We start from the raw sequence: 72,089 nt of genomic DNA, 5'->3' as shown, positions 1-72,089 counted from the left end.
CCAGGCAGCGGTGTGTGTGTCTGTGTGTGTGTGTGTGTGTGTGTGTGTGTGTGTGAGAGAGAGAGGGGTCTTAGTTAGACATACGGTGGTGGTCCAGTGTGAGCCAGCAGGCTTTCATCTACAGTGAATAAAGACCAATGTGCTGGCACACAAGCAAACATACACACAAACACATGATTAGAGTAGAAATAGAATCAACACATAATATTATGGTGACACAATAATGGCATCACGCTGGCATCCCTGTTGTGTGTTGCTGTCTGACAGCGCGCACACTCATAAAGATAGACTTTTCTATTAAATTGGTTGTTATTGTATAGTCTACCCCCTATAGATCTGATCCAAACAATGACCCACACACACACACACACACAACTATACTCTCTATTGCTGTTACAATTATCTCTGCTCTCAAAGTCTGTAATTGTGTTCATGTGTGTTTGTGTGTGTGTGTGTGTGTGTGTGTGTCTAATGGTTAACCTGATGTCATTATCTATTTTTTGGTCTACATTTTCAGTGGCTATAAAAAAACATCAAAGCAGGAATCGAAAACTGCCTGAAACCCTTTTTGATTATGAAATAGTGCAAAAGATCTGATGGGGGGGAATAAAAAATTGCTTAGGTATGTCAAACTACTTCAACTTGATAAACCTCTAGCATTTATCATTGTTTTTTCATCCCCAAAGGGTCCACTGATTTTCAAAATTGGCTTTTTTTTTCAGTAAATCTTACAACGGATAGGATTTACTGAAAAATAAAACGTGTGGCACAAACATGTGAGAAAAGCACCTCTAAACCGTCCCTAATGCAGAAGAAACCCTCCTGATCAAAACCCTATGGTCAAACAGCAGGTAATTTGTCTGTAAAAGGTTACGCGGCACAGACACACACACACACACACAAAAGTACGGCCCGCTCCGAGGACTCGCAGTGGGGCCGACCATCGTCTGCATCTGTAATTGTGTTGTTGTTTTCGCGGGTGTGTGCATGTCCGTCCGTGTGTCATTTGGTGAGTGAACATAAGTGGGTCTGGGGCAGTCTGTTGATGGAAGGAGTGTAAAAATAGAGAGATAACAGCCACTCTGGAGCAAAAGAGTTGAAGGAGGAGGGTGGGGGGGGGTCAGAGCAGAGTGGCCTTGAGCACCCATTCTTCCCCGCAGCCGTCGATTTGTCCATCTCTCTCTCTCTCTCTCTCTCTCTCTCTCTCTCTCCGTGGCCGGCTCGCCGATTCGTTCAGCCAGACCTCAACAAAATGGAGTTTGTTAAGTGTGATGGCAGCGGACGGTGGCCGGGCGGTGACACGTTTAGGAGAGCGACCGGCTTAAATCCCACGCTGTCTGCCGATTTGAAGGAAAACGTTTGATTTGTTTTCTTGTTGTTCTGAAGAAATCTGTTGGTCATTCGTGGATCATTCTCCACCAATCAGAAAGGATAAACCAACGGGAAAAACATCGGGCCTCTATCAGCAAAAAGGGGTTGCTTTTTCTCTCGTACATCATAATGTTTGATAAAATACATTCACTTTAGGGGGGGGGGGGGGGGGGGGGCAAATTATAGCACTCCACCTCGCCTCTTCACCCCTTCTCATCTGTGGCTCCATCCCGTCCCTCGGGGTGATTTCAGCAACCTGCATCTTATCCCTAAACTCTGAAAGCGCCCGGAGCGTCCTGATCCCGCCTGCTGGAACTGAGGGCCGTCACGCTCCCAAGATGGGGGATTTTCTGATGCAACTGGTCAGGACAGCAGCCTGCGATCGTGTCATGGCAACTCAGCACGTCTCCGTTTGAATTGCCGCTACATATAATAGTATTCAGCTCTGATCGGGTGCCCCCCCCCCCCCCCCCCCCCCCCCCCCCCCCGCCCCGTCCCAGCCACCGCTGAATGGGCGCCTTGTCTCTTGACCCCTCCGAACCAGAAAAGGGAGCCTACAAGTCAGAGAGAAAAAGAGAGGTGGAAACAGGAGGAGAGGGAAGGGTGTGTTTGGCGGCGGGGGGGGGGGGGGGGGGGGGGGGGGGGGGCGGCGGGCTGTAAGGCAGGAGTCAGCGGCTTCTGCAAAAGTGCCTCCAGTGTGCGCGGGTCTGGCTACCCCCCTCTGCAGGGCCCCGATCGATACCAACTCAGAGCAATAAAGCTTTCCCCCTGTCATCTCCGCAGAATACAAAGCAGAGCAGGGAAGGGAGGGGGGGGCTGGGGAGGGAGGGGTGGCTGTTCCGCTAGCCACACCAATTTCCTAACCCCCTCCTTTTCACCTCCCCCCCCTCTTCTTTTTCCCTATTTCCAAATCTAACCAGAATAAAGCGCTCACCCTCCACCGTTCTTGCACCTCCAACCTCTTCTTCTACTTCCCTTCTTCTCTTCCCTCCCCATCTGGGTGACATCGGGCCTCAGCGCGGGGCGGACCGTCGGGTCGGCTTTATTTTAAAATGAATTGTGTTTGAATAATACAGTTAATAATTCATTGCTGTTATTTAAGGAGCGATTGATGGATGGACTGAGAGGAAGAGAGAGGGACCAGATGTGGGGAAAGGTGGGGCGATGGACGGCGAGGGGAGACGAAGGCAGCGCTGGTGTCATGATGGAGAGGGAAGGTTGGGGGAGAGAAGGTGCCAGTAAAAGCAAATAGGGATGGGGGGGGGACGGCCATAGACGGAGGGGGGGAAGGGAGCAGAGGTATTACACTGAGCGAGAGATGGATGTGTCGATGGAGAGGAGCTGGCTGCAAGAGAGGTGGGGGACAATAAGGTGGAGCTGGTTGGGGGTGGGTGGGCGGTATTTAACAGGACAGGAAAGGACAGAATAGGAAGGGGATAAAGACGTTAAATAAGCGCTCTGTTTAATTGGGGGCCAATTTAAGTCGCGTCCAATCGATGAACCTGTAAGACTCTCTCACTGCGCAGGATCAGATCCTGGATCAGAATCAGCTGTCACTTCACACACACTACTGGGTTTTCACCCCAAATCCAAACCGTGTGAATATAAATATCTCTGCAGTCACGTGAGACTTCATAACTGCAAATTGAAGGATGGATGTGGGGGGGGGGGGGTCTTCTGTGGCCTTATGGCATGAGATCCTTTTGGCCCCCGTTGGATGAATGTGCGGGTCAGTAAGAATTAGTACTGTGGGTTCTAATTTTTCGTAAATTTGGTATTTTATTTCTGTCCCGTATGCAAGTTAACTAAAATGATTAGCTGGTGTTTTCACACAAAAATCCCCACAATGAACACATAGTATCACTAGGGAGTAGTTTAAAGCCTCCTCTTCAGGGGCAGCCTCTGCATTGTTGATTTCATTGTCAGTATTTTTTATACATGGGTCTTTATTTTTCTCTTGTTCTGCCTTCATGTGACAGTTGCACATACAACTGTAATTTGTGGTTTTAACTGATTTTTTTCCTTTCTTCTCTCTTCTGATCGGATCCCATCTTTTAGATGTCGCTGTCACACACACACACACACACACACCCCATCAGGGTGAGGCTTTGTGTCTTTGTTCAGTCCGATTGCCCGTTGGACGTCCTGTTGTTCACTTTAGTTCCGTTAGTTTACACTTGACTCACTCCTCTCCCTCCATATTCTCACATTGATCACGTCTAAATTAGCCCCCCCCCCCCCCCCCCCCCCCCAACTCATCACTCCTGTGACTCCTAACCGCCTTTGCAATTCTTTTTTTGGGAGTGTGGAGGGGATATTTTCCTCATTTCACCTTTTCCACCTCACCTCGTTATTTTTTTTCCACTTCCAGCCCTTATCCCCACATTCCTACTTTTCTGTTGTTGCCTGTTTGTATTTTCCATCTTTTCTGCTCATTTGATTTTTTTTCTCCCTCCCCCTTGTCCCTGCTGTCCCATCACGCATCTTGCAATTTGCTGTCTCTTTCCTCCCCACATCCTCTAAAATTCACTCTAAATTTCAGCATCCTCCTCATCTTCATCTTCTTCCATCCTCCCACTTTGTCCCTCGGTTCTTGGGGGGGAAGTAACACATTTCCTCCACTTCCCTTGTCCTCCCTTCCCTCTATTTCTCTGTTCCATCCCTCCATCCCGGCGTGCCGCTCCTCGGGGAGGGCCGTAATAATGGTGGAGGGAAGGAGAGAGGGAGGGAGGTGCGATTATTGTCTTGTCGGGAGTCAGAAGAATCGATCGGCACAGAAATATGTGGTGCGAGAAAGAGGTACTGTATCGGATATAATAAACACTCTGGAGACATATTTGTGCCTGTGAAAACACACACACACACACACACACACATACATGTGCAGGTAATGACTCTCGGCCTCTGACCCACACACACAAAGACACAGTTGTGCATAAAGTCAAACAAACGAGGGCGTTACTCATCCGCTCCTCAGTATATGGAAGCATGAAACAAGTCGCTTATGAGCACTATCGACCCGGTACAGCTTTAGCAGCGTGCTGAAATTATGTTCTCTTTGTGTGTGTGTGTGTGTGTGTGTGTGTGTGTGTGTGTGCGTGTAAGTGTGTGTTCTGCTCGCTCAGATCCTACAGATATTATCGGCAGGAAGTGTCTGGTTCTTCTGGAGAAAACACTGAAAAGAGTTTTTCACGTTGTATCGACTTGTACAGCAACAATGAAACTCCTTCTTAACAACCCACTGACAATTATTTACGCTCTGCCAGCTGAATGAATCAATTATTTTCTAAGCACACTATTAGGATGTAAATAAAGGAAGGTAGGATTCCTTTAACGGGGGTTGATCGTTTTAACGTGGTTTGCGTCACACAGCTGCAGGCAGAGAAACATGTTTATTCTTAATGATTAACACTCACAGGTACACACGCAAACATGCGAGGAGCGGACAAGCACACACACAGCGATGTGTGCACGCAAGCACACACACACACACACGCATACACTGATCTTTCGTTGCTGTTGCCTGGCAACGAGTCTGTGTGTCCTGTGCTAGCCGAGCACTGTTCAGCGATGCCTTGACCGCTGCGGCTGACCACTGCCGGGGGAGGAGGAGTGTGGGGGGAGCGGGATGAGGGGATGAAAACACCTTTTTTTGGGTGAAACAGCCAAAAAGAGCTGTTTATTAGAAGAAGAATTCTTTAGTCGCGGACTCACTTTGTCCGTTACATTAAGTACACACTGATAATAAAGAACAGCTTTTATTTCTATTTTATTGGCCCTACAAGGACTCATTATTCCCATGAGACCAGGCTCTCACTGTGGTGGAGCCACAACGATGTCACAGGTGAGCTAGTTAGCAGCCCGCTCTGCCTTAGGTTTGCCAGAAGCCAACTCGCTCCACCCTAATGAGAATCACCCCACCCGAAGTGCTGTCCTCTTCCGGAGCAGCTCCGACACCGTGGTGCAAAATGAATGAAAGGTGATGCTTTAAAAAAAGGATGTATCGAAGGTGAGGATGCAAGAGATATGGGGGGGGGGGGGGGGAGGCTGGGGGGGGGAGGAGTAAAGGGAAGCAAAACAGGTGGCGATGGAAAGGGAGTGGGAGTGGGAGTGGGGGTGAAAAAGAAGTTCAAGTCAGATGGCTGTATTACAGCTGAGGAAGAGGAGGAAGGGAGGCAGAGTAAGAGTTGATGAAGGTTGGGGCGGACGGAGCTGGGTAAGGGGGAAAGCGTGCAGCTCCCTCTCTGCTGCAGAATTGGTATATTTCATTAATGTTTGACATTTAATGTCCAAGTTTTAAACCAAGCTAAACTGAACACATCGCTGTTTTCTTTTACATTTTATAAAAGACATGATTGATGGCACAAGTAATGATTAGCGTCATCACTAAATGTAAGGCTTACTACCATGTTATGCAGAGTCATCTTTAGTTGGCAGTTCATCGGCTCATTTAAAGTCGCTCGTTACAGCAGTTGCAGATTTGTCTGTGTGTGTTTTGTAGTGAATGTGACAGGGGACAGGTGGGAAAGGCAGGCAGCTTGTGTGTGTGCGTGTGTCCCTGTGAGGCGCGAGGTGGCCGAGACCATGTGTCTGACCTTTGACCTCCACACGCCAAACAGCACGCCACCACCCCCTCCTCCTGACACACGCACACAGAGAGAGACCCACACGCCGTCTGTCAGCAGCCCCATGACAGGTGTGACCGAGGCGGGGTGGAAAAGGGGGGAGGCGGGTGAATTTGGGACCCCTCAAGCCATCCTAACCCCCCACCACAGCCCTCTCTCCCTCCCACACACTAATTCCCCCCTTTTCTAATTCCCTGACAGTGACCGTGCACTGAAGAAAGATACATCACCCCCCCTCCCCACCGCCCCCCTCCCCTCTCTCTCCTTCTTCCTCCCTCTTGTTCTCTATGCTACTAGCACTGATAGGGTGAGCAGAGTAGTAGTGGTGGTGAGGGGGCGGTGGCCATTGTCCCTCGCGGTGAATGACGCTGTATTCAGAAGATTGAGAGATATGAAGAGCTGCATGAGGAAAAGAGTTCCTTTGGTCAGTTTCCATACAGTAAATAAACAAGGTGTCTGTGGTGGTGGTGGGGGGGGGGGCTTTGAGTCACCGGTATTTGAGGCCTCAGAGGCAGACAAAAGGAGAGAATCATTTTTTAATGGGACCCTCCCTACCAATAAGCCGAGAAGATTAAGAAGCCTTGTATGTGTGACAGTTAACCCCGCTTGGAATAAAACGGATCCAGCATTTAGGGAAATTGTGTTTTCAAACATTGGGGGTAGTTAATGTAATAGCTGCATGTGTATAGCTGCCTATAGGAACAATGCTAACAGGTGCACAGCACACACACAGTTGAGGCTCAGCATTTTGAGGAGGGTGCTGCCACCATCTGGTTAAATTATGTAACTGCAACCCTCTCTTACTCTTCCTCTTTGTCTCTGGTTCACCTTTATCCTCATCGGTCATCCATCTTCCACCTCCCCTCATCACACCTTGAACATTTCTGTGACCCTGATGATAAGATTACAACACACTCAAACACCAGGCTTGAATATCATTTCCAATAAGCCCTTCTTCTTCTTTTGTTTTCAAGTATTCTTCCCTTGTCTCACATTTCCTGAATCATACACAGTGTGTGTGGGGTCTGTGTGTCTGTGTGTATGAGTTCCATAGGGTGAGAAGGAGGCAGTGAAGCAGCAGGACAGAAGCTGTAGGTGTAATTACAGCGCGGAGGGGAAGAGGGGAGGGGGGGGGGGTGGTAGCTGTGCTTTCATCGGGTGTACTTTGATTATTTCCACGGCCTCCTGTCATATGCCTGAATTGCACACAGCAATAGCGCGGATACTAAATGACACTCAAACTCTTCTCTTTTTCTCTGCAAAAGTGCTAAAAAAATCATCAACAGGCCAACGTTTTAAGAGCAGCGTTTCCTTCCAAAATGGCGGCTGTAGTGCTGAGTAATGTTCGGTGCTCCAGTAAGCAGTTCCTCTGGCGTCGCTCTGTCCTCTGACCAATTACTGCCGGGGCTCCCAGAAGGCGGCGTGCACAGGCAGCAGGGCCGATAGCGGTGCTGCTTAAGGCCACACGTCCCGGCTCGATGCAGTTTTCATTCTACGAGCTAAATTAGAGGACAGTGCCATCACTTTTGTTGGTTATGTGAGATTTCTTTCGTTGAATATAAAACTGTACTCTGTCTTCCAAGCCTGAACCTTCTGAGCACTAATATCAATATTTGGCTTTTAGCTGCGCAGTGATGTGTTTTTTGATTTTACAGCGTTGGGCCCTCACAGGGTTCAGTCATACCAGCAGAGCATGTCCCGCTCCACGCGCTTTTACAACATGTTGACTGCTTGCAAAGTGTGTGTGTGTGTGTGTGTGTGTGCCGTTTCATGCGGCACTGGGATTGTATGCATATGCATATTTTTTTAAACAATAATAACTGACTTCAAAAGTATTCTGTATCTTGCCAGTAATATATTAATTGCACAATACAAATAGCGCAAAGAAATAAATCCTCAATGGCTAAATAGTCAGTGTGCAGGATTCATAGTCACAGTGGCAGACTGTGACTATGAATAAAATATTGAAAAAAAAAACGCCTCCCAAAACCTCTGTGCGTGCACTTTGACCCTTTCTCATGTGTTTCTGACTGTGTGTGTGTGTTGCAGATATCAGGATGTCCAAAGCAGCAGAGGAGGAGAAGCCTGGGGCTGAGTATCCAGGCGACAGTTCAGGTACACAAACACACACACATATACGCTGGGTTTTGCTGCTGATTGGAGGGGTCTGGGTGATAAGGGTTGCATCTGATGCGCGCTGTAGTGACAACTGACAGCAACAGCGGGATGAAGAATTTTAAACATTTGACAGCACAGATGCGATTGGTTCACGGAAATGGTGCCTGCGCCTGGTTGGCTAGTACTAAACAAACAGCTCACAGCGTCACCACAGGGAGAGAGGAGGCACCGTGTGAAACGCACAGACCCGTTCAGCTTGTCTTCTGACTGAATTTTAACCCTAAGCTTCATATATATTCCATTGAGTGAATGTTAACAATTGTCCAATCAGAGCAGGTTTCTAGTGTGTTCTTCTTTCATCGACTTAAGGCCATTTGTAGGACTCACAAACACACGCACACACACTAACTAACAATCCCTCTGTGTTTCAGACTCTAACAGGAACAGCCCCGATGACCAGGTTGGTTTCAATCCTGTATTTTTACAACTGATTTAACAATTATACATATACATACAAGTTAGTTAAAGGACTCATCATGAACAAAGCAACGCCAGTTTTCAAAACATGTCAAATCACGGGCAGTGAAACATAAACTGAAACTCTTATTCCGAAACAAATATAACAAGTTACCGTAATGAGAATAAAACACAAATCTCACAAATCAAATAGAAACGGCATAAAACTAGATCAAATATTTATTGTGACTAGGATTGATCACCGAACAGATTATACAAGACACAATCGAGCTCACACAATCTTTGGGAACTATGTCCTCCCGTCTCACCCCCTCCTCTGGCTTTCATGTGGATCTCCACATCCGAATAACTGAAATCTAACCGAGCCCTCTCCATACTTCACTGTGTTTCCCTGTTATTCTCACCTGATGATGCTGACCATGTAAATATATATGCATGATTGTATTTGTAATAATTGTGTGTGTGTCTGTTGCTGCAGGTCCAGCCGATGAAAACAAGCCCTTTCGACGTCTCCCCCACACGGACTATCAGCAAGGTGAGCCCAAGCTTGTGTCTGTATGAGTATGTGTGTGTGTGTGTTCAGGTCAATCCCAGCTCATAAACTGTCAAATATTGGATGTCAACCGCTTAAATATCATTAGATTCAAAGATCATAGATTTGTGTATGTGTGTGTGTGTGTGTGTGTGTCTGTAGATGTCACTAAGAGCCAAGTAATTATTTTATGTTAAACCCAGTCACCAGTCACAAAAAATTATAAAATTAGTTAATGAAGTCAACAAATGTAGTTGTTATACCTCATAACAATAAGCACGCTTCATGTAGTACAGACATATATGTTGATAAGTCTCCTTGAGAAAAGTGAAATGTTGTCCATGAGGACGTGTGGGGACGAGCTGGCTGTGCGTGATGGACAGGTAAAGAAGCAGCACAGTGCGGTGGTGATGGACGGGTGACGACAGCCACAGGTCAGAGGTCAGCAGCGTCCCTGACACCTCGAAAAAACCAGGAGGATTGAGTCAACCCACTTGAAGATATGGACCAGCAGGGAGCAGCAACACACAATAATTCTATATAACTCTATTTTCTTCTTTCTTCCACCTGCACAATCTGGTTGGTCTTCCAACGCCTCCACATTCAGAGGAACCGGTTCCCCGGTTCTATGAGGAGTTGTGAGAGTGCCGGCCAAACTGGTTGATTGATATGCAGCCACTTAAAGTGTGGTTTCTGCATCGGGGGAGGGATGGGGTGCCAGAAAGCAACCTCGCTGAAGGAAAATGTGTCTCTGTGATCTTTTTAGGGCAAAAGCGAGGAGAGCTGTGAGATGATCCACACCACCACCTCCCCTGCTCCACCTACACCTCCCTCCCAGCAACAGCTACAGCAGCAGCAGCAGCAGCAGCAGCAACAACAGCAGCAGCAGCAACAGCTACAACAGCTGCAACAGCTACAACAGCAGCAACAGCAGCAACAGCAGCAACACCACCACACGCAGCTGATGCTGGCGGGCAGTCAGCTAGCAGGGGTGAGACAACACTCACACACAGACATTATTATTTTTTAAATAATGCAGGTGGAATGGTTTGACCAAAAGGTTCTTGTCCAACATGGCGACTCTTTCTAACAGATTTCCAAGCTGGACATCTTTTTCGAAATTTCTTCTTTTCAGTCTCTTTCTTTCTTCTGCTCTTCCGGTTCAAGGTGCCCCATTGTTTATTTGACTGACAGTTTAGACGACTTTCGATTTCCGCTTACCCCTTCTGCTCTTCTTTGCTTTGTATTATTTTCAATGGTGTGTAGGTAAGAAAAGAAGCCACACTAGTCCACATCTGTGTACATTAAAGTGGAGTTAAATGCTCTATGAATGAAATAAGCAGCATTCATATGAGCAACACTATATTCAGTTGTTAATGTTAAGCTCGGAGGAATGTTGTGTAGGAAAACATTCAGTAAAACTACATTACTGCCCTGAAGGATAGGAAGTCACTTCTGCAACACGCAGGTGGGGGCGGGGCATACCTGAGCTAAATGCTCTGCAGGTTAAGCGAGAGGCTCAGATCGGCCTACACATCTATTCCTCTTTGTTCTCTCTCCTGACTTTCCTTCCCGTCCTGATGCATTTCATCCCTCTGTCCTTCACATCCGCTGACTGCGTCTCTACCTCTTCACCTCTTGCTCCCCCCAGCTTGCCGCCCTCCTCCCTGCCCAGCAGCAGCTGCTCCTCCAACAGGCTCAGGCTCAGCTGCTGGCGGCCGCTGTTCAGCAGTCCAACGCCGCCCACGCCGCCCATGCAGCCCACGCCGCCCACGCCGCCGCCCAGCAACAGGCCAACCAACAGCAGCAGCAGCAGCAGCAGAACCAGTCACAATCGCAGCAGCAGCAACAGCAGCAAATCAAACAGGAACAAACTATCCAAGTCCCGCCTCCACAACAGCTGGCCCTGTCTCAGCCAATCCAGCTCACAGCCCAGGTATGAACCTCCAAAGTTCTGAGGAACAGGGTGTAGCTTTTCTACTGAAATCGCCCTGATGGTCGATCGATCTTGGTTTGATCTTGGAGTCGCAACATATTTATTCAAAGACTTTTTGTTTCCCTCTGCGCTGTGGATTGAAACGTGTCCGTGTCTGTTGTTGCAGGATATTCAGCAGCTGTTGCAGCTCCAGCAGCTGGTTTTGATGCCCGGTCATCCTCTCCAGTCACCTGCACAGTTCCTCCTGTCTCAGCCAGCTCAGCAGCAGCAGGGTGAGGACAATTTAATATGTGCCACTCTAAACGATCAAAACCACTGTCACTCGATATTTAAGATATTATTCAAAAGCCATCCATAGATCCTCTTTTCTGTCAGCATGTTTTGTTCCTCACCTGGTTGCTTTACTCGTTAACTCATTGAATCATTTGATGGATTGTTTATTTTGTTGGTTGATTGCTCTTCCTGTCAGGTTTGCTCTCGTCACAAAATCTGATCCAGCTACCTCAGCAAAGCCCAGGGGGACTACTGACAACCCCCCCTCGCATGGGACTCCAAGCACAGGTAGGAAACGTCTGTGACAGTAAAGTAAAGAGAGAGAGAGGGAGAGAGAGAGAGAGAGAGAGAGAGAGAGAGAGAGATGAGAGCTATCAGAGTAAACCAAATGGTAACATTTCACCTGGTGTCCCCAGGCTTTATCTGCCGTAATGTGATCCATGAATGCATCCCTGCACACCGCAGCCTGGTTATGGATATTTCATTAGGCTGTGATGAAGTCATGTCAAACGGGGCGGCCAGCGTCCCCTGCTTGTCTGAGTCTTTTATGCACAGAGACAGTGAATGTAAACAAGGCGTGCAGCAGCAGCTATCACACGTGGTGTCTGGTCAATTAGTCGATACCCCAAAGCACCCTGGGTCAAACTCCTGCCTCCTGCTTCAGCTCTGGAACCAGAACAATAATTTAAACTAAACGTCTTCCTGTCACTGCAGAGGGAGAAGAGCAGCGATGTTGGTGGAAGCGGCAGTGGCGCTTCCATGGTTTCCACCAGCAGCAGCGGTGTCGTGACGTCTGTAGGATCCACCTCAGCATCCAGCAGCACCATGGGCTCCTCACTGACGTCCGGGTTGACCCCCGGAGGTCACGGGGGTCACATGGGCGAGGAGCCCAGCGACCTGGAGGAGCTGGAGCAGTTCGCCCGCACCTTCAAACAACGACGCATCAAGCTGGGATTCACCCAGGTAAAGTCCGGCGCAGAAGAGGGGAAGGTGGAGCCAATCACAGCTTGTGAGTCTCAGCTCGGTGTCTGACTTCTCTTTGTCCATCTCGAACAGGGGGACGTTGGCGTGGCGATGGGCAAGCTGTACGGCAACGACTTCAGCCAGACCACCATCTCCCGATTCGAAGCTCTCAACCTGAGCTTTAAAAACATGTGCAAGCTGAAGCCGCTGCTGGAGAAGTGGCTGAGTGACGCAGGTAAACAGCGAAGAACGTATCGCAGCCCGTTTTTAACCCATCTACAGGATGGAGAGAGAAGCGTTTATTCCCCGCAGTGATGGTGCATGACTTTAAAGTTTTAGAAATGACCTGGAATAACGGTCACTGGCCCTTACGTAGTATGAGGTCAAATGTTATTATTAGTTATTAAAGAGCCTGCAGAGGGAGTTAATAAAGTTGGAAACTTGATTAAAACAAATCTCTAGGCTATTCTCTGAGATTGAAGTTATAAATTGTGCGCTTCTCTGCTGCGGCCTCTCCCACAGAAAACATGGCGGTAGACAGCATGCTGCCCAGCCCTTCTTCTCTCTCCTCCCCCATGCTGGGCATCGAGGGTCTGTCCGGCCGACGCAGGAAGAAACGCACCAGCATTGAGACCAACGTGCGAGTGGCCTTAGAGCGCAACTTCCACATGGTAAGAGTACACAGGAACCTGTATTTGCACGTACGGACACATCTAACCAAAGAGACAAAGAAAATATCTCCCGGGACTTTACATTTTTAACACATATCTGGACATAAGATTAAAAACTCAAATTAATGTAAAACGTCTGCTTAAAGGAGGTTTTTCTCTCAAGGAGTTACATCGCGTCCCTTTGCACGGATCAATCAACCTCAACACACCACAGGGGCCACCATCAAATAGATGATATACTTATTATATATTCATTTTATTAGTATCACGTTGTTACAGACAAATCAATCGAGGTACCCACGTGGGCGTTTGAGGTAAAAAAGGCACCCTCCCCCCGTCTGACGCTTTCCCTCCTCAGAACCAGAAGCCTACCTCGGAGGAGATCCTGCTCATGGCCGAGCAGCTCAACATGGAGAAGGAGGTGATCCGCGTTTGGTTCTGCAACCGCAGGCAGAAGGAGAAACGCATCAACCCCTCCAGCAGCACCACGCCTCCCCTGACCAGCCAGACGTCGCCCATCGGGACACACAAAGCCTGCTACAGCCCGCACATGGTACGCTCCCCCTCTCGCCCCATCTATCGCTCATCAACCCATGATCTGAAGCCTTTCCTGATCTCTTTTTCTCCCACTCCAGATATCGAGTCACGGTCTGTCCCAGGTCACCACCTGCCTCAGCACAACGGGTGAGCTGTTTAACCCGTCAATTCGTTATAAAAGGGAAGGTTTTTGGAACCCTGAGGCCAGCCACGGAGTGTATTGGCCTGATGAAATCCTGAAGAATCATCACTTTAAAGAAAACGATTTCCACCAGCGTTAAATAGAAAACATTATGTTTAGGTGATGACATGGAGACACTGGTCCCACCTCGAGTTGTTTACCTCCATGAGTCAGATTTATAGACCTCGGGCCACAGTGAGCGCTATTCCTGGCCTCACAGATATGACAGATGGCCTGACAGGTAACAAACACAGCAGGAAAACGTATCAAAGCTCCTTCTCTGGTCCGCAGTAGAATGGAGCCACAAAGAAGACGCCATGACTAACAAAGCCATAACTCGACATCCCTCTTCTTCCTCGTCTCTTCACCTTTAGCTGCGAGCTCTTCAGCACCCTGCACCATGACTCCCGTCAGCTCTGCCACAGTTGGCTCCTCCTCTTCTTCTGTGACTCCACCCCCTCACAGCACAGCTAGCCCCATCCCTCCCACCACCGGGTGAGTGTTTATGCTTTAGTTTTTATACGGGATCCACAAGACTGCACTTCTTTTCTTGAGTATTTAGCACTCTAATTTTCTATTTTATGTTTAAGTGATTGCAAAGTGCAAACAATCACAATCACTTCCGGTTACGCCTCTCAAATGAAGAATCGCTCTTTTGGAATGTATATATATTTCTAAAGAAAAAAAAATTTCAACTGTTGGAAGGATACACTTTTCATTTTTAAATCCCTAGTTTGTAAAAAAAAATGAAAATTATGAATCTATTAAAGAAAGAAGGATACTATATACTTGATAGTAATGTATTTTATTTCAGCCCTAGTTAAAAGAGAGAAACATAAACTTTCAAAGACTGACCATTTGGAAAAGTCTCATTTACTCTTCCATACACTCCATCTTTGTAAGCTACATGTACAAAGGAGTCTATGGCGCTCAGCAATTTAGACTGCTGCCGCGTCAGTTCTACTGCAATTCAACACATGCACACACACACACACACAAAAGTGTCATCCATATTCTCATTGTTCAACATCAGCTGCTGCACAAATACGTAGGAGAAGCTGCTAGGGCCTCAGTCGAAACACAATCCGAGTTTCAAAGTCCTCTGGTCACTGATAAGTACGTTAACCTGAAGACTGTTTCTCTCCATGTGTGAATTGTTGTGTGTGCCTGTGTGAATTTGCGGTCCATCCACATTTCAGGAACACAATGATGGGAGTAAGCACAGGGATGAACCAGGCCCTCATTGGCAGCCACCCCCTGGCTACCATGCAAGGTGTGTGTGTGTGTGTGTGTGTGTGTGTGTGTGTCTTTATGTGTATCTGTAGGGGGGTTTCAGGCTTGATTCTCATATAATAGCCCCGCTATTATCACAAAGTGACCAAAGCCCCTCGTGGCAAAGCTTAGGAGGCCAAGTCAGCTGGCAGTAAACACTAAGGCCTGTCGGCTAAATAACTAGTCTCTTTTCTAAATGGCCCTTTTTGAAGAAGGCGATCTGCTGCCAAATCAATTAAGCATCACAAATAAGGTCGGTCGGGCTCGGCTTTGAATCCCTTACGTGATCCATCTCCCCACAGCACCCATTCAGAACTGGTGCTTTTGCTCCTGCTTCCTCCGGGCCACATGTTGGTGAGCAGGAGGCCGCCTGCTGCGCAAACTGCAGTTCTGGCACTGTCGCTCTTTGATAGTAACAAGCTGAAGGGGAGAAGAAAGAGGAGTTTGGAGGTTGAGATTAAGACGCGCACAAACACGAGCAGATACACGCTGTAATTGATAGAAGTGGTGACGGCGGAACTCAAAGGGCAGGTTGACTGACAGCAATGATACCAGCAATAGTTCTGCAGAAAAGATTCTTTTCTATATTTTTTGTATTGCCATTTCTTGAATCAAACATTTATTATGATTATACGACTATCACTTCCAAATGGCTGGACCTATTCAAGTGATGCAGAAAGGACCAGGCATGTTCTTTGCCCTGGGATTCGCTCTTCACGCCATTCATAGGGCCTGACGGGAATCCGGTCCTCAGATCCATTTCGCCACCATGGGACCACGTGCATGTGTGTTGGGAAACAAGGATACGACCGTCATCTTCACGCCTCATTGGTCCATTGCATTACAGGGTTGCGTATTCATTACCTCCACATGTAAATATAAACTCATTTGTGAAGATTCAGTTCACTCAAATCACAAAACAGTAATCCCTGCAGACTGTTTCTGAAGGGTTGTCTTGGTTTTGTTTGGTGAACTGATCCCTTTAACCATTCATGACACCCTGTCAATCATTTATGGCCCTGTAGATAAGTCAGTGTCTTCATGTGTGTCTCTGGTTACCGATGATGTTCCCTGACTTCTCTTTTCTTCTGCTTCTTGTCTCTTTCTATCTTCATCTTCCGTCTACCACTGTACCTGTTCTCTTATCCGCCTCCATCCCACTTATTTCTCTGTTTCTGCTCTGTGTCGCTCTCTTCATCATCCCTTCATCACACCGAATCCTCCGTCTCCTTGCTCGTCCTCCATCTCTCTTCTTCCCTCACCAGCCCTGGCAGCCAGCAGCGGCCAGCCACCCATCTCCGGGCCTGAGGGGGGAGCGGCTCACATGCTCCTGGGCGGCCCCGGGTGTCCCACCGTCCCCCACTCCCTCCGCCCCTCCCTCTTCCTCAACCGCCCGACCCTCCTCCCCATGGGGACTGGCTCCATGGCGACGCCCTCGACGCCTGCAATGGGACTGGTCAGCGGTGTCGGCGGGTGCCGCCCCCGGCTCTCCTTTTGCCAATCTCCGCCCCCTGGAGCCGGCGACCTCATGAGCCCGACATCGTGCCACGAGGAGTCCGCTTCCCCTTGTTCAAGTCCCGCTTCTTTCTGTTCCTTCAGCGAAGCCTCGCCACCGCCCCTGGGAGGGGCCATGGCAGAGTGATGTTCGACTGACAGCCAAAGTATCCTATCGGCACAGGACGAGGAGGAGGAGGAGGAAGAAGAGGAAGAAGAAACGGAGCTTTAGCAAAATCTTAAATTTACAACCTCGCCTATAACCAAAGCCATCTCTCTGTCTGATCCATCTCCGATAGCGCTTCTCTCTTTCTCTGTGTACCTGCTGAAGTCTTCTAAAGCCAAAAATATACACAGACGGATGACGGGAGGAAGCAGAGAGAGAGAGGGAGGATGGAGAGGATAGAGAGAACTGAAGAGCGGAGGGGACGGGGATTTTAAACCAAATAATGATCTACAGCTGGCGAACTGGCGCTGAGGAGTGTCTTTTTTGTGCTTGGCATCGGGAAGAGAAGAGCCCGCTGAGGGATGAGAAGCCAGACTGTGTGTGAGAAGCGGGAGGTAACCAAATTAAAAAACAAAAGGAACAAAAGATGCTCAAAGGGAAAAACAAAGATTAAAACCAAAATCTCCAAATACCAAAAAACTGATAACCAAAAAAGACAACAAACGAGAAAAAACAAGCAAACGGAGAGAAAAGCTTTAGTTGACATCCTGATCCGTCCGGGTTCAGTTCATTTCACCTTCACGCCAACCATTAAGCATCAAACTCAGGATTTCCTTTAGTCTCATTTTCCGGTTTTATAAAACATTGATCATTTTGTATTCATCACTCTTCGTGGTATTCCTTGCCGAAGTGTTTAAGCGGTCCCACATGCAGGATATCTACCTCTCTCTCTCTTTACAGCTTTACACTGATGAACGTACCATTAGAACAGACTGGGTTTGTCTTCAAAAAGCTGGTATTCATTCAATCCCACCACGTGGTGGAAGACACCCCACTGGCACGTCAACAGGATGAAACCTACATGATATATTGTTTTGTTTCTTTAAAATAGTCACAATATTTTTTGAAAATGATTTTATACTCATTTAAAAAGAAGATTCCGTCCCATTCTTCATCGCCATCGTCATCATCCATGTTCTCATTGTTGTCCTTAGCGTCTGCTCCACTAGGAGGACACCAGGGGGTTGTTTGTTCTCCTTTATTTATTATCCGCCCCACACGCGCTCGGGCCATCTCCAAGTCATCCTCCAGACCGCTCCTCTACCACCAGACAGTCACTCTTGGATACCAAAGCATCGCCTCTGACAGCATTGTCTCTTGATTCGCCCGGGAGACGAGTGTCCAGACACTCAGCAGAGTCACACACACACACACACACACACACACACACACACACACACACACACACACACACAACAGCATAAGAAGAGTCCAAACCAAAAAAAAAAAAGAACAAAAGAAAGAGGTGAGGCAGCGGCGTTTTCCTTACTGCCCCTAAACCCCCCCCCCTCCCATCGGCCCCTCTGCTTTGTCTCCAGAGGTCCGATCAAAGGGCCCCAAGGAAAGAGGAGACGAGGAGGGAGAAGAAGCAGGGGAGCAAAATGGTAAGACTGCAGGGGCAAAGGAAGAAGGAGAAGAAGAAGTAGAGGAGCAGGAGGTGCGCTCAAAGCAGCGGACCAAAAAACCAAAAAGTAAACCAAAAACCAAAAGCTACTACTACTGCTACTTATTATGTGTAAGTGAACTGTAAACGAAACCAAATACAAACACCGAGGGGGGGGCGGGGGGGTTAAGGGCCTGTCTGTCTGTTTGTCTTTAGCTGTGATTGACGTTGTTGTATCAACAGACAGAAAGGGTTCCCTCCCTCCCTCTTTCCCTCTTTCCTTTTACCTGGACGGATACGAATACTGAATGGAACAACCTCAACAGACTGACTTTGAATATATATATATATATATTTTTGTTTTTTGTTTTTTTGCTTTCCATAGTGTGTCCGTTAATGCTGTATGGATTTGTCTCATTGCTTTCTACTTAATAGGGTGTGTGGGTGGGGGGGGGGGGTGGTGCGACGTGTTGCCTACTTTCATATCTTTTCGTCTCTTGGGTTGTGCTCGGGCCTTTTCTTTCTGTCCCTGCGATAAACTCTGATAATGTAGCTTCCAGGATAAAAAAACAAACAAAGTAAACTTTTCAAACCAAATAGAACAACCAAACCAATGCACAAGTCAGTGTGTGTGTGTGTGTGTGTGTGTGTGTGACGGCATGTGTCAGTATTAAGATAAATTCTCTTAAAACCAAACCGTAAAACACACAACACTCTCTCCCTCATGTTGGACAGTGGAGATCTTTTAAAGTTCATATTTTTACAAAAAAAGAAATGCAAAAAATGAATTTGCTGTATCACGTTCAGATTTTATGTTAGCTGACAACTTCTGAGCTTTGAGCACAGTTCGGAGTCCTATCAAATGTTTTTAATACCCAACAGGCCTCTGTGGCAGGAGGAAAGGCTCGAGGCCCCCGCTGAAAACAACACACACACACGCACTGAAGATGATCAGCCGTCTTATTAGGGGCTGTTAGAGGGAACGTATCCATTAGTTCTTCTAGCTTTTTGTAGGGGGGGGGGGGGGGGGGGTGTCTATGTTCAACTGCTTTTACCCGTTGCTGATGTATAAAGACGGGGATTATTATCTCTTGACGATGACGACGGATTTAAGAACCAAAAGCTTTAAAACTCTCTCGGGCTCTTTGTTTTAAAAAAATAATATTTGTATTTATTGTATGAGGGAGGCGTGTGCTTTGTCGGGGGGGGTGGAAGATGGTCCGTTTGTATTTTATTAACTTCTCGCTCTTATTTATTGACTCTTTATTTATGTATTTATTGGATTCTATTTATGTCTTTCTGGATCTTTGTACTAGTATTTTCAGGGGTTGTTGTGAGGCTTGTATCTGCAGAGGGGTGGGGGGGGGGGGGGGGGGGAGGGGGGGGGGGGATTCTTGAGATCGCGACAAGAAGAGAAGATGCCAAACGAATGTTTCAAAGCAAAACCAAACCCAGCAGGGACACTGTGACGGAGGAAACGCTGTGTTCAAACCGAGCGTGTGTTGCTATTTGTCGATATTCAGTCCAACACACTGATTTATTTTTTTAAAGAAACTCTGAGTTTCCCCATCTTACGACAGACTGGTTGCACCAGCTCCTCGTTACTGGGACCGTAGCTTCGTCACCGTTGATTAAACACACGCTTCTGTGGTGCTGCCTTTCCATCTGAGCGCTAAATGACGTCACACCCGCAGTGTGGAAGTGGGGAAGAGGGACGCCCCAATGTAGCAAAGTTAGCCACAGCATTAAACAGTAGTTTGCACACATCGGGGTTGGACACCACTGCCTGTACTTATGTATTTATGTCCTTATGTTGAGCGTCCATCTAGGATTTTGGCGATGTTTTTCCAATTTTAATTTCCTAAAACTTTGCATCTGAAAGGTTTAAAAATGGAAGTTTTGATTTTCCTACAGATTCGAATGGAACATTAATATGTTGTCCCACCCAATATCTAAACTTGAGCAAAATAATGTATTTTTAATTCTACTTTTAATCTCGTTACAAATGCTGAGCTAGCAATGGCTAACTGGATAGCACGTTACAACACGACGTCATAGAAAACACCTACTGATCAGCAGCTACCTTTAACTTTTTTTGATTGTGTGACCATGTGACCGCTTGCGATGCTAACTTGCCCCCGCGAGCCGCGTCTTCGTGGATGTTGTTGGCGTGCTGTATTCGTCACGCGCGCATTACGAAGTGCTGGTGCGACCCAGTGGTGCTGTGAGCCCAGCAGGCGAGGACTTCTGGGTTCAAAGCCCCGTCGAGTGACTTTCCTCTGCTCACGTTCCCTCCTGTGCTCCTCCAGAAGCTTTGTGATTTTAAACTCACACCTCGGATACTCTGATGAAAAACCAAAACCAAATAGACGTTCAAGCTTTAATGACACATTCAACCTAAAGAGTGGAAAACGAGGCGTGACCTATCTCAACTCAGGAGCGGGGCGGGGGGGGGGTGAACCTAAGGAGGAACCAAGGTGTTCAGTTGTTCTTATGGCTTTAACAGAATACACCACGTCCTGTGGCTGCGTTTTGTAGAGAGCACGGTGTGTGTGTGTGTGTGTGTGTGTGTGTGTGTGTGTGTGTGTTCATCACTGCCGTCAGAGTGTTTTTATTGACAATATGAACTTACCGTTGGGCTGTAGAGGAAGGAACTATCCGCTGCAGAGCTTCACATCTGCACGGGTATCAAAGTCAACTTAAAGAACACTCATTTGTATTTTTAAGGTCTGTGCAGCTCTGCGTGTGCCTGTGTAGTCCGGCTCGGCCGGGATGGACAGAGAATGATACCAAAGTTAAAACTACCACAGTGAGAGGCTACACTGCAGACACAACACACACACACACACACACACACACACACACGCTCACAGTCATTCCGCGTGTAAATACACATTCAGGATTCTTGTTAGGGACTGTATGCTAAAATAAAGGCACCCGAGGGCCTGATGTCGACATGAAATCACTGTCAGACAATAAGAGCACTTCAGGCCTTGACAGTTTTCTACTGTAGTTCTTCTGTGGCTGTGAATGTTCATTTTAATACACTGTTCAACTTTCCAAGTCACCGTGACTGATTTAAGACTGTGTTGTTTGTTTTTATTTTGCCTCGAGAACATGAAATGTAAAACCTGACGTTAAAAAAAGAGAGAGAGAGAATAACTTCAGTCGATTATTCTTTGCCCCGTTTTGTCGTTCATTTATTTCGGAAGAAGAATTCAAAAGAAACCTTTTCCTTTCTATTTTTACTACAATGCTTCAATCCAAAGGTTAAGAGGACAGCAAAGATAGATTTTACTGCTAAGGAAAGAAACCTCAATAGTGAAAACCAAAGAGCTCCACTGTATCTTCTCACCTTGATTTTCTTTTTGTACAACTACCATGTTTTTTTTTCTGATGGCTGTAAACTCCAAAAGTATTCTTCAATATAGGCCAATGGTGATGATGCCGATGATGATGATGATGGCGATAAACAGAAAAGATGAAACAAACACCGCTCTGTAAGCTTTAGTACCTGTTTTTCTGTTTTGAAGTATGCTTACGATATGCTGTTCTTTGACCTTCGAGGCTCTCTCTGTCTGAGTTGATTCTATAAACTGATTCTGTTGGAAACGTTTGAGTTTGAAGCTGTTCCCCAATGTCCCTGAACGCATCGCTCTCTGTGTGCCTGTTGTTTCGGGGACAGGGGGACAAAAGAAACCTGTAAGTGTTAGGAATAAAGTGGGAATTTAGACCAACGTCATCTCCTGTGTCTTTGTTGTCTACATATGATATGGCAGCGTGACTAAGACCCCTGGAATAAACTGGAAAGAGGATGCAACATTTGGAGTACTTTAATATATATACAGGTTAGAAACGTCTCGAATCAAGTTTGTGTTTGAAGTTGTTGAAAAAATAATGAAACCATTTAAAAATATATATGTATAGCGGAGAGGGGGGTGATTTGTGAGGAAGTAGATCCACCCTCTGTTTCTGGAAAACCGTAGAGGGAATTGGTCATGTGACCACATCATTTTGAAATGCCATCCATTTTACTCATCCTCCAAAGAAGAGAGATACATGGCATGAGAGATAAGCATGTTTAAGCTCAATGTGCTTACCTTACCTATTTTGTCCTGTCTAAACCACATGTGTCAAACATTACTGTCATGGCCTCACTTTATGGTCACTTTGAGTAAAAACTGGCACAACTCACCCCACTTTCCCCTATATTTACAGTATCATAAAATACATCAAAAAAGTGCATTCTCTGTAGTGACCACGAGGGGGGGGGGGTGCGACTCCTATAGAAGTCTATGAGAAAATGACTACTTCCCTCTGGGTTTGTTCCCTCAGTAAACATTATAAACATGGGCTTATGGTCTCGATCTCTAACTTCAACTCTTTGTTAATACAGAATGTTAGTTTACTAAATGATGGTCCTTTTAGTCAAATAGACCATAAATCAGGGTATGCTTTAGGGCGGGGCTAACGCGTGATTGACAGGTTGCCAACAGAGTCATGAAAATCGGCTCTACTTCTTTGTCCACAGTCCAAATAAGGTTACACTTGTTTACTGGCTCAATGATTGAAGTCTTCGATGGCTCTGAATTGTATTTAAATCTCCTTGTGAGTAAAGGTTTGAGTACTTCCGCAAAGGACTTAACATAAAGGAGCGTTTAGCAGCAGTGTACATCGGCTGCTCTAAAAAGAAAAATCTGATCTCACTTGCAAAGGTTTTAAACCAACACAAAGAGACTACTTTGTGTCTCCACTGCCCACATGACCATAACAACTTTCAATGCTGCTTTAAATGTCGTAAATGCTTTTAGGTGGGTTTTGCCATGGAATATGTCCAACTCAATACAACCTAAGTGCAATATGTTGTGTCCTCCAAACACAAATAGAACACAACAAAGTACTCAAACTGTTTCCTCTGCAGAAGCCTTTGATGGAGACACTGAGAGGGAGCAATAACTATACAAAGTATGTATAAAGAAAAGGTACTTATCACATAACTGATTAAACAATTATTGCGACGTGTGCTTCTTCGTCATTTTGTCTATGATTTTAAGGAAAAGCAACAAGGGTTTTTGGGGGGGATAATTTGCTATAACAAGGATCGGCAACATGATGGACTATATTGTTGCAGCTATGCTGGGTAGTTTATGGATATAAATCAAGCTTTCTCATTTATAGAAATATATAATAGAATGCATCATTGTTTATTTTTTCTATCTTTTGTTTCATTAATCTGATCTGGAAGGAATAAATGAAATAAACAGTCCTTCCGCCATCTTTCCCTCCCTGCACTGTTCCTCACGGGTTTGTTGAGAGTTGCTGACATGGCAGGAAGCCTTTGGGCACACTTACCTTTACATTGTGGCAGTTGTGCAGGTTCAGCGGGGCCTTGTGGGAGGGACCCCCCCCTGAATGATTCAGGGGGCCTGCAGCGGGACAGGGATTATATATTTAATGTGTTGCGGAGCTGCATTCACAACTTCTTTATGCACCACCGTCCCCCAGCCACATGGTTTAGGGAAAGAAAATCAAACTCGCCCCCTTCCTCCCGCATATAAAAGGACCACCTCTTCTTGGCCATGCTTCCCACTCTCCCTCGGCCCCCTCTTCTCCTCGCGCTCTCTCTCATGAGATGGGATCCAGGGGGGGTTGGCCTGCTGTGTAAAGTCACACATCAGCCAAACCCCAAAATCCCCCCGCGGCTCCTCCCATCTCCGGTAAATCCCACCGTGTGCATCCAACCCCACACACACACACACACACACACACACACACACACACACACACACACACACATAGACACGCAGGGAGCAAATCAGCTCCCTCAGTTCCCCTTCCAACAAATTCTTGGGCGTAGAGCCGTCGAGTCGAAGCCACTGGATTGTTCACACTCTCACCAGTAACCCGGTAACCTGGAAGACACATCTGAGGCCTCAAATAAGGAGTCAACGCTTACATTTTATATTTTCTTCTTTTCTCAACGTTCAACCTCAGTTGTTTCACCACTTGTGCGGATTATGTTCAGGCCGCAGCGGCCCGCTGTGGTGAAATCAAAGGAAGATACGAGGCTTCTGTGTGAAACGGACGATGCGTGGTTCTGACATTCATACAGTTGATGCTGCTGCTGGGTGGTTCAGATCTGGGTGGCCCGGTGTGTGTGTGTGTGTGTGTGTGTGTTTCCAGTCAGTCCCAGTCTGTGTTCTGGGAACTAACATGTCGTAGAACCCACAGGTCCCTCAGGACTAACTTCTCCTGCTGCATGGAGACCAGCTCTGTCCTCCAGCACTCTCTGTTTGCACCTCTGCACACTCTCTGCGCGCCAGATGTGATCGAGCCAAATGTATCAGGAACCAAAGAAATGCAAATGCTATGCAGGTGTGAGGCAGCCCGAGGAATCCGTCGGGACACACAGAAGTGTAGAGATCAGTAAGTTAGTTCAGCTTAGATTTATTAAGAAAAGAAAACTTTCATTTATGTGTAAAATAAAAGCCTGTCTTTAGCTTTCATGTCTTTGATCTTAAAGGAGACGTTTTTAATCAACTCAATAAACTGTATTCATACAGAAGTGGATTGTTCAACAATAAACTAAATACTTTATTGTTAAACATTTTGATTAATTTTATAACCCTCTTTTAATAAGTATGGGAGAAAATAACCAAAAGGTACCGCATCGTTCCATCGTTTCCATTCTTCATTCGTTTTTCTTCGGTGATTCCATGGCCTCTGTTTTAAACTAGAGTGGTTGTCAATTTGCTTCTTTCTTTTTCTTCTTTTTTTTATTTAAGTTGCATGCATGTTGAGTTGCAGTTTGTGCTAAGCACCACTAGATGGCGCCTGTTCACTGGAAAACGATCATGACTGCTGCAAAGACAGTACTGATCATGTTAATTTAGTCTCCGTGTAACTACAGTTAAATGTGGTCTTCATTCATAATCTTTTCTACCAGCTGCTTTCCTAAACCTTTCCATCAGTGTGAGTCCTCAGTATCTGTGTCATTGAAGTCTTGTCTTGAGGTGTACATTATAAAAGACATAAAGTCATACTTTAGAACACCGTGACGATGCTCGGTCAAACAGGCTTTCTGTTTTTACATCAATTATTTTGTTTTAGTCTCCACAATATGAGACTTCATCTTCATCAGAAATCTGAGAGAAGGAGAAAGCGAGACCTTGTAAATCACCTTCTTTTCATAGAATACCAATAGCTACAAAGTGTATCACAGGAAATCTCCAGCTTAGTGAAAAACATGACATGAATACATCTTCTCTTCTTTCATCCAGGTGTTTAAGAGTGTGAGGTAACATCTAGAAGCCTCTAAAAAGGAACACAAGTTTTCATAAGCTGAAGGTGGTCCTTCCATCTGCCCTCCATCTCTCTTATAACAATGGAAATGAGCTGCTCCCAATGACAGCGAGTTGTTGGTTTTGCTGCGTTTCTCGTCAATTCCGTCTCAATAATTAAACTGTCTGTGTTGTCAAACCAGTACAAAGACGTCTCACTGGTTTCAAGTGCTGCTTTCTGCAAAATAAATGTACCCAATATTCATGAATAATGCGGATGGATCAAGCTAGTTTTAACTTTAACTTCATTTTGGTCCCGTGGTCGGAGCCCCTCTAATGGGTCATCAGTTACATCTGAGGGGTTGTTAAATGGAGATGGAACACACCTTTGTAACATGTGACAAAGAGTCCTTCCTAAGCACAGCAACAGCCCTTTAAGAGGCATGGAGGTCAGAGAGCGTAGGACTACGGTGGCCTGCAGGTAACGTAGGAACGCTACCTCTGGAGTTAGTGTTTGGTTTGTCCGCTCTGGGCTACCGTAGAACGGGGTGGGACAGTCATGAAGGCTCATTGTAGCAAATTGCAACCTCTTTATTGATATAGTGTATCCTTTCTGCTATTAGATTCCCCTGGAGCGCTACACGGGGGCCCTTTAAAGCTGTCGGACCTCCTACGTTCACGTGGAAGCCCGGTGAACTGACCTGTGTCTCTGCTCCCTCGGGACCTTCAAATGTAAACACGCTGACCAACGCAACACCCCACCTGGCCGTGACGTTCGGCGGTGTCCCACCATCCAGACACAACGCCCCCACCCCCACCGCCTGTGGAGAGGCAGGCCGCCCCCCCCCCCCCCCCCCCCCCCTGTAGCCATAGAAACAGACAGTGTGCGCCCAGTGGTGTGCGGTAGGTGGCCGCATGGCGGGTTGATCGCAGACGCCCGGGGTGTGATGTCTGTTGCCGTCGCGCTCTCGTCTCCAGCCAAGGGGAACGGGGCTCTTTGCATATTTCTGGGGCTATAGGCCCCCGACCAGACGTGCACAAACACGGAGCCAGCCAATCTCAACCCGACCCAGACACACTGCGCCTCCATCCAAAGCCATCCGAGCGTCAAGTGCGCGCTGCCAAATCCCACCGCACTGCACCCTGCCCCGAGCCGGCATTTGATATTTAATACTGGAGACGTCATTTAGCCAACACTCTCCCCGAGAGAACTGCAAGCATCATCATAATTGTCGGTGGCAGTATCGCCCCTGTGGGTGCAGGATGGCGTCTGGTATCTGAAAAGGTCAAAACACCTTCTGATCGTGTCAGCAGCTGACTCGTCTGTCAATCAAAGACTTGAAGCAGGAGTCTGAACCACAAACCACTCAGTGAGAGCAAAGAGCCAAGGCTATGAATCACAAATATATCCAAGTGAAAAAGACAATCATTCAAATCGCTGGAAAATGACGCGGAGCTTTCTTGGTCTCCGGGCAGAGGGAAGCGAAGAAGGGAAAACTGAGCAGCCATGTTTTCAACGTTTTTATTTCAGGTTTCGAGGGACAGCAGAGATCTAGCTGTGCAGCTGGCCAACTAAACACTTAGAAAAGCTTTAAAAAAGCAGTGAGAATCCCCTTAATCCATCAGTACAGTGACAATTACTCATCTCTGAGGCACCCAGGCGTCAACGTACAACAGGGGCCTCGCATGCCTCAACACAGGACTCTAGACTATACATGTCAGTCCCAATATATACATTATATTCAAACCATAAAACCAGGGGGGGGTGAGGAGAAAGAAGGCTGCTCTCTCTCTCTCTCTCTCTCTCTCTCTCTCTCTCCCTCGTCGAATGACAAAGAGCAGGATCCGCAGGAGAAAAGGAAGAGAGGAGGTTGTGAAGGTAGGCAGCATCATCCACCCGAAAGCCCAGCGGGCTGTAAGTGTTTTCATTGGCCCGGCGCATGAATGAGGCACTGTGAGCGTCGCTATCGCTTCTCCCGTAGCTGATCCCGCGCTTCAGAGCGCTGGCAGCCAACGTAGGAAGAAGCGTCCGGAATAGGAAGTCATTTCTGTGCCCGATGGGAGGCGTACGGGACACTTTTGATCTGACAATAGTCATAATAGAGTTTTCGTAGAGGAGATGCTCTGGTGAATTTAAAGGGAAGCGCTGGCATTTGTTGTTTTTTTCCCGATGCTGTTTGTTTCATGTGTTTTTTGTGTGCTAGTGACTAATGAAGAATATGTAGCTGATTTCCACAGTGTGGAGTTTCAGAATTGTCCCAGCAAGATATAACAAAGTGAGCGGATCAGCCGAATGTGGGACATAAAGGTTTTATTTCTCTGTAGGCTTCTTTTTCCATCTCGCTGTCAGACTCCTCCAATAACAATCGGAGCCCTTGAGGAGTTTTCCCAAACGATTACATAGAGCCTGTTTATCGTCTGCTGCTTCAATACAGGACCCGTTTCACAACGTGTTGTCTCCATTAGCCACATGGACAACAAAAACATGGCAAAACCCAAAGTCCAATCCTCTAAAAAGAGAGAATCTAGCTCATCCATCCATCGCGGTTTTTTTAATCCAAGCTCCGACATAGCTGGTCATCACAGAGATGTTACTAAAAAGAGAATTTGGATTCCACTATGTTGATAAAAAAAAAGCAACAAGGTACGAGAGGCTGTACTTAATCGTCCAATGATGTAACAGTTCGAGGGTGTAGTTAGGCCGCCGCGGTCCCGCTCCATCTCATTCATTCGCATCGCTCATGGCGTCCACCTTAATTCCAGTTGTGAAAGCGCGCCTTGCCTCAAAAGGATCATTCGTGGGATTTCCGGCGATCATCACCGAGCTAAAAGCTAAAATGTCGGTGTTACTTTAAACGCGCAGTGATATGGAACGCTCGGGTCAACTGTACATCATCGCTGAATAATGCACCCCCTCCCCGTGACTCCCTCTCAACCAATCATAACACTGGATTTCATCGTATTATAACGTTTTTTTACCAGCTGATGTGGACGCAGGGCGTGTTTTACATCAGGCCAGACAGACATGAGACACTGCTACATGTCGGTTTCTCCTAGAGGTGTTAACGGTCGAACCAGCTTTATTTCAGCAGCCTTCCTTCCCCACATAACCAGTTTGTAAGTTACCCTGGGAAATGTAGGAGATCATCTATCCTGCCAGTGTGTAGCATTTAGGGGGGAAAATAATATTCCACAATTATGTGCACATCAGTAAAACTACGTGTTTTTGTTAGCTGTGAAGGAGCCCTTCACATCGACTGAGGGACTCCACCATGTTGCTACAGAGGCCTACAAGATGCCACTCAAATCCTACACACACTGTCCCCCCGAGGCCCCGTCCCTGTGTCACGGGAGGACGCGTGTTCGTGGTGCCATTAGGAAGAGCGAGTTCCTCCAGAGACCGACAGAAGAGGCCGCTGACACATACACAACGAACTCTATCCGGGCTGACACCGTTCCACGCATGCCTCCAGTCTGACTGACTGGCTGCTCAACAATACCCCCCCCCCCCCCCAGTCCCACCCCTCTCCTGCCAACTCCCACTTCCCTCCTTCACACGTACCGGTTCCTCTCGGCTGTGCACCCGGCCTCTTTGGATCGTCCTGCTGATGTTCTTCCTCTTCTTCTGCTTTGGCACGGAGCTCCGAATAAAGGTCAAACGCAACTCTCACGGTCCTCTTCAGAGGGATCCATTACGGTCAGACGGTGGATTGATGGTTCAACCATATCACAAGCCAGTCTTTGCTGTCTGGCGTTGCGTATAGTTTCTGTTTTGTGATCTGCAGGGCAAGCAAGGTATAAAAATAACCTGATCCTGCATCAAAGAGGGAGCATAAATCTCATGAAACCATGAATGAGTTTAAAAGTGGGCTACCTTAAAAATGAATGTCAGCTTCTCAGTTGCTGAGTTGAATAGAATAATTCTGTATTCACCAACAAGGCCATTGCCAGCTTTTCAGGTGCTACATACAGATAACTGATCACTTGTTGCTGATGGAGCAGCTTGGAGGCTTCAGATGAGCCCGAGGCCTCCCCTGTGACCTCCTACCAAGCGGATGGAAACACCTCTGCCGCCCCTCTTTCTTCCCCCTATACATTTGTTTTCCTTTTCAGGAACCCAGCTCTTTCCTCCCCCCATTTCTTCCATGACTTCATCCTCCCCGCTTTCCTCCCGTTTCTCACCCCTCTCTGTCTCTCTCTCTCTCCTACCAGCACAGGAGCGTGTTAATCCCGTTCCACGTGTGCAAATACCAGCTGGAGGAGAGCCGGGGAGAGAGGTGAGGAGAGAGGTGAGGAGGGAGGTGAGGAGAGAGGTGAGGAGGGAGATGAGGAGAGAGATGAGGAGAGAGGTGAGGAGGGAGGTGAGGAGAGAGGTGAGGAGGGAGATGAGGAGGGAGATGAAAGAGATGAGGAGGGAGATGCAATGAGATGAGGAGGGAGATGAGGAGGGAGATGAGGAGAGAGATGAGGAGAGAGATGAGGAAAGAGATGAGGAGCGAGATGAGGAGAGAGATGAGGAGAGAGATGAGGAGGGAGATGAGGAGGGAGATGAAAGAGATGAGGAGGGAGATGCAATGAGATGAGGAGGGAGATGAGGAGGGAGATGAGGAGAGAGATGAGGAGAGAGATGAGGAAAGAGATGAGGAAAGAGATGAGGAGCGAGATGAGGAGAGAGATGAGGAGAGAGATGAGGAGGGAGATGAGGAGTATTTTAACTACTTTGACTTGAAAGCTTTGGCTAGTTTTTAGATTTAAAACACAGTAAAACCTCAAATGTACATTGAGTTCAACTGCTTTTTGTTCATATTTTTATATTACTTATTGAATTATGAAATCAGGCACAAGTTGTACTTTCCTAAAACATTATGTGGAGGTAATAAAATATGAAAAAATCATAAAGTAATTCCTCGGAAGCATCTCTAGTGACCCACTATAGTGTAGTAGATTGTGTATCTGCAGGGGTCCTGCACCCACAGCGGTATAAAATGTAAATACTAATGTAAACCACAAGTACCATCAAGTTGTGGTACAATACTTGTGTAATACTTTGAACCTTTGGAAAAAGTGAGTCATGTGAGGGTCTCTGGTTTCTCTCCTCCTGATTAGGTCGACGCGGCCACGAGGTCAGTGTACCAGTTACGAACCGCTTTAAATTGCGCCCACCGCGTTGAGAGCCGTGTGTGCTGGTTCTGAAGTGACCCGGCTCCACTTTGGGGATTCGGGCCCCTCAGTGGGACGTGAGGGAGGGCGATGAGGACAGGAGCTAGACAGTGCAGACAGGCCCAATGTGGCTCCTGAGGAGTTCAAGCGCCAAGAAAATAAACAAGCCTTTTGATCACAAAGGGCCCCATTCACTCTCTCCCTCACTCACTCACTCCCTTTCTTTCTCTCCCTCCCCTCCCCCCTCTACTGATCCTCTGTGGATTCTCCTCTGCTCTCCTCTCCCTGATCTCCTGGTCTTTTCCCTCTTTTAAAAAGCCTCTCACACGTGTCTCTTCCCCCCCCCGCTTTCCCGGCGTTACAGGGCTGCGCTGCTGCTTCACGTGTAGGACCGGAGCAGCAGACGGGGCCGACATCATCTGACCAGCCAGCAGGCAGAAGGAAACACACACACACACACACACACAAGGGCCTCCTTATTCCCCCGAACATAAGCACATGGTTCAGAGCCGAAGGAACACAACATGGAAAATGTCTTCATCACTCGGACGCCGGCAGGAACTTTCCCCTCCGGCCGCTCCGGCGTGTTCTGTTGTCACGAACTCACGAGCGGCCGCCATTTGACTAAGCTGCTGTGTGTGTGTGTGTGTGTGTGTGTGTGTGTGTGTGTGTGTGTGTGTGTGTGTGTGAGAGAGAGAGAGAGAGTGTTTTCTTATGCATACAGATGGGCTGGTGTGACGGGCCCCACCCACCCCCCCCCCCCCCCCCCCTCGTTGGGCCATTTTACCATTTTAAAAACACGGCAGATTTCCCGCGACAGAAAACTCTTGACCTATAGAAGAAGAAAAAACAAAGTATGTGACCGACCCCCCCCCCCCCTAAAAAAACAAAGAAAAGTGACATTTCAGTGTATTTCACACACTCAAAGGCTCTGGTAGGAACTGTAGTTGCCGTTATGTTTTTATGATTATGAAATGTTATAATCTTTTAAAACGCACATCCCAGTGTTTTTGGTACTGGTTGTAAATTCCATTTACACTTTAATAAAAAAGATCAGTTAAAGGCAAAACCTAGTTTGGCTAAATGAGTCAAAAAGCCCATCGGGTTCTGTATTAATCCCACGGTACGAGCAAGACTGAAACCAAAAATGAGTAACTGATCACACGTACCCCCCCCCCCCCCCCCTCATTCATTAAGTCCTTCACTTCTTCTCAATCTGCATCGTGTCCCAATCAGCGAGGATGTGATGAGTGTTTTCTGTTTGCTGATGAGGGACATTAGCACCTCAGTGGTGAACCCGAGGCGACTCTGGTGATCCGTTAGTCCAGATCACCCCGCGGGCTCACACGTATGCGGCCGTCAGCCCCCCCCCCCCCCCCCCCCCCCCCCCGCTGAGGCTTTGTTGACGTCGCTTTCGCATGCGGCCGGGTGTCTGCGTCACAGCCTGCTCCGCCGGCCTCCTGTTGCATCAACAAAGTACCGTTCTCGCTTTCACACGGGCCGCCGGGGACACGGCCTCAAGTCGCTGTGTTGTGAAACACAAGGGAATTTTCCAAAAAGTTATGGCCACTATCAATCACACCTTTATTTCTAAATCTGTGTTCTGTTGTTGTATTTTTGGAATCAAATGGCCTTGCCTGAATACTTTCTATATCTTTTTAAGATGTATTTTAACACACAAAAAGGCTGTAGACACAGTGTCTCTCGTTGTTGGTGTGTTGTTCGCTTATTTCAATGAAGTTATTATGTATTTCTACGTGGTTTTTCATTTGTTGGTTGCATTATTCATTATTTGTATTTTTTATATAAATTATATTCTTTGCAATAAAAAAATACTAAAGTATAGAAAAATTAACAAAATCAAATGCCCCCCTATTAAGCCTCTGATAAATCCCCCCCCCCCCCCAAAAGAATTCAGCCATCATAATTGTATCCTAATTATTTTGGGGAAAAGGTGCCTTTTCTATTTCACATTCCACCTCTCATACCTGAATATTTGCTTTGATTCTTACTCTGATAGCAAACGTAGAATTGGATTTTGACATTTTAGGAAACATATTTATGGGAATCATGGTGGAGGGTTAGAGGAGAAGATCGAGACCACTCTCAAATCTGTCTGTTCAACATAAAGCCCGAGCCGTACCTTAGCACAAAGCCTGGAAAAGGGGAACCTATTAGGAAAATAAATATAGATTGTTAAATTAGGGACTTGGAGGGCCTGTATTAGTTCAAGACACACAAGCTGCATTAATCTTATCTAACTCTTGGCATGCAAAAAAAATCATGTTAATCAACAGATGAATCACACATAAACAAAAACACACACACACTTGCAGAGGTGTTGTGGTGAAGGTGTTAACAAAGAATCATACGAGTGAGGAGGGGAGGAAGTGAGGTGAAAGGGAAGTAGGAGGTGAAGTTGAAAAACTGTGGAGGATGAAGGATCCACGCAGAGCAGAGGAGTGAACAAGCAGTAGGAGTGTTGTGCGTGTGGGGGCAAGGAGGAGAGGAAGTGGAGGAGATGAGGAGGCAAAGGACAGACAGCAGGAAAAGGGTATTTTTTTGTTTTTGTATTGTTATTGCTTGTCTCTGGGTGTGTGTGTGTGTGTGTGTGACAATGTGACAAGCATGAAATACTTCACACATGGGCTGGCATTCACCTCCCACACACTGCCACTCAACGTAAATGAGCAGAGGAGGGAGGGGGGAGGGATGGATGGGAGAAATAAAAGTGTTATGAGTGATTGGGTAAGAATGAAGGAGAAAGGGCCTACGATCCACCCTTATTCTCCTCCACTTCCTTTCCCTTCGATGCTCTTCAGCTCACCCGAATCCTCTCTCTCTCTCTCTCTCTCTCTCTCTCTCTTCTGCCTCTTCAGAGCAGATGCAAGTGCTGAGGGGCCCTTCATTAGAGAGCAAAAGGTGTGTGTGTGTGTGGGGGGGTGGGAGGGTGGGGGGGGGGCGGTTTGTGTGATGAGCCCATAGTGCTAATGAGCGCCTGATAGGCTACAGGCAATGTCCTCTCATAATTACAGTCTATGCAAATGTCTGTCTCACCCGACCACCGTCCGTTCCGGCGGGACACAGACCACCTGTTGATTGGCCCTCTCCTTTCCTTTACCCCCCGTATGTACGTGACCGGTGGTGGCGGCTCCCTGGTAGCCTCGCCGGTGCAGTTTACAGGTAAACAAGTCGCCTCTCCCATCACCCGCGGCTGCAGCGCGTCTCCACAGCAACGCCGTGACGCGCACACCGGGAGCGAGCGGGGCGATAAACTGGAGGCAGCGCGGCAGTAACTCCGGGCAGCAGAGCAGCAACTGGTCCTCAACGAAGATCGTCTATTAGAGGATTCCTTACTCCGAATAAATCCAATGAGTGCAAACGTGATCTAATTAGACCTCAAACTGCAACATGAATGTTTAGTCTTTTAGTGAAATTAATTATCCGACTTAAACTAAGATCAATCAGAAACTGTCTTTGCTAATCCATTAATCTAATCATGTGATATCAAACTGGAAAACTTTAGTAAACAGAGATGAGGATTTAGGAGTTGATATTGATCAAAGGTAGTTTTGATGGTGTTAAAGAACTGTGATTCCCACGAATTTTGTGTTTGATCTTGATATTTATAAAATGTTTTTAATGTCACAATACCCTGACAAATCCGTATTTAATTTGATTGATTATTTATTTGGATTAAATTACAAAACAATTTATTTTATTAATTCCATGTATTTGGTACTTTGTGTAAGTGTGTTGTGTGGTACGTATAGTACCATACGTCTATATGAAGAATATTTGCACCGCGGTCAACTCCACGTTTTTTTCCTGCTGTGGGGCAGAAAGGAAATCTAAAGCCACCATTAACATTCACTGTGCATATACGATCTTTGGCAACAAGTGGGCGTTTGGTTCCTCACCCTGTCGCTCCCTCTGTAGGTCAGCGTGGGCGGCCCCGTGTGGCAGGAGGAGAGCGAAACACGACACCCATCAGAAGAAGGGGGGTTGAGAGAACACGAAGTGAGTGCAGTGGAAAAGAAAAAGTCTGCCGAGGAAAGAGAGGAGCTGCGAGAGAACAGAGTTGGCGCTGGGTGTTTGTTTTCGTCCCTTTCTGAAGCTGTTCAGACCGTCGGTGAGGATGATGACGCGGAGAAGGAATCGACCATGCGACATCGTTTCAACAAACGGGGTGAACATTTAGACTCGTTGCATTCCGCTACTTCAGTACGATCAACGGCAGCACGACTCCTCCAAACTTCGACCTGCGCCATTCAGACCCGGGCGACTGGACCCCCCCCCCTCCCACCCCCAACACGCACACACCCGGAGGCTCGGGCAACTTTTTGGCATCAGACGCTGCGTGAAAATATTCCGGCACAAAACTTTTTTCATCAGACGCTGATGGGTCGAGATAAAACGCAGAAGTGCTTGTGAAGTTCGCTGCTTTTTATTTTATAACTTTAAACCGAGTAACATTATCCGGGCAGGTTGTTTTCTAACGAGCGTACTTGTGTGAACAACACCGGAGGAAGGAGTGGGGTGTCATTGCTAACTCTGCTAGCTAACTCGGCTAAACGCTAGCCAACTGACGTCTAAAAGTTCCAAGTCAGCGGGGAAAGTGCCCGAAGCAGCGCCCGAAGACCACCGCGGAGATGAAAACCCCGGCGGACCCCGGTGAGTTCACGGGTTCACTCTTATTCACTTCAACTTTTCCGGCGGCGCCGTTGTTCTTCGAGTGAAACAACGGCGCCTAGCTTCGGTGGCTAGCGGGTTAGCACGCCGACCCAACTCTGCGCTCCAGGGGAAAGTGTGACACAATTATGGCGCTAGGGTGGATCCATCCGAGCCTCTTGTTATTGTTTCAGCAAAAGTTAAAAAAAAAAAATCTATTTTACTCACGGGCACGTGTGTTGTGAGTGGGTCGATGCGACCATACATGTCACGCGTAAACTTATTTCCACGATTTTTGTATTTAACGTAAACTTGAAGCTTCTACGAGCTGTTCCGAGTGGGGACATCGGAGCGTTAGCATCATTTTACGGATCATTGGTGAGCAGTCGGAGCCGAGGGCAAAGTTCACCGACATTGTGCTCCATTTAAGACTTACGTTATGTCCCGGTTGATCTCAGACGACTCTCATTCACTGTGTTGTTAAACCAGCAGCACATGGAACAACTAGTGAGTGGCTGAACGTCACGTTAGATCGAAGTATAAATCTGAAGGAAATGGGTTTAAAGAGAACTATAACGGATTAAAAACATTGTAAAGCAGGAAAGGTAGAAAACGCTTGTTAGTTATTTTGAGAGGAGATATAATGTATGTATGACGTGTGGAGGGGAAGCTATTTGTCAGATATTTTTTTGATTAATTAGGTGACTTTTTGATTTGTGTTCACATTTATTATCTTTTGCATTTCATGGCAAGCTGGAAATCCCACTTCCTTTTATCACTACATCACAGCCCACTGTGCAGTGGTAGAAAGAAAGGTAGAAAGTGACTGATTGGATAACCGCTGATAAGTGTGAGGTTGAAGCTGAGGTTATCTGAGATCCTAGATAGCGGGCTGCATTCATTCCCTGGTGTGAGATTTCAAAATTCAATCAGGACACACATTGCTTCCCTTTGTTTACAAAAGTTCTGTCTTCTTTGCATCCCGTGTGGCCCTTTTGCATCAATCACGTGTGACCCTTGTTAGATGTGACAATTGTATCCAGGTGATATGAAGTGAGTTTAAGTCTAAATGGCTCAATGCAGCTACTTGCTGGTGTAATTTCAATGATTTAGTAGGTTCATTGTGAGTCACAAATCCCTGGAAGTTTGAGAGCAGTAATGAATGTCACAACACATGGAATTCACCCTTTAAAAATACAAACTCAATGTAGAAAGATCGAATAAATACACATCCCAGATGTGATCTTGCATCAAAAACGACATCCTTTAATCATCCTTTAAAAATACCTTTTACGCTATTCTCAACATGCCAAATTGACAGTGAGATTTTTTTTCCAAGCAGCCGTCAGACTTGCATGCCACTTTGGGCTCTTTCAATAGTTTGATGTTGTGTTGTATAGCACGGTTAATGCGGCACTTGGACTTTGTTAAAAAGTAGACCGCTTTGCTTTAACCATGTGTCATGTCTTTCGTTTGTCTATTTATGATTGATTTCTGTTTTTCTGGTTATGCACAGTTGAAATTGCGGTTGTTTGTGTCTGTTGAATGAAGGCCAGTCAGGCTTGGGAGTGTTTTCACTAGTACTCATTTGAGTCGTTTTGTGATTCATGCCAATTTCCCTTTAATCTTTGGGCAATAAATGAAGTCAGAAATAAGCCGTGTGACATATGAAGGGACATTGATGTGTTCTGTCATTTTTTAAAAACTTTTTATGTAAGAAGGCCCATGGTGCTATAAAAGGATCCCATTGGGTAACCTGGATCGGGCATCCAGCCACACAGACCCTTTGTCTGTATTTCCCTTGGTGCAGTAGCCTGTTGATTTTATGTATATATGGGTCAACCCTCCACTCCACTCTTCCTATCAGGAAGTCAGCAGTCTGGCCCCACCAGCACCAATTTTCCACTTGTGTTGCTCCTTATATCAACATAGCACCACATGTTAGACGTCACAGCTGTAGGCGCCCGGCAAGCCGCGTGCACGTGTGTGTGTGTGTGTGTGTGTCTGAGAGGGAGTAGTGAAAGGAGCCATACATGAGCAATTAGCTGGTGTTAAGACTGGTATGGGCTAGGCTGCTGTTTATGACTATTTGTCAGTGTGAATGTGTGAGTGTGCGTGCATGCATGCACACCCCATATGTCGCGTCAATGTGCAGCTTTACCTGACATTGATGTGGTCACAACAAAGTGAGTGTTTGACTTTTACCAGCAAGACCAAATTGCCTCTAAAGGAAGACCATTTGGTTTGTGGGCGAGTTGAGTCAGCCTGTGGTAAACACAGAAAGAACAACAAAATGTCTTTTTAATGCAGATTGAACTGGCTCTCATAACACCGGGTAGACCAAAAGCTAATGATCCACAGGCGTGTTTGTGGTAGCTTCCTTTGGGATGGACTGTGTTGCCGTCTCACCATTACACCAAATATTGCCTTCGGCACCATCAGTGGAGACGGCACAATAGAGGTGCAACCCCAGGGCAAGATGTTTGTCTCGGGGGGGGGGGGGGAGTTAATAGTATGTGACTCCACCTTTTCACTACTTACTGTGTACTTATACGTTAGAGGAAAACATTGTTCTTCTCTGTTGACCTGACCCCAAAATGTTATTTGCATATTTAAATTCATATTAAAATGCATTACTGTTAATTAAACCGTTCAGCCTTATATTGGAAGCCTCCCCTTAACAGACGTAACTTATCATTTAACTATCATGCAGACGGTTATTAATATTTCTACCCATGAAGAAAAAGGCATCACCCTTTGTTCTACCACGCAAATGACAATAGTCCCAGTTAGAGAGAGGGCGGATTTGCTGGCAATAACGTTATTTACGATGCAAGTTTGTGTCATGTCTTTCTCTGGGTGCGGGTCACCACTGAGATTTGTAAAGTTTATCTTTTTTTAAATGTGAATAAGTACAACTAGATCTTGGGTGTCTCTTCCTTCGCAGCACCAAACTGGCCATATATGTGATCGTACAGACCATGTTTCAAGTCTCGCCGATAGATAATAAATCACAACAGAATCCATTTTTGGAGGAAAACCCCAGAGCCCAAAAAAGCCCCTAAATACCAGTGTTGGTCACTGGATGTACCCGTGTCCCTGGTTTGCCTCCCATCATGTGGTTTCTGTGAGTCATTAGGTCAAAGCGAAAGGTTGACCCCCATCCCGGTGCTAAATTACTACTGAGCCGAGCCCCCGGGCGAGCGGCCCGCAGCGTGACGTCGGCGCCTCTTTGGTGGGTTGTCAAGAGGTGGCCCGGGTCAGCGTTGCTAACGATCCCAGCGCCTCGTCACAGCAGTTCCCTTTTCCTGGAAGCGTGCGGGTGCACGGTGGCTTCGGTGACCCACACGGAGCACAGAGAGGAGACAACAGCTCGGACATGATGGCCAAACAAACAGTAGGCCTGACGCACAGGAAGGGCTGGCAGCACAGTGATAGACATCCAAGCATGCAGTTATGTGTTGATTTATTCGCATACCAAAGTGGAGGAGGAGTTGTGGGCTGGTTGTCCTTCAAATGTGCATTCTTTTTTTGTGCTGTTCTCAATTTTGTGTACGTTGCGTTAACTGTTTTGAGGTTATGGACGTCGCTTTGGATAAAAGCGTCAGCTAAATGACATGTAATGTAATGAAAGACCTTCACATACAAGTCCAATAACAAATGTACAGTATTTTTAGTTTGGCAAAGCGCTGTAAATATCTAAATGCTAGGGCTTTATTACTCTCTTTATTAGGTATTGTTTTGATAAAGTGGTCATTTTCTTTACATCCACACGTCCCATCTGCTAATGGACAGCTGATGAACTCCTGCTACCCTGTAGTTGTCGCTGGGACAAAGAATTCCTTTTATTTTTCCCTGATTAATAAATAAATCCATATTTGGGGATCTACAGGTTGCCAGGATAACCTCGTAAGGCAAAGTAGGGTCGATCTAGTATGTTCCAGATTGGTTTTTCTCTGAAATTCACACAAACATTGATCTTGTTCATTCTTTAGTTAGCCGAGTCCTACTTTGTTGTTCGGCCACATTTATTCGCGTTGGGTCATTAGCGGCAATGAAAAAAATCACTATTTGTGTAAAAATCTGATACAATCCTGTTAAATGGAATTGTGCTTTCAATCTCTTCTGCGTTCAACAAGGAATTTCCACAGAGACAAAGATACTTGGAGCATCCAAAGCAATATCAATCCATTTATTTATTAGAGAACTCCCATGAGAATAAAATATATTTAAAACTTAGGATGGATTCTCTTAACGCTGCGGTTTGCAGCCCAGAGAAAACTATTTCAACCAAGGTTTTTCTTCACATTTTATTCAAAGCTCACCATCATAGTGAGTAAGAAATAAAATCTGATTCAACAATCAGTGGACCTTTTGATTGGAAGTGTAAAAACTTTTCCCTCTTTCCAACAAAATAGAATTTATAGTCTTTACATGCATTTTTTATTATGTAACTCCGTTATGAAGCTCTCAAAAGCTTAAACACAGGCCTGGCTTAGAAAAAGTGCTCCTTGTTTATCTCTCACCGTCACAAGTACTTCCAGCAGCACTGTGAAACTTCCAAAGAATGTCTGCATCTGCTTCAATGTCTCAGTGAGCCGTCCTGCTTGCTGTGCTATCTGTAGGCATTTACGACTGGATGAATCTGTGGCAGGGGCTTGACTCCAGCCCCCCTGCAGCCCTCTAACGGATAAGCGCTATAGAAGATGACCGACTGACTGAATCTGTGTTGGCTCTCTGATAGTTGCCCCCCCCCCCCCCCCCCCCCTCCACACACACAGACACAGCAGGACAGATGAAAAGGACAGAACAGGTCAAGTGGAACAGAGCCGTTGCTCCAGCGAGCAGATAAGGAGGGCTTCTGCAGCCACACGGACATCACTGAAACACCTGACAGGATGCTGGGTTTTCCTGCTTCAGTAACTTAAAAATAGTCCGCTTTTATCTGCCGCTAAGACAATATTTTGAGCTCGAGGCTAAACAAAGCTGGACATAATGTGAATATTATTGCTGATAAATGGAATAAAGCTCTGTCCTCCATCTGCTCATAAAAGACTCGAGTAAGAGTGGAGCGAAAGCCACGGCTCATCAGAAAATGCCGAGCGAGTCGCGCGTGCCCTTGGAGCTCTTCTTGAAGGCTTCGGAGTCGGACCAAGGCTGAGAGGGGCTGACGGTTTGGAGGTAGTGCCGTGGTGTGTGTGTGGCTGTTTTGGCTGGAGTCATCCAAAGAGGTGTGATGTGTGTTATGGCTATCACCTGTGGCTCGTGAAGAATGAGTCGGTCTGGGAGGGGGGGTTGAGAGGACAGACTAGCTGTGGTCCTGCATGGCTCTGCATAATACCCCCCACATTACTCCAGTCACTGGCAGGTTTTTAAGGGAGTGTGTTTCAGTCTCGAGGAGAGGTGAGCCGTGCTGTGCCAGGTCACGTCAGGGAGCTCCGGTTGGTGGCAACGTCAAGGTTACAATGTTTTTTTAATGAATGAAATGGGAGCACAGACGCACTCTAAAATCCAACTGTGGCTATCGTCGGCTATTCATCACGACGCCATCGGAAAGTCTTCAGTCCCAAACACATCTGTTGACTTAAAACCGGTTGTAATATGATTTAAAATAAATTGGATGTGTTTTCTCTAGAAGGGACCACCTCAGGAGCCGCTGAGGGACAAAACTGCTGCCAACAATTTGCAGGGAGGAAAACATTTTGGCCGTTTTGTGGTTGTTTGGACAGAGTTGATCCAACCCAGACGGTTTCCTGCCCAGTACACTTGCTGGCGTTGCACCTGCATTTCTCAAGCCCACACTGCGTGATTGAAAACGTGAGATGTCCCGCTTCAATTCATATTCTCTTAGATATAAACCTGTGTACTTCTCTGAAGAGTATGTGTTGCAAAGAACACTCCATTGGACACGTTGCCACTTAAACTGGCACAAACAGACGTGGGTAAGACGAGCTAAGAGCGTCATTGAGAGCAGCATTTAAACCTTGACAGACCTTATTATCAAGTGATTCACACTCTCAGCTCTGCTCTGTGTGGCGCTTTGCGGGGGTTCAATAGTAAGGCCTCTGTGCCGGCAACACGTCTCATTTGATTCAGGCTGCATCCGCTTTTTGCCGGGGTAACCTGCCCTACTGGTCATGCACACGTTTCTCAAGGAGGTTTAAGAAGAATGCACGGCGAAGAAGACCCCGTATCAGCGTAGCAGCAGTCTGCGGGCCGTGAGGAAAGATCACTACTTGTTAAAGTGCCCTTGTATTTCAAAGCAGAGACATCAAGACACATCTGGGTGGGCCCGAGGCATAGTTCCTCCATATGAAAGAACCCAGTGGATTTTAAAGCCCCAATGAACTTGGCAGCACCAGGACTTTCCACCGAATCCCAGTTTGTGCCCCCGACGAGAGGCGGCGGCATGTTGCCTGTTAGTTGTGCTGCCATGTCAGTGTTTGCCCTGTGTGAATGGGATTTGTGTTGATTCGTGCGGACGCACACCCTCTGTCCGTTACGAACGTGTGTGTGTGTGTGTGTGTGTGTGTGTGCATACTCGGCCATGTGTCACAATAAGACCGCTGAGCTGTGATCACATGCCCTTTTCCACTTTCTGCCCTTCTGTGGTGACATAAGTGTAGTTTGAAATTGTTAAAGCAATTTCAAACTACAGGCTAATATTTAGTAACAATATGCAATAAGCAGATGGGTGCTTTCTAGTGACAGATCTTCCTTGTGAACAATAAATCAGTGTTGAGCTAGTTAGCGTTAGCTGCTAGCATCCAATAGGCAGTTAAGTCCTGCCTCAGGTGAAGGTGTTGTGACCTGTTCAACTGGAATACTAGCTCTAATCGGGCAATATTACTTGGTTAAGAATACTAATGCCAAGATTCCGTCAAAAGCAACCACAGTCTGTAATGTTATGTACTGATATTAATTTCCTATTTTATTTACTGATTTCAGTTTGAATGAAGTGCCTTTTACAAAGATCAGAGGTTAGAATACAGGAGAGCACATTAATTGCTCCTTTTGTATGTTAAGAAATTACATTTTTTTAAAATTCCAATTGTTTTAAGAGGCCTACATTTTCCACTTCACTCGGTTTGGCTGTCAGGCAGCAACACATGTCCACGATGCCTTTAACAGCATGCTCCACTCAATGCATGCAGTGTTGGGCTGCTTGCTTATTTACTTTTTTGCAGTTTAAATGCCTGGAATCAAAACAAATGATGTGGTGTTTTGACTAGAATACGTCCAAACGAGCTGAAGAAGGAATTTGTCTTGTCTGGGACCTTCGGAGTGGAGAAAAGCCAGAGGCAGAAAGATGGGTTCACAGAGCTTGCTCTAACTTATCTGTTGTGTTTGCTCCAGTCATTTCTTTTTTTGGGACCCAGTGTGTGTTTCCCCAGGTTTACAGCTTTGGGGGGGGGGGGGCGGCGGCAACACTGCTGGAGCAGCTGCTGCGACTCAAGTCTTCTCATCATGCCAGTCACATGGTCAACCTCCACCAGCATTTACAGTCAATTACAAAGTGGAGTGCTGATGCCGTACATTGAGGGCCGTTGGGTCTATTGGTATCGATTCGCACTTTTGAAGTTGACAAAAACCTCAGAGCTTCCCAACCGATTCTGGAGGACGGCGGGGGGGGGGGGGGGGGCTTCGTCTCGTAGCCGCTTCAAAGGTGGGCCATAAATCAGTGATTAGTGATAAGAAACCACGAGCCGGCCATGAAGTTTCCCTTTCCTCGTCTGTGGCGTTCTCTTATCAGCCGCTGCACAAAGCGCTCGGCCAGAGTTCTTCTTCATAACATCAACTGGGAAGAATTCTTTAAAAAGCTCTGGAATCTACATGTGTCATGTACCCCGGAGCACTATGACTAGTAATCTAATGCTCCGAGGTGAGGAGGAATGCAGCAACGGTTGACCGTTGAACAGGGCGATCTGTTGACTTAATTGAGTTTAAAGCTGCTCTGCTTCATTAGTCTCCCCCATGAGAAGCAGCTTTGTGACCCATTCGCTGTCCCCTGCCAGCGGCCTGAAACCCAGCGGCTCCGATCAATGAGTCGGGTCTCTGTTTCATTGAAACGTGACAGTCAGTCCCTGCAGACACTCACTCACTCATCTCACCACACGTTTTATTAGGAGCCCCCGGCCCCCCCACATGCCACCAAAAAAAGAAAAGAAAAAAAAAAAGGGGGTGACGTCTGTCTCGCATTAACACTCCCCCGTAGACACACTCTTTTAATTTTCTCGCTAGCGAACGAGCGGCGTCGCTCACTCCGGTGCTGCCGCCTCCCTGCGGTGACGCCGCCGCGCCGCGGCCTTTTAATGTTTTAACGCGGCGAGCGAGCCACTCAGTCTGGAGGCTGAACCGTGCAGCTTTAATGCAATAGAGCGAGGAATTAAGCGCGCGGAAAGGCTGACTAACGCAGCCAGACATCACACATGTGGAGGGTCTGTTTTACATTTGACACAGTCACCCGGAGCGGAGCGCTGTCACTGCACCAGCATCAACAACACTCCGAGCCCGTGTCGAGGAAGCACAAGGTTCTGGCTGAGAAATTACAATTATTCATGTTTATCTGATGTGAATTAAGTCTTTTCGGTGAGGCCAGATGTTCAGGAGCAGTTTTGGACCACTTCCGGTTTGAGTGTCCCAGCAAAGTGGAAAAGCGTTGGCATGTTTTGAACGATATCACTTATTGGCTATTATCTTTACAAATAAAGTGCACATACTTGAGCATTGCACTTTCTAGTAAGCAGACCGGGTGTCGGCCATAACGTGACAGATGAAGTTTTACCTCGTCTGGATCATTGTCAGAGTTTCCTGTGTGAGATGCATTCAGTGACAGCGGTATGTCTATGTCTATGTCGCTGAGCCGGTGTTACCTTCTGAATGAAACGAGCAAGTTTAAACGGAAGAAATGTGAGAGGTTTGACAACTTTTATGTCCCTCGTCTCTTTCTCCTTTTATGTAATGGAGCCACTGCTGATTCTGTGAGGCAGAAAAGAGTAAACAGTACAAATAAAACAGTTTATCAGTTCACAAATATGCACATTCCTGTCTTGATATTTGCTCTTGACATTCTCCACTGACTACGGCTGAAGTTTTGTGGACCTCAGGATTGAATTTAGATTCAAAGATATATTTGTTTCCCATCCATGTTTTGTCACATCACCTCGCCGAAAGCTATTGCCGCCACTGTCGGTTGTCCCAACTCGTCTCAATCAGCAGTGGAGCCTCTTTGTCTGCGTGGAAAGATGCTGAAAGGGAAAGCGGCATTCTTGTGAGAGGAGGAGGGAGGAGGTTTGGCGGGGGGGGGGGGATCAAACTTGATTGGCAGGGAGCACGGGGATGAGTCACTCACCCAGCTCCCTGGATTTGCAGCAACGGGCCTATTCTGGGCCGCGGTGACGTCCGTGCGCCCGCTTGTTCGAATGCGGCGAGCAAACCAAGCGTTTACATGGCTCGACCCGGCAGCTGAAGTCACCAGTGTGTGTGTCTCTGGCGTGTGTTTGCGTACGCTGAAGGAAAATGAAAGTCGTCTGGCAACCGAACCACAACCAAGAAGCCAGATTTAAAGGCTGATATTTATCTTCTCTCCCTCTGCTCTGGAGTCTCTGCAGCTCTGCAAAGCCCTCCACGTTCATAATGGCCTCCATCAGTTTGTGACAACTTGTAGTCAGAATAAAGCTCGTCTATGATTTGCCAAATTCAGGGTTCGTCTTGATCCTTGATTCTCATGAAAAGAGTTTCACGTTGGGTCCTAGTTTCTCCTACCAGATACACACGTCTTTCACTTTCCACCGAGACAAAAGCTGTGTTTTAATCATACGATCCTGGTATTTCTAGTCCAGGTTCCACTTACAGAGAGTTTCCCAAGAAAGGTGTGTGTGTGTGTGTGTGTGTGTGTGTGTCCAAGTCCAATCCGTGGTGGTCATCCATGCAAACCCCACCCTGAAAGGGTGTCTTAGACTTTGGTCCCTGTGGTCACAACTCAGTGAGTTCCTCTTACAAGTCGTCCAGTAAGGGATCTTGTTTCCTCTGTTGAATCAGCATGTTGTTTCACAGACACACAAGTTAGATGTGATTGGATTGGATTGAACGGATATATCTTTGTAGAATCAATACTTAAAATGATGGAAGCACTTTGAAATGAAAAGCTAGTACCAAATGTAAACTATACTTTGCCGTTTCTTTTTACCTCGTAGGATTTCATGAAACTCATTTTAGTTTTTCCTATTTGCATCTCCGCAGCAGACAGTCATGTCATGTCTCACGCACACCCACACAAACACACACTCTTTTAGTGTCCTTTCATCCAAATTCTGCCCTGAAAGAGATCTCTAGCGAGGCTGTCAGGTAGCCAGGAGCTCATTACAGCTAAATGTTTTACAGGAGTGTCATTTTCCGAAAGGCAAAGCATGCTCCGACGAGTTTCACAGCCCGTGAACGTGCACGTACACGTGGTCCTCCCACTATAGGTTGCTGAAGATGAGCAGATTTTAGCTCTAAAACCGTCTAAAATCGTCACTGGTTGTTCATTTAGTTTCTCCATTGCAACAGCGATGATCTTTCTCCCGTCAAGATGCAGAATGTGCACTCGGTCAATGAGGCGCTTTGGCAAACAGTTGGACTCTCTACTTTCTACCAGGGATCAACCGATTATCAACAAGTCGTTACTCGTTACGGGTGTTGAATTTCCACGGGAAACCCGCTGGAACGACTCTCATGAGTGGGCACTCTTTGGTGCCATGTAGGGGGATGTCAAGTCGCCGCTGATTCTGCAGCGTCTTTCCTCGTTGAGGAATTCCACAGGATGCTCATTAGGCGTCAATAACAGGACAAATTCCTACAACCAGACGGAACTTGTACAGGTCATTTCTTTTTGCTTTAAACATATTTAACATCATATTACCTACACAATTTGCCAAGACCGCAGACCTCTTGCTCTCACGCCGCGCTCTCTGCGCAGAGCGGTTTGAATGAACGACGACAACAAACAAACGCCGAGTGCTGATCAAGAGTTTTGTGCAAGCAATTTAAGGTCGCGATTCTTCATTCAGTGATTGATAACAAATATTCTTATTCTAGTCTATTTTATTCATGCAATATAAAGTCGGTAAAGTAAGCGCGCCACCTGCAAAGCAGAGAGTCGCGCTGCCGCTGTTGTTGTTGGTTTTTTTTTTTTACTTTTGAATATTCATTTTCACGTTCGAATATGTTTTTAACCACTATTTGAATATAGAATATTCGTTGACAGCCGTAGAACGTGACTTGTTATCTGGTTGCATTTAATACATTATTGATGAATGGTTTGTTGGCAACGTGTAGGCTTTCGCCTCAGAACTGAACACCCTTCAACAGACCGGATTCGTGAGCTGTGGTAGTTCCTGTCTCCCTCGCACTTCTCACTTCCCCGTTCACACGGCCCCTTTTCTGGTCGCCCTCATTTGCCGTCTCCGTGTGAAGCTTTCTCTTTTTATTGAGTACGGTGTCTTAACGTGTTTTGAGTCTACACCTCCCACCTGTAGCGGGTAGCGGAAAGAGCTTATTTCTGTCTGCGTTTGTGTCTCGCTCACCACATGTTTCCTTCTTCCTCGCGTGTCTCTGTCTTTGTGAGCCTTTATGTAATCGAGGAGGGATCATGTGAGCGCCGAGGTCGGGGTTCACGCCGCGCACCTGCAGGCAGCTGTCCTCCTCTCCCTTTGATCTCTGCTGGAATTCTGTATTCGTCCGTCCATCTTTCCAGCCGACTTCCTCCCTGTGCCGTGTTCCTCCGGCTCCTCCTCGCCTCTAAGCCGCTGGCTCCTCCAATCTGCACTCGCCCTGCTGGAGTGTAATTATGAGATCAGCCTGATGAGGAGCACGGGCTGTTTAAACAGTAGTTTGAGGCTCAGGACGCCTCGATGAAGTGTGTCTGTCTGTTGTAGACAGGTTGAGAATGGAAACCCAGACAGACCCAATCCATAGTTCATCACTTTGATCTTCCAGCAAAAAGGACAAATTTAGTAAATGTCAAGGGACTTTTATAACATCTATTTTGTGTTCTATGGTCCCATACAAGTGTATTTTCATCTAGTTTGACACTTTACCTTTGCAAGTGTTACAGTAGTTGTTTTGAAATTCGGTATGAAGGTAAGTAGGCAAAGTAAATTATTTAAACAGTTAATATATATTTAAATTTGTTTCGTCACATGAACTTTCTTTTCTCACTTGAATAATGGTTTCCATCTTTCTAATAACTTAATACATTTTATTCCATTGTGTAAATACTTGGTCGGCGTATGTGTGTGGATCCTTCTTAACTTAAGTCAATTTAAAATGTTATCAGAGAACAGAATAGACCGTCCATCTATTTTCTATCACGCCGTCAATAATCCATGTTCAGTAGCAGTTCATGTTTGTACTGGATGTCCTTTGGAGAATCTCGGTCAAAAAAACCAAAGCCTCACTTTATGTTGGTTGTTGCTTGCTAGCATGGGACCACAAAAAGAGTCTGGCTACAATCTCTACTTATGCGTTTGAAAATGCTCCAAACAAAACTGAAGAGTTAGAAAATATGCAAATGTCTGCAGAAATTGTACACGCGACGAAAAATCCGTCTAAGCTAAAAGCGTACACAGAAAACCAGGCATCGATAGAGCATTCACTGCTGAATCCAGCCATCAAAGCGTGTGAATCAATAAATGCCCCGTACCTTTGCCGGTTTCAGCCAAAATATGAATTTAATCCGCAGTTTTTACACTAATATGTCCAGCAGCCATTTTGCATAATCCCACAGCTCCCTGACACTTTTAAATGACGTTCAGGGGGTTAAGGGTCGAATTTCAAAGCCAGATGTCACTCATCATTTACGCCCGTTTTGGCTGATGGACAAAGTAGTTCAGAGTAATCACACCTTTTATCATGGGTATGCCATTTTGGGAGCAGAGACGCATGATGACGCTACCAGCTCTCCCTGTGACTCTTAGATCTGTGTGTGTGTGTGTGTGTGTGTGTGTGTGTGTGTATCCAGAGCCAGTGAGCAACAGACTGTTAAAATAATAATGATGAAAACGCATTACGGCACAATTATTCGGCGATAATAAATGAATGCACTAACGCAGCGACAGCGCCTTAAATTGCTCAGCCCAAGCAATATTTAACGATTGGCATCGCCAAACCCTGTAAGAAGGTGTAGCCACGCCCCCCCACATCCCCTCCCACAACCTGCTTGACGGATTTGGGTTGGAACCTTTTCAGATAATTCTTTCCATTTGTTTTTGTACTAGTGTTTTTGCACACGCCCAGCGGAGATTCCCCTTTTTCCTGCCCTCTACCCGTTATTTCCTGCCTTTCTGTGTTATCCAGATCCTATCCCCGATAAAACCCCACTTTGGTAGTCGGACAGCCCCCCCCACACCACCAATAATAACCATGCAGAAAGACACACATCGACCTTTAGCAGCAGCTAAATATAGACCCGCTGAAGAATAGGTGGAAGGGAGGTAATAAAGAAACGGGGGGATAAATGGAACAGCATGTTAAAGAAATTTGTCAGGGGGGAGCACGTAGAGTAGGCCGTTTTCTGTTGAGTTTTCTGGACAATACCCAGATGGAGGGTAGGGGGTTGTTACCGTGGTGACGTCAACACTAAGAACAAACCTGGGCCTAGTTTCTCTTGGAGAGGAGAGCGCAGGTGGCCTGGGGCGTACTCGTAGTAAATTAGTTATCCAAGTGCACTCTCAGCTATATATAGATTCCAATGAGGACCGAAATGGCGTGTTTGGCCTCCCCCCCGAATATCAGAAATTCTTCCTGTCGGCAGTAGAGCTTCTGGTTTGTTGTTCTGCTTCGGTTCTCTCCGACTTGTAGCTCTGCATCCGGATGTGTTGAGCTGCTGACGAGTGATTCGAATTAACGCTTCAACGGCTACTGATGAGGACAGATTAGTTTGCACTGTAGTGTGTCAAAGCTCGGCCCGTTTTACAGGGGTGCAACCAATGATTATTTTAATAATGAATTAATTTCTTTTTTTTTAAATTAATCGATGCATCGGATAAATAAAAACATTCATCATTCAAAAACAGAACTGGCAGTGCAAAATCACAGTGCAAAGTAAAAAACATGACTTCACATCCGCCAAATATAATGGCTTTTTTCAATAAAGTGCATCAAAAGATGTATATTTTTGGGACCTGAGCTTTCGTAACAATAAATAATTTCTAAAAAAATAAAGAAATACAAATCAGAAAACTTTGTTTGAGTTGCCATTAAGTTTGTCTTTGTTTCAGCAGTGGCCAGAACTACAGCGATTATCACGGCTAGAAGCTGTATAATCACCATCAAACTGCTTGCTGCTCGTGACATTAAGCCTGCAGTGTGTATCTCCTTGTACTGGAGGACTGGGTAGGATAGTTTGTACACAAGTCATTCAGTGACGTTCCGCTTTTTTCTGTCTCACACTCTCATATTTGACCCGCCATTACCGCTTGCTGTAGCAGATGTGCCTCAGCAACACATGTGTCATATCGGTTGTGCTGTGACATTTTCTGTATCTGTCTGGCTGTCATGTGACAAGGAAAAGAACCTGAATGTAAATGGATGGATTCCAGATGCAAGTGCTTACTGTACAGCAATTTTGAGGCTCAACTCTATCGGGATGGTTGAGAGAACGTGTCTGGGGGGTTACTCCTGTTGCTGTTGTGAACCCAGTGTGACGGCGCTGTGGCTGCAGTTCCCAGAAGGATCTCTCACACTGTGGTCGCTCTGGAGCGCCGCCCGACCCTAAACCCCTATTGGCAGGTTTCTGTAATTGAATCATATTTTGTCTCGTCCGTCGTGACTCGGCCATTTATTTTTAGAGCTGAAAGCTTTCGTTGCTAGGAGACGGCGCGTCTGAGGAGATGCTGAGTGCGGGAGGGACGGGATGGAAGAGGGTAGGAAAGAGCGAAGGATAAGGAGGTGGCAGCGGCGTTGAGGCGGGATCTGTGCGGCGAACGCACAAAGCGATGAGTCAGCAGGGACATCTGCAGAACGCACACAAACACACGTGTGCTGTGGGCATGGTTTCTATTCCTGCCTTTGTCTGTGTGCTGTGCGCACCCACGCATGAACCCACCTACCTGCGGGGGGGAGGGATATTAGCTCACCCACTTTGATTTAATCCCCTCCTGCTGTTGTTATGTTTCACCTTGTGTGCGCGTGTTGTTCAGCGGCGTGTTTTGTCCGTCACAACGGCGAAACCTGTCCCCGGCTGCAAGTGCCTTATTGTCTGCGTTATGAATCATGTGCTCGTACCCGTCAGTAATCTGCTTTCAAATGACCATCACAGCCAGCTCGTCCATCTCTCAGAGCCCCGCAGGAGATCCGATGGCAGCATGTGGTTCATTACTCACCAGAACGGGAGTCTGTCCTCCTCATGCTACTATAAGCAAGGGGGGAAAACAGCAGTGTTCCCGTAGGTCCATAACTTCAGGTGGGGGGGGGGGGGGGGGGGGGGGGTGTAGTTGTCTGTCCGCTGGTGCAAGACTTTTTTAGGTGGGTAAAATATAACATAATGGTTGGGGAAACACTGGGTTTTGGTTCCACAAGTTGCACACCTGACGGTGGACTTTGGTTGTTTTTTCCATGAGTCACTCCATTTACACCTGCTATCAAAATGCCATCCGTATCTGGGTACAGAACGAACACAGGCCTGCTGTAAATGCTCAGACCACTGCTGTCAGAATTGAAACATCTGCAAAGTCTGCCGTTACTTTTGCTGCATTTATTTTACTACTTCCATAAAAGCATACAGCAAGCAGTTGAGAGCAAATATTTTGTAAGTTGAAAATTCATAACTGGTTTAATTACCATCTGGACAACATGTTCAGATGCAGTGCTCAACTCTGGAATTTAGTAGGCAGCTGTACTTTTTTTCCATCTCTTATGCTGTTTTCATGATGTCGCTGTCGATGGATGGACAGAATTGATTTGTTTTCACAAAATCTCAAACGGTTTGTTTGGGATGAGTTTTAAAATGAGATATTTAGAATATGTTTTTGTTGAAATATGACAACTTTGCCCCAAGACCCCTCCCCCCTGAAGTTGGAAACACTGGGATTGCATGCAGAACACCTCTCGCATTAAATTGGCAAGATCATGTTGTGTGCCGCCACTGCAACTTGGGCGAAAAGGCCTCGTCTCACCGGTGTCCCAGTCCATCACTGCATGTCATTGTTAAAGTGGTGGAGTGTGGGAAACTGATTGTAACCTTGGTATTTAGGATACTGTGTTTCTTTACACTTGCATAAACACACACACACACAAAATTCTGCATTGTTATATTGTGCCCACATGTTTCCCACCCTTTGCTTTCTCAGCCTGATTGCCAAGACACATCTGGTCCTAATGAGGGGGGTGTGTGTGTGTGTGTGTGTGTGTGTGTGTCACTATGCCTTCGCTATGCAGCCTCTCAGCCTGGCCTTGTGTTAAAATGGTGTTGAGTCTTTTATTGCCACCCACTGCTTTACAACTCAAAGCCTATACTTTTAACTGTTAGATAATGGTGTGCTTGTGTGAGTGTGCGTCCTGATAGTAGTTATAAAAGCGCAGCTTGTTTTGTCTGCACATATCTCAAGGCCTCTTAATCTGTTATAACAGCGCTGATTTTCCAGCTTTGATGGAGATAGCCGTGGGGTTTCTATGGGACTGTGGCCTCTGGGAACAGATTTAGTCAAAATGCTCATGAATAGAATTGGCTGGTTCCCCTCGGCAACAAAGCCACGGACAGAAAAGTAACCGGGATTCGCTTTTCATCCTCTGCAATTGCCCAAATTCGAGAGCACATTTTAAATGTCTACCTCTTTTTAGATCCGAACACAATTTTCAATTATTTTGTTTGAGAAGTTAAGCAGCAATATTTGAAATCAACTCAGCTCGGTAGATTATCGCCATAATACCTTGAATTGAAATGATTGATGATCAGGATAATTTGCAGGATAGATGACAATCACAGAGATACAGATGATTTAAATTGACCTGGACTAGTAGAAACCACCCAGTCGTTGTTGTACCAAATGCTGCTACCCGTACGTTAAAAACAATTTGATTTTGCATATTTGTAGTATCGATACTTTATTAACATGCTGCCTGCACACATGGGAGACATGTGTGTCCATTTAGAAAGGAGAAAAAATACTTTTATTTGTTTGCTAAATATACCAGTATTGTATTTGTGTTATAATATCTTATTTGTGGTATTTTGTTTAGAGCTGCAACTAAAGATTATTTTAATAATCGATTCATCTGTCGATTATTTGTTCGATTAATCGATGAATCGGATAAAAAAAAATAAAAAATGTAAAAACATTAATTTCCAACCCTTTATTGAAAAATAGAACTGACTGTGCACTTTCTAAATATGTTTTGCACTAACAGATTGCTCCTTGAACATCCCTAAGTAAGCAAATAAAATGGACTAACACAAAAAACATACACACATTGCATGATGTATACTTTGCAGCCGCCAAATTAAATATATTCGGCACAAAATCATGAATCATTGCCGTGGTGCTCCCGTGCCAGGCCATGTCGCTTTTGCATATCTTACAATGAGACATGTCAACCCTCCCGAATTTCAAAGCCCCTCCCGAAAATATCCCGGACCGACCTTTCTCCTGATTTCCACCCAGACATCAATTTTGCTGCACCACCCGTCACTGGGCGCGTTGTTTCAGACCGAACAATAATAAAGGTTACACCTTGAAGTCGAGCGCGGCGATTAGAACGTAAAACTACTGGCGCTGCAAAGAAAACCACATTTCAGTGTGAAATATTTAGATCGCATTGGCTTCTCTTCCTCCGCATGTTTCAGAACAGTAGTACGGGTCTCTCCGATGTTCTGCTGCGCGAGCGCTCAACTTTTTTTTTCTCAGCTCTGCGCGGCGCGCGCAACTTTCTTTTAATACTCAAAGATAATAGTCGCGCGACACAACGAATCGATAATGGAATTCGTTGCCAACGCTTTTAATAATCGATTCTAATCGATTTCATCGATTCGTTGTTGCAGCCCTAATTTTGTTATAATATCTTATTTGTGGTATTTAGAATTCTGCTATCGTATTTATGGCAGATATTCAATTAAGTCATACTTTGGGTATCTCGCTGCGGTTGATGATGACCCCGCTCTGACGCCCCCTTCTCTCCTATCTCTCCCCCCAGGGTTTGCCTTTCCGGATTGGGCCTACAAGCCCGAGTCGAGCCCGGGCTCCAGACAGATCCAGCTGTGGCACTTCATCCTGGAGCTGCTGAGGAAAGAGGAGTACCACGATGTCATCGCGTGGCAGGGAGACTACGGGGAGTTTGTCATCAAGGACCCCGATGAGGTGGCCCGCCTGTGGGGAGCCCGGAAGTGTAAACCGCAGATGAACTACGACAAGCTCAGCCGAGCTCTCAGGTGAGACTGAAGCGGATCAACATGGTGATAGAAAAGAAGCATGATGCGTGACTTTCCAACACCACATGGCTGCCAGGGTCCAAGTTGGTTAAATTCTGTTAAATGTCTGTGAGGATCCATGTGGACTTTACATGCCAACAAGCGACACATGTCCAGGGGGAGAAGGTCGGTTCCCTGCAGAGTGTTTTAGGGTTGGGAATGCTTCAGAGACTCTTTTTCTCAACCAGAAATGGTTTGGAGCTTAAACACACCATACGTCAGCTCTATCAGCAGTACTGAAGAGCAGCTCGAAGTGATTGATCCGGCCCACTGGGGGGGGGGGGGTCCAGTGCGGCCTGCTAGATGACTTTGCTATTGTGAGAATTACTGAAAGGGATAAATTGCAGATGACCATGAATTGGTTGTTTGAGACGTAGCTTGCGAGTCGAAAAGATGTGGGCACCCATCCGTTAGACCCACTCCACGCAGCAGCTCTTGCTTGAATAATTGGATAATTGTCATTTTTATATATAGATATATATACACACCTTGTTGTATATTGAGGTCATTTGTCGTTGATACCAGAGGAGTCTTGATAATGATAATAGTCCAGAGTCCAGACATGGTGAAAATAGGAGACTTTTGTGTTTCTCTTTTTCCTCTAATGAACTTAATTAAGAGTAAATTGTGTTGGGTACAGAAAAAGCGTTTGTGTTGCGTCGTGAATGAGCTCCTGCGCTTCGTGCTGAATCTTGAGGGTGGCGGTAGATTGAGCAACACACCCTCACCCTCCGTGGAGCACATGTGGGATGCTGCAGAGCTTTATTTAGCTGCCAGTCTGTACTTTCTCACACACACACACAGTGCTAGTCATCAATGTCGCCTCGTGTTTTGTAGGTTGGTGTGGGTTATAGTTTGCCATGGTGATGACTAGTTACACTGCCTCATCACCACACACACACACACACAGTCTTAACACCTTGTTATATGTCAGCCCTCCTCCAGCCCATCTGTGTCTTGTTTGTTGTCTCAACCTTGTTTTGTCTTTGACTTAAAGAGACCCAACTTTTTCTGAACAGTATGGTAACACGTGATGTAAAGAATCCATTTTTGCGGTTTTGTTTAATTCCCTTTTTTAAAAAGCACCATCCAGATAAACATTGTTTGTCCCTTACATTGGTGTATGTTGATGCGATTAATATCAGTCAATAGTACCTTTCAAAATAAAACGCATATACAATGTACAAGGTATCACAGTGCTTAACACCCGACTCATTCATATTTTGGGATTAGTTAGCAGTACAAGCGAAGAGAGAAAGGACGGCCAGGGTTTGATCCAGACACTATGAATCCAATAGGAAAATGTAATTAAGCCTGTAGTTTTTCCTTCGCATTAAACCACTCCACTGTCACGTCCAGAGACGCAAACTGCTCTCCGCTTCCAAAGCAATCTGTTACTTCAACTCACTACATCAAGCATCAATGCTGATTGGACAACCACATAAAGGTGGCAAATGTTTCCATTTAAGAGGGAATAGATCCCACATAGTTTTCAAAGTAAACCCCCATTTGTTAGAGTGGCAGCTACTTTCTTTCTTAGTAGCAGCTGGAGAGCCAAACTTTGTTGTTAACCTCTTTTCTTTTTTATATGAACTAACTGCTGGTAATTAATAGTGAAGTCTCCGATTGATGCTCCTGTCTTTGTAGTGCACATGTGGGTGTTCTTTCATACTTCAACATCATACGTGTGAGCACACACACACACACACATTCACTTGTACACAACATATAGGTGACGGGTCTATACCGTTCTTTTTACATTTAGGAAAGTTCAAATTATGTTCAAAGAAGGCCTGGGCCCGCCCTGTGAAACCAGCTTTCCTATATTGACACAGCGCTGTTTGAGGGTGTGTTTGTCTGTGTGTGCGCTCCCCCCCCTCCTCCCCTCGACCCATTCAAAGTGCCGTCCATCCATCCACACAGAGCTGTGAACATTATGTTCTTGCACCCTGTTTTTATTCTCTAAGGCCCAGTGGAGCAGCGAGTCAGCCGGGCATGGGCTCTTCAAAATGACATGTTTTACATGTTGCTTCTCATTAGGAGTGTGACTGATGAGATTAAACTAATAGTTTACCTTGCCATAACAATCTTATCTTATTTACATCTTTTTAGGGTGAGGGTAATGCTGCACACAGTTTAGTTTCATATGTCATCCATAAAGTTGCAAAATTCCAGAGTACTTTTTTTTCATGAAATGAAATATGAATAGGAATATACAGGAATTAACTGGAAATGTTGAGGTGATTTAAATGTATTTACTTTGTAATATATGAGCTTTGTTATGTCATAAGCACACATAAATGCAAACATTTTAATACTAATTAAAAAAATGAGAGTTTGGGATTAATCGAACTTTATTCTTTCATTGATCACTATTTTCCATATGAAAAATGTTTTCCTTTGAAAAGAAACACAGCATGTGCTCCATTCCATAATCTTTAAAGTATAGTTTTAAATAACGTTTTATTGCAACCTTTCATTTACACTAATTACACTTATTTATGACAAGTCATCCAACACTGTAGTTTTACGTTTAGATTTGTAATTGCGCCTTTTAGCTAATGTAGCTAAAATAAGACCAATGGATTTCTAAAGAAACATGAGTCACATGGACAACAGCTCTATTGTAACCAATAAACAAAATGATGTATCATTCAATGTCCGAGTGAATCCATTCATCTATTCACAAATGGAACGACTGTCCCCGAGCCCTAGAGGACATGATGCATGATGCATCACCGTTCCCAGAATGAAGCGACCAGTTTCCGCTAAACGAGACACACTAGTTTGAGTTTTTATGTACAGAAGTATAAAATGTGGTTGAGGGCCGTGGGTGCCATTCTACGTTGACGATGACTAACTCGGCCCTCACTAATGGAGTTTCCCAGGCTGGAGCGGCAGTCTCACTTCCTTAAGTAATCACTGGGAGATTATTGGGTGATGCGCCTGTGCACTGAGTGATGCTGATTGGCATGCAGCTAGTGCGACAGTGTGGTTTCTGTAACACTAGTGATTCTATCGACTCCACTGTAAAACCTTCTCCTCTTTTCTTTTGGCCTCACATTGAACTTTAATTTTGGGTGAACACCTGTGGTGTTTCCAGGAGCCCCCCCAGCCAAGTGCCATTATGGTCTCAATGAGTCTAGACCAGACATGTCAAACTCAAGGGCCACTTCATGTACATATTAGTAGATTTAATGCGTGTGTGTGTGGTACAACATGTAACAAGCACGGTAAAGAAGACTGTTTACTTCATCAGAGCTACAATCGCAGCCCCTTTCGCTCTACTCCTGAGGAGACGGATTTGGGACATGGCCATGCACCTCTGGGTGCGTCATCACCCAGAGGTGCAGCGGCTAAGTTGTGGGAAAGTGCTGAATCTGCCGGCCTGGACAGCACAGAGTGCCAGGCTGCAAAGTGGCGGTATGAGCTGTGCCTGATGAGCGTCATAGCCAAGTATCCCACTACGCTAACTCTCCATCCTCGGGGACGGAGGGGTGTGATCACACACATGAATGATGCAGTGAGTTCTTTCCCAGCCAAGCTGTGCCTGTGAGAGACTCGGATGCAGCGAGGACACTTGGGTCACTTTCTGTGTTACCAATCAGTGACAAAACCAAGTCCCCACCGCTGTGTTCTATACTGCGCCTTTCGCTGATAACCCACTTTGCATAGAGTTCACTCTCAAATGTGCTGACTTTGCAGCTTTGGAAATTTTAGGTTTGAACTGCTGAGCAATCTGTTTGCATTTGACATAGAAAGAGCACTTCCGATTGGAGCTGATGGATCTCCAGTGTAATGACACACTTCCCCCAAACGATGCACAACGTTTCCACAGAACATTAATAATGAACTGGTAGCCAAATAAAAAGGCCTAACGGCTCTGGTACATGAAAACAACATTTAGCATACCTGAACAAGTCTTCTGTTTTCTGTTTGCACTCTATCTCATATCCTTTCTATCCTCTTTAGGAGTTTTTTTTTACCCTGTTGGGACCTCAACATAGTCCCAGTCTTAAATGTTTCCCCTCTCTCTGATTGAGTTGGACATCGCAGGTCTAGACCAAGCATTTTGTTTTCTGAAGCAAGCCAAAGCGGATGTCATGAAAGGTCCATTACCTGTTTTGCATGTTGGTCAATGGGGAACACCTTCTGTTCAGCAGCTCCGTTACATCTCATGACGTTTATCTAATGACCCCCATTGTCGGTGGGATACAGAGGAAAGCGCTGCAGGATTGATTGCCTGTCTGACTTGTGGCTATAAAAGCTGTGGCCAACGTTACTAATTGTCACCACAAGAGCCCCCTTATCCCAGTTCATTCTGGTTTGGGGAGAAATAGTGGACTTTGGTGATTTTGATTGATGAACTGTGAGTTGTTCTGTTTCACTGTGGGAGAAATCTCTCTTAAGTCCATAGTCTGCATGATCCGCTCTGGTGGATCTGGTGTTATCCGCGCTGCTGCTGATGAGATCCGTATTTACAACCGGTAACTCGCTGCGAGATAATGCTCTTACCTGACCTTTGCCCTTTGCCCTTTAGATACTACTACAACAAGAGGATCCTCCACAAGACCAAAGGGAAGAGGTTCACCTACAAGTTCAACTTCAACAAACTAGTGCTGGTCAACTACCCCTTCATCGACATGGGCTCCGGTAGGCACACACACACACACACACACACATTTCTGGAGCCAATAACAAAGATTTCACAAATGATTTCACACTTTTATAAATTGGGAGACGTGAAAAGCAATAACATGGGCCTAACCGCCTTATTGATTGACGTATCTTATATCGCAAATCATATACAGGAAGTTAACCCTTTAGCTCCATCGGCTAACATCATGATAGAAGTACAAATGCTGGGGGCATTGTGCATGTATGTATCTGCCTGTCTTCTAAGACATCAGTGTGCCACGTCCCAGGTTATGCCTCTCCTCCCCTCTTCCCCCCCTCTAAAGTTGACTCCCGTTCTGGTCTCGGCCACCCAGTGTAAACAAGGCCCATCTGGGAGCGTTGGATACTGAGTGACATAAGTGCGGCACGAAACTTTAATTATAGCCTGAGTGTGATGTGGCCCACACACATGACATGTTGTGATACGATGGTTTCGTACGACGGTCACATGCCCACGTCAATCTGGATCGATGGGCTCACACACACACACACACACCTCATCGTTGCTAACACACATGGCCATGAGACACACACTCGGCGGTACTGGAAAAAATCTAGGAACCCAACCCATGTTTGTGATGGCAGTAAGAGCAACTTTTCCAATATTTAATTCTGGCACATGCGCGGATGCCAAGAATTTATTGCCGTCCCACAGTCTCTCTGGCAGGAGAAGGGAGGGGGGGGGGGGGTAGAAAGAGAAGGGAACTTGTGGCTTTGAGTAACCCAGTGTTTTCTTTCTGTGTTTGAGTTATGGAAGACATGTGACCCACTCATTGCCTACTTTTCCCTTTTCTCTCGTTTGCCTGCTTTTTTCTCTCATCCTCCTCTTTTTACCGCTCATTTACATTGTGGATGTGAAATAACCCCTCCCTTCTTCCCCTCCTGACAGGTCGCGTCCCTCAGAGTGCCCCCCCGGTGCCAACCGGCGGCAGCCACTTCCGCTTCCCCCCCTCCACGCCGTCGGATGTCCTGTCCTCCACTGAGGAGCTGCGCAGCCCGGGCATGTTCAGCAGTGTGGCGCGGCGCATGGCCCGCGGCTCCGTGAGCGACTGCAGCGACGGCACCTCCACCAACTCTGAGCTGGAGGAGGCCGTGGGGGCCGATGAGCGCGGCGCGGGGCCCGACCGGGCCTACAGGGGCTTGCTCCCTCCGCGTCTGACGCACGACTCCCTCTTCAGGATCTACCCCAACGCGGGGCTGGGCAGACACGGCCCCAGGCACCACCCGGAGTCTCTGTCTCCATTCCCCGTCTCCCCGCTGCCCGGCCCCGGGGGTCTTCTGGGCCCCACTCTGTCTCCGGCCCTGTCCATGACCCCCACCCCGCACATGTCCTACACACCCTCTCCCTCTATGTCCTCCCCCATGCTGGGTTCCCATTTCTCCTTCAACCCGGAGGACATGAAGCACTACTTGCAGGCCCACACCCAGTCAGTCTACAACTACCACCTCAGCCCCCGGGCCTTCTTCCACTACCCCAACATCATCATCCCTCAGCCCCACCGCCCCACCCTCGAGAAGCCGGCCGCCCATCACCTCCACGGCCCGCCCATGCCGCTCTCTCATTCGCTCGGCCACCAGCAAGGAGGCGGGGAGGACGGGCCGCTGCACCCGTCACCGTTCAAGTTCAAGCTGCAGCCGCCGCCGCTCGGGCGCAAGCAGAGGGATTCTGGGAGCTCATTGGCTTCTGCCTCCTCCTCAAGCCAGTCCTCCTCATACACAGGGTCTAGTCAGATAATCAGCTCTGCTGGTCCCCCTAAGATCAAGGTGAGCCTGTTAACACACACACACTCACTGCATGTGCATGGTCAAAAATGCCCCTAAAACATTTTAACATCCTATGAAATATTCCTCCTCTGCAGGTGGAGCCCATATCTGACATTGAGTCAGAGGAAGAGGTGGAGGTGACTGACATCAGTGAGGAAGATGAGCTCAATCAGAACGACCGGGATGACGAAGGCAACATCTTCAGCCCATCAGCTCGCCACTATCACCATCTGCTCAACAACCATCTCCAAGGCAACGGGAGCGGGAGCAGCCTCTCCGCCCCGCCCCACGGTAACCCTGACGATGAGCTGGACGACGACGAGGAGGTCTTCAAGACCCCCGCCACCCCTACCGTCGGCCCGGCCCTCCTCTTCCCCCCAGTCAACCTGAAGAGCGAGCCGGGTCAGGTGGCTCCCATCAGCCCCGGGGGCACGCTCTGCATCCCGCTCAAACTGCGATTCAAGCGCCGCTGGAGCGAGGACCAAAAGATGGAGGCGGACGGCGAGCGGGAAGAGGCGGAGGACAAGAAAGTCAGGGCTGAGGGAGAGGAGCGTCAGGGGAGGAAAGAGGTGGCCACCGGGGGAGGAGGAGCGGGGGGGGTCATTTTGGGCTTGATGCTGCCGCCGCCCCCCACCCAGCGCAGAGCGAGCTCTGAGCTACAGAGGGCCACGGCACAGCTGTCTCTGGAGAACACTGGCTGCTGAGCATCACATGCGCACAGACAGACACACACACACACACACACATTCTGCTTGGAAACACAGCGTACACCGCTCGGAGTAACGTCTTTAGCCCATAATGTAAGCACACTTAATGTCAGAACATGTGCATGTTTCATATGTAGGAAATAATATTTTCTGAGCATCATTAAAAGGAGCAGGGCATTTTACACTGACCACACAGGCTCCTCAAATGACTCCGCAGGACACCAAATTCCCCCCTCCACCCCCACACCTCACAGGTCCACAATGTAGCGCAGAACCATTATCCCCTCTCCCACACCATTTAGTTTTCCATGCATTGGTCCTGTCAGCACGCCGCCGTGAGGCATCCGAGCCGGCGTAGAAGCAGGCGAACGTGGATGTTCCTCCGATGTTCCTCGGATGTTCTGCAAGGCTCGGCCCAATAGGCCCATCAAACGCCAACTCAGCAGTATTTCTCCTGTGACCGACAACTAATCGTTTCCATGAAAACGCCTCAGAGTCCCAGTTTAAGTCACCTCGCATCCTACCTGTGCTCTCCAAACATTTCTGCTCAGCAGTAACAGATCCTGATGTTTCTCAAAGAAAAACACACTTTTGATGGAGAGTGGAGAAGTACCCGCTCAATCTGCAGCCGCTTACAGGACAGAGGGTGGAGAGGGTGGAGAAAACGTGGACAAAGAACTCTGAACTCTCCCCGGTGGAAGAGGGTGAATAGAAGGTGCTCTCCCCACCACCAGGAAACCACTGGGACACTAAGCGATCATTCACTACAGTGTACAAAGTCCCCCCCCCCCCCCCCCATTCCATTTATTTAGTTTTACTTAAGTATTCTTTGTGTGTGCCTCACTGACACAGGACAGTATTTTAGGGCATTTGCAGTGATCTGAGGACTCGTTCGGAGCCAACCAGTTTACCCCCAGGGGGAGAGCTTGCCCCCCCCCCCCCCCCACATCGAGATAAACTCAGGCCAACTGTCGCTGAGACACTTTTTAGGTGTTTTACTCCAAGTGGAAAAAGAACTGAGCGAACAATTCCAAATAAGATTGTGCCTTTTTACGAGCCAACAAGCGTTTGTCCCGTTTCCCCCCCCCCCCCCCCCCCATGTTCTAACACACACGCACACACACAGCACCACCATGCCTTCTGTTTTTTGTATACAGAAAAAGTAAAACTACACATATATATTTTATTCAAATATATATATATTGAATTCAAATATTATATTTCAATATGGTCATTTGATACCAATCAGGAAAGTCCTATTTTTAATGTTAAAGATATGTATATATTCCAGCGCGCATATTATTTCCAGCATCATTCAGCCTTTGCCTTCTCACCCTTGCCTTCTCTTGAGCTGCAGCGCCGAGAGTTTTATATTTATATTGTACTGTTTTTACAGTTCTAGCGTAGTCGGGCAATAGAGGGCGTGACGGCACAAGGAGAAAGGAAGCGACTTCAGCCCCAGGAGTGTCTTGGGGGTCACACGCGGTTGGCGTGTTCTAACTGATGGGCGGGGCCTCGTCGTGTCAGGGTCTCCCCTCACCTTTCTCCTGCGTGGATGAAGCCCACCCTCCTGCAACCCGCCGACGATTCTGATTGGATGACAGCTGGTCGATCGCCTCACAACCAGCTGCCGGTGCAGACGGACCTTGCTTCAAGCGCGGACTCTGGACTCAGGCGGCGTTGTGTGATCGGCGTGTGTACGGGCTGTTCTGAACCCTACACACACACACACACACACACACACACACACACACACCCTGTCCTGGTTACAGTGAGGCTTTACTGTGGCTAGAATAAAGGGAAACATGACATCACATGTGACATCACAAGCCCCCACCGTCTCTGGAGTAGAAGGGAGACAATAGCAACCACACACACACACACACGCTCAGTGGAAAGGAAATGGCATCGTAAAACCTCTGCAGATTGGAGAAAGAGGGACTTCCCAAAGCCGACCTAGCTCATTTTCCTCGCTGTGTGTGTACGTGCACTTGTGCATGTGTGGTTTCCATGGTTATGCCGTCGCTCGCATACACACAGCTCCTTACTTTTTATTTTGTTTATTTTTCTTCACCAAACACACACACACACACACACAACAACCCTCTTACATCTTGCTTCTAATTGGGTTGTTTTATATTCTGACCATTGAATCATTAATTGTCAGCAGAGATTGCTACAAGTGCCAGTAAAAGATCAACAAATAGACTTTTAGGGAGCTTTTAAGGACGGATGTGAAGAAGAACACAACACGGAGCTGTACCTGAAGTGGCCGTAACGCCACACACAGCACACGAGAATAACCGTTCCCCGCCGCGCCCCATTTGTCATTTTCTTGTGTATTTTTTCCTGACTTATTACTGTTACTCTTGTAATTCTATTATTAACATGACTGTTTTTGATTATTCTGAACCCTCCTGCTCTTTTCTTGGTTTTCTGTCCGTTCCAATTTTGCACTCTCCCAGGAACTTCAACTTAGTGGGCTTAAGTGCATTTTATTTTTAATAATTTCTTTTTTTTTAATACTTGATTTTATACCTATGTCACCATTGAAAAGAAGAGGGTCATATAATCCCCACATGATATACAGCAGGGCGAAATAAACAATTTTTATTTGACGTTGTACATATATATTTTCTTCCCCTTTTGGTGGATTGTGTAAGAAAAAAAAAGCTTTGTACTGTTTAACCATTGTATTTGAAATGTGTCCCCTCCCCCCCTCCCCCCGGTCTCCTGTCTTGTCTACTCTCATCTGGATCTTGACGAAGCTGTGTCACTCCAGAGGAGAGAGAGAGATTTTTAGTTTTTATCATAGAGGAACCATCTGTACTAGTTTCTCTTCTCTGTTCCTCTTCATTTGTAATTAAACAATTATCAGGGTTCATTAAAAAAGGTTTAAAAAAAAACAAAGCAAATGAATGTCTTTCTTTACTTTGTCTATTTACTCGAGTACTGCAGTTGAGTACAGCTTTTAAAAAATGTGTCCACTTCTAACCTATTGGCTGACTTAAATCACAGTGCAGTTTTGCTCAATTTTATTTACATTGTGCTCATAATTAAGTTATAATCCAGTTCTGTCTGGGAGATGGCTGTAACACAATCAAGAATTTGTTATGAGAATGATTCAACCGCAGTGTTTGTGAGACCGAGTTACTTTCAGTTTCAAGCCCATAAAACTAATTGAACATTTTCATGATTCATTTATTCTTTGTGAGAAATGTTTTATTTTTTTATTAACTAAATACATAGTAATTTGGTCAAGGCTCAAATGTAGAATCATCTGTTTAATTGCTATCAGTTCACAATTTCTACCATTTTTAGAAGTGTTTAGCTGATACTCCTCAAGTGCTGCTTCTGATTCAACCGTCTACGCCTTGTTTGACAAAATTCCTGAGAATTTTGTCGGGGTCTGGAATACAACAAAATATCTGGAATACAATTTGACTAGTTGTATTCCAGACAACTGCGTTATGTTTTTTTTTTTTTTAAGGCTGTTATCTTTACCTATGAATTCTTTACCCAAAGTACTAATAATGGATGAGATTTTTATAGCGATTGCAATCAAAGTTTTTTTTTATTTTTTATCACAACTTCCATGAAGTTTACATGGACACATGACTCCCCATGTTCATGTAGAATAATCTGACTGCTGCACTAAAAGCCCCCTGTGGATGTCTATCTGGTGTCTTGCCGAGCCTCTGGCTCCCCCTGCTGACAGTTTGGAGTAGTACAATTTCAACTCACGAAGAACCCTTGAAACCATCATTGTTTGATAACTAAGTTTTTAACTGAAGTTTTGTTTATATAAAAATGCAGAAGCGTATTAATATGTCTACTGATTCGTCCAGTCTGTAATCGTGTACACAGGGACTACGCAGCGTTGTGGAAGCTAATGAAATGGAAGTAGGCCATTGCACACTTCAGCAGTGCTCTTACTGAAGTGACTGAGTCAAGAGTTTGTTATTGAAGATCAGACCGCTACATGATTTTTTACTATCCTTTACTGCACACTAATTGATAGGACATTCTTTGTCTCAGAATTGTGTTGTTGAATAAAATAGCTTTCATACTTTGACTACAGTCCAGAAGGGAAATATTTTCCTCCACAACATTTTTTTGACAACTTTAGTGAAAAAGAATTCGAATGAAGCTGTACTGAAGTGCTACTACTACATTCGACCACTTGTTGAATGTTATTCATGAAGCAGCCGTTTGACCCATAACTGACTGCAGTACCCCCCCCCCACCCCCTCTGTACCTACGCATGTCTTTACTTTCACAATCTCACTGTGTTCCCCCAGTCATGTTAATCATTCCAGTATTTGTTTCATGTCTCTAACCACCAGCCCTCATCCTCCCCCCACCCCTGTGTCTTTCGCCCTGCCCTCTCTTTTGAAGCATTCGCCGGCTGCTAATCTCAACAGGGGCCGGGCCATATTAATAGGACGCTGATTGACGGGCTGTTTGGCCACCAGCCGAGAGGGATTGTAGTCTGGTTGTGGGACGAGGTCAAGGGTCACAGTCCAAAGAGGCCGTGACAGAATCCAGATCACAACAGAAGGCTAATTATCATGCATTGTTGCTTGGCTCCTGCTGGGAGTCCGCCTTCACTTTCACCAGCAGGTTACGGGGAGAACTGGAGACCTCCAACGTTCAACACGAGGTGAGACACAGGACCAGTGTACCATGAGTTTATTATACACTGATATTAGACACAGGACCAGTGTACCATGACTTTATTATACACTGATATTAGACACAGGACCAGTGTACCATAAGTTCATTGATATTAGACACAGGACCAGTATACCATGAGTTCATTGATATTAGACACAGGACCAGTGTACCATGAGTTCATTGATATTAGACACAGGACCAGTGTACCATGAGTTCATTGATATTAGACACAGGACCAGTGTACCATGAGTTCATTGATATTAGACACAGGACCAGTATACCATGAGTTTATTGATATTAGACACAGGACCAGTGTACCATGAGTTTATTATACACTGATATTAGACACAGGACCAGTGTACCATGACTTTATTATACACTGATATTAGACACAGGACCAGTGTACCATGACTTTATTATACACTGATATTAGACACAGGACCAGTGTACCATGAGTTCATTGATATTAGACACAGGACCAGTGTACCATGAGTTCCTTGATATTAGACACAGGACCAGTGTACCATGAGTTCATTGATATTAGACACAGGACCAGTGTACCATGAGTTTATTATACACTGATATTAGACACAGGACCAGTGTACCATGACTTTATTATACACTGATATTAGACACAGGACCAGTGTACCATGAGTTTATTATACACTGATATTAGACACAGGACCAGTGTACCATGACTTTATTGATATTAAACACAGGACCAGTATACCATGAGTTTATTATACACTGATATTAGACACAGGACCAGTGTACCATGACTTTATTATACACTGATATTAGACACAGGACCAGTGTACCATGAGTTTATTGATATTAAACACAGGACCAGTGTACCATGAGTTTATTATACACTGATATTAGACACAGGACCAGTGTACCATGAGTTTATTGTTATTAAACACAGGACCAGTGTACCATGAGTTTATTATACACTGATATTAGACACAGGACCAGTGTACCATGAGTTTATTGTTATTAAACACAGGACCAGTATACCATGAGTTTATTATACACTGATATTAGACACAGGACCAGTGTACCATGACTTTATTATACACTGATATTAGACACAGGAACAGTGTACCATGAGTTTATTATACACTGATATTAGACACAGGACCAGTATACCATGAGTTTATTATACACTGATATTAGACACAGGACCAGTGTACCATGAGTTCATTGATATTAGACACAGGACCAGTATACCATGAGTTTATTGATATTAGACACAGGACCAGTGTACCATGACTTTATTATACACTGATATTAGACACAGGACCAGTGTACCATGACTTTATTATACACTGATATTAGACACAGGACCAGTGTACCATGACTTTATTATACACTGATATTAGACACAGGACCAGTGTACCATGACTTTATTATACACTGATATTAGACACAGGACCAGTGTACCATGACTTTATTATACACTGATATTAGACACAGGACCAGTGTACCATGAGTTTATTGATATTAAACACAGGACCAGTATACCATGAGTTTATTATACACTGATATTAGACACAGGACCAGTATACCATGAGTTTATTATACACTGATATTAGACACAGGACCAGTGTACCATGACTTTATTATACAATGATGTATATGTGTGAAGTGGGAGCAAAGTACATGATGGATAAGCCAATATCTACTTTAGTTATACCTACATTGTAGGCACTTTTTAACATAACATGTCATCAGATGAAAAATGTTATGATCATATCCTGGCATTACAAAATACATATTTTATACGTAAATATTGCTTTGATAAACTTTTAGTTTTCTGTCAACATGGGCATGTAGTAATTATGTGGTACTCTTAAGCAGTTCTTCTCTATACGTGATGGGATTCATATTTAATTTTGAAAAACTTTGACCCAGTTAGAGTTGCCTTCCCTTATGGTTAACCTTTACACCCACAGCTGTGAAAACATGATAATCAACCTAGTGGGGTCATAACTGATCAGCAAAATAATAATAATAAAAGTAGAGTACAATCCGGATATCCAGTTTCCTGGAGCGTGGTCAGCCGGCTGGTGTTCACCTCCCTGCCCCTTCATCACTGGGGAGGAGGGGGGCATGCTCTTCTCCTGGGTACTTATTGGTCAAAAAAACTAACTTCTCCCCGTTAACTAATTCACATTATGATTTAAAGGGTTCTAAAGATCTTCTTGATCTTCATCTTGGTCCCACAACCAACACAAATCCGGATCATTCAAAGCAACACAGATTAGGGCATTTTAGTTTGAGGACACAGCGCCATCTACTGAGCTATAGAGCCAGGTGCAGGTAGAATGAGTGAAACTAAAGAACAAGCCACGGACCTCGTGCCCCTCTTTAAATCAGAATTGTTTGAAGAACTAATCCATCTGCACCGTTGTGTCCGGGCCTCCTTACTGTGGAAGGAAGAGTTCTCATCACTGATACGGAGAATCGGAAACTACGTAACTCAAAGCTCAAACTAAATAACATTTCCATACTGGTACGAGCCGCTTAAAGCATGTTTCAGGTCACTGACAGGGTGATTAAAAATAATAACGTGCAACAGGAAGAAAAGTTAATCTTCATTAGTTATAAATCAACTATTTCAACTCTTAGTCACAGAACCGTTAAAAAAAAGCAAATTAAAGTAAAGCTATGTGTTTCTTATTGCTTGATATGCATGATAGTGAGTAGTAACACAAAGTGAGTGTTTATTGTTTCACATGTGTTCAGTGTTTCTGAGTGACATATGAGGAAAAACGCAACAAAAACAGCTAGCTCCTGTTTTGCATGTTGCACTCAATACAACCCAACTTTTTTCAGGTCAGATTAAAAGAATAAGTAGCTGAGATTTTAAAAAAATGTGCTCTTAATCTAGTTTGGCTGGGAAGCAGATTTTCCCTCCATGGGTACTTTCACCGTCACATGAAGCCATTGCACTCAGCCATGCGTGTGCCTTTGCAAGCTACGTCATCCTTGTCTGGAGGCAGCAGAAGGGTTTAAGTTATATAATCACCGTAATCGTTAGCTAGGACGTGCAGGGCAGATTTTTAGTAAGTCAGGTAACGTATTACAAAGAATTCAGTGTGAATGGATGAGTCAAATAAACACAGGACACAGAAGGCCCGTCCTGCAGAGTGAAGACGATGTGGAAGTTGTTTAAAAACGTGCATCGCTCCCTAATCGCCACCAGGGGGAGACTCCTGTGTTTGTATAGAAGTCTATGAGAAAAATACTCTTGACTCTCTTGATTTATTCCCTCAGTTAACATTGTAAACATGAGTTCATGGTCTCAACCGTTTTCTTTGTGTTAGACACTATTTTGCGGACCGGTCTTGAAGGTGTGGCGAACAAACACTACGAAATAACCGGCCGACGGGGGGCGGGAGGGGCAGAAGTCGATGCAGGCAGACCGACCGACGGGGGGCGGGAGGGGCAGTAGTCGATGCAGGCAGACCGACCGACGGGGGGGCGGTAGCGGTAGCAGTGGTTGGGAACCACTGACTGTAGAGTCAAACAGACCGTAAAGCAGTGGAGGCCTCAGGGTGGAATCGGTGTGATTGACAAGTCGCTGCTGATTTCGAGCCGAGCCACTCCTACACATTCCAAATATGGTAGCTCTTGTTCTATTGTGGTAAAAAAAGACGAGGAATTGCTGAACTTGTAGCTTTAAAACATCCAACAAATGGGTGATGTCACCATGACTACGTCCACTTCTGATTTGCAATTAATACATTTAGTGGGTAACGTTCACACTTAACTAACACCCTGTGCGTACATTAACAGAGCACTTCGTTTAGATAATAAACTAAGAGCAGAAATAGGTTCTGCACTGCAGGCCCACTCATCCCTCACGATGGAGTCACTACTTTTTAAAAGCCTAACTTTGGTCAAACGAGTAAAATGAACTAATTTATACTAGAACTAGCGCAGACAGATGACCATCAGCCTAATGACAGATCCGTCTACAAAGGGGGACTGTATTTCCCGGGTTCTGGGGGAGCCACATGATATCATGGCCAAGACTATCTGACAGCAAAACCATTGGAGGACGACAGCTGGGGGCTTCCCAGATTGCATTGCAGCCCATGTGTAAACCATTGAGTACCCAATCTGAGTGTGAGTTCCACCGCTGCCGTATTGTCCTGGAGCTCGAGACTCTCACTGTCCTCATCAGCATATTGAGTTTGTCCTGTTGCCAAATAGCAAATGCTTTTCCCACAAAAGTTTAAATCAGACATTACTTGTTTGGAGGAGTGTAAATGAATACCTGAAGTGCCTTTCCGTCTACTCTGAATATTACAACACAGCAGATCATTTATAGTATTTATTTTTAAAAAGGAGATAGTGTAACTAACTCATCTAACAACAGAACTTTTTTTTAATCGCCGGTTACAAATGACTACACACTCATCTCTGATTTCATTGTTGGCCACAGGTGCAGGCTTACACTCAACCTCCAAATGTGAAGTAGGGCCAGGACTCATCTGGTCAGTCTCTCACTCTCCATTTGTTCTTTTTGTTTTTTTTCTTCTTTTTAAACACACACTCTTGAATCAGAGTGTGTTGAGAGTGCTCGGTCAGGTACAGAGCAGGGGTCCCTGGAGCTGTTCAGCAGTGAAGTGTCCATAATGCATGGAGTGTGAAGTGACTGGGATTGAGGGGGGGGTGGGGGGGGGGCTTAGCGGCGGCTCTCCGTCTCATTCTTACAAAGTGCTCAGAGGTGCGAACGCAAGACGGATTTGCGGCACTCATTCACAAACTGCCCGACTTCTGCAGCTCCGGGCCACGGCTCTCTGTCTCCGTCCCTCACTCTGTCCCCCGACCTTTAAAACTCAGCCCCCATCTCTCATCTTTTACCCCCCCCCCCCCTCGCACTTTCACATCCACGTCTCATGCTAATGCTCACCTGAGGACTCCAGTCTCTCTGAACGTCTCTAGCCGGTTCTCTCATGACGCTTGTGTGCTCGCCCTACATTTCTCCCAATGCACGCTTGTCTGCTGTGAAGCAGCAGTCACTGAGTGGGGGAGACAGACACTGCGGTGCTTCACTATCGAGGGGGCGGGGGGGGGGGGTGGGTGGAGATCCCACTCACTCTGCATTTAAATGTCTGCGTGTGTGTGTTTGTGGGGGCATTCTTGCAGATGTGTGAGTCACAGGTCGCTTGTGTTGCGGTTATGACATGGAGGTGATGCAGAAATGCGTTTGAGTGCAGCCTGTGCATTCATGTGCAAACTAAATGCTCACAATAAACCCGTAATCTACTTTGTCGTATGTGCAACAGTGCATGACTGTGTGTTTGCATGCTCAAAAAAGTTGTACGGTCTGCACAATAGACACACACGTGTGTAAATATGTTTGTGTGGTTGCACAGGGCTGGGCTCAGTGTGTGTGTGTGACTGCTCCATCACACGTACAGCTTATGTAACGCCAAGGCATGTTCTAACTCAGCTGCGCCTGCTGTGTGTGTGTGTGTGTGTGTGTGTGTGTAGGTGCTGGCTTGTAAGCGTTCACCCTGTTGTGTGTGGAACTGTGCAACATGTAACCGCTCAGTTGTGCGTGTGTGTGCGTGCATGCATGCCAGGAAGACTGCATTGCCGCAACCAGCCAGCTCTGTATAATCAGTGACCCAACTCGCCATCTGTGCCTGTAAGCTATAGAAACAGATAGTCACACATCCACGCAGTAATCCACACGCGCCATAGTGTGTTATGGAATAGCAGTGGAATGCCATTGTGTTGTGTGTCGGTCTGTGTGCGTATATGTGTGTTTGAGCACTCATGCGTGTTTAACTCAGCCTGTTTGCATGTTTGTATCGTGTTCTTTGTCAGTGTGTCCTAGTCTGGACCTGTTGGGGCAAAGAGTGTGCACGGTGTGTGCACGGTGTGTGCATGCGCAGGGAAGGCCCACAGTGTATGTGGGTCACTCTCCTAGGACCCATAATCTCATGCTTGGACCACATTTACTCCCTGGGGTTTCACTCTTCCTGTTTGGCCAAGCTGATGGCAACAAGCATTAATGACCTCACCGCAGCATTCGGCCATTGGCCTGCAGACCCCGCGCCTCTCGGCCAATCACACGCTGCTCTGGTGACGTATAGCCAACCGGCAGCTGTGCCGATTGGCGGGGGGGGCGGGACTACGGGACGCTGTGCCTTGAAGAGCGCCCCGCTGATTCGCCGTGGTATGGTTTGTGAGGATGGAGAGGGTGAAAGGATGAGAATATGGGAGTTGGTGTTCTCTGCGTCTCCCCTGAAACTACACTCAACCTGTGGCTCGCGTGGAGGATAGACGCAGCTCCCGTGCACACAGATGAATACTTAACACACAGAGAGTTGTCTAATTTTATCAAGGCTGTGATATAACAACGTGATATGTCGTTCTAACACCTGAGACAGCTCGGGACATGACATATTGATCTATATTTAATTTGATTATGTCATGCCAGTGTGTTGGGTAGTCTACTAAAACCAGACCAACCGGTTAAAAAAAAGACAGACAGACAGAATCCTCGGTCTACGCCCGTTTGCCATGTTTGTCATGTTTGTAGACAAATAAAGAAGGAGTAAATAAACGAGAAAAATCTCGATACCGTCCTGCGTGCCCATCTAAAGTCGGAGACATGCCCACAAA

At 46.1% G+C, this 72,089-nt stretch overlaps 2 protein-coding genes across 2 annotated transcripts in view; both read left to right on the top strand.

The window, feature by feature from the left end:
• Positions 1–18,474, top strand: part of LOC119219739 (POU domain, class 2, transcription factor 1-like) — a 45,049-nt gene extending 26,575 nt beyond the window's left edge. The window contains exons 2-16 of the mRNA XM_037475128.2: positions 8,046–8,111; positions 8,546–8,574; positions 9,070–9,126; positions 9,890–10,114; positions 10,775–11,059; positions 11,226–11,331; positions 11,529–11,620; positions 12,047–12,295; positions 12,389–12,530; positions 12,818–12,966; positions 13,325–13,519; positions 13,602–13,650; positions 14,059–14,179; positions 14,884–14,957; positions 16,222–18,474. Coding sequence (XP_037331025.2) covers positions 8,046–8,111; positions 8,546–8,574; positions 9,070–9,126; positions 9,890–10,114; positions 10,775–11,059; positions 11,226–11,331; positions 11,529–11,620; positions 12,047–12,295; positions 12,389–12,530; positions 12,818–12,966; positions 13,325–13,519; positions 13,602–13,650; positions 14,059–14,179; positions 14,884–14,957; positions 16,222–16,598 — 2,216 coding nt within the window. The 3' untranslated portion in view covers positions 16,599–18,474. The remainder of the gene's footprint in view (positions 1–8,045; positions 8,112–8,545; positions 8,575–9,069; positions 9,127–9,889; positions 10,115–10,774; positions 11,060–11,225; positions 11,332–11,528; positions 11,621–12,046; positions 12,296–12,388; positions 12,531–12,817; positions 12,967–13,324; positions 13,520–13,601; positions 13,651–14,058; positions 14,180–14,883; positions 14,958–16,221) is intronic.
• Positions 18,475–34,442: 15,968 nt separating this feature from the next.
• Positions 34,443–62,152, top strand: erf (Ets2 repressor factor). Its single transcript, XM_037474560.2, has 5 exons — positions 34,443–35,174; positions 53,343–53,577; positions 58,157–58,269; positions 59,183–60,057; positions 60,153–62,152. The coding sequence occupies exons 1-5, from the start codon at positions 35,153–35,155 to the stop codon at positions 60,759–60,761; spliced, it is 1,854 nt and encodes a 617-aa protein (XP_037330457.1). The 5' UTR covers positions 34,443–35,152; the 3' UTR covers positions 60,762–62,152.
• The last annotated feature ends 9,937 nt before the right edge of the window (positions 62,153–72,089 follow it).

This window comes from Pungitius pungitius, chromosome 17, assembly GCF_949316345.1.
Source record: "Pungitius pungitius chromosome 17, fPunPun2.1, whole genome shotgun sequence".
Lineage (NCBI taxonomy): Eukaryota > Metazoa > Chordata > Actinopteri > Perciformes > Gasterosteidae > Pungitius > Pungitius pungitius.
This window is presented reverse-complemented; position numbering and strand designations above follow the sequence as displayed.

Coding starts and splice junctions, on each gene's coding strand:
- erf (XM_037474560.2), top strand. CDS start 35,153: ATGAAAACCCCGGCGGACCCCG. Junction 35,175..53,342: donor GAAAACCCCGGCGGACCCCG/GTGAGTTCACGG, acceptor CTCTCCCCCCAG/GGTTTGCCTTTCCGGATTGG. Junction 60,058..60,152: donor CTGGTCCCCCTAAGATCAAG/GTGAGCCTGTTA, acceptor CCTCCTCTGCAG/GTGGAGCCCATATCTGACAT.